The 71,787-nt window shown below is 44.4% G+C and overlaps 2 protein-coding genes across 2 annotated transcripts; one reads left to right on the plus strand and one right to left on the minus strand.

The window, feature by feature from the left end:
• Window positions 1-8,373: 8,373 nt before the first annotated feature.
• On the minus strand, window positions 8,374-10,701 carry LOC114603096 (leukotriene B4 receptor 1-like). Its single transcript, XM_028741842.2, has one exon. The coding sequence runs from the start codon at window positions 10,614-10,616 to the stop codon at window positions 9,606-9,608; it is 1,011 nt and encodes a 336-aa protein (XP_028597675.2). The 5' UTR covers window positions 10,617-10,701; the 3' UTR covers window positions 8,374-9,605.
• A 16,909-nt stretch (window positions 10,702-27,610) lies between these two features.
• PLA2G15 (phospholipase A2 group XV) lies at window positions 27,611-45,887 on the plus strand. Its single transcript, XM_028739571.2, has 6 exons — window positions 27,611-27,931; window positions 36,490-36,646; window positions 38,496-38,614; window positions 39,749-39,847; window positions 40,539-40,763; window positions 41,393-45,887. The coding sequence occupies exons 1-6, from the start codon at window positions 27,763-27,765 to the stop codon at window positions 41,902-41,904; spliced, it is 1,281 nt and encodes a 426-aa protein (XP_028595404.2). The 5' UTR covers window positions 27,611-27,762; the 3' UTR covers window positions 41,905-45,887.
• Window positions 45,888-71,787: the final 25,900 nt, after the last annotated feature.

Consider the following 71,787-nt stretch of genomic DNA (forward strand, 5'->3'; position numbering starts at 1 on the left):
GGCCTGAATCCAACCACAGTTTGTGGGGAAGCACAAAAGTTTCTGTTGGTGTCAGAGGAGGCTTGAAATACAAACTAGGAGATGTGACTTTTGTCAGGCCCACGAATGGCAAGCAAAATGTTTAACTTTCCCTCCCCAACCCTCATGGACTGGAGGCTGCTTAGGCTATTTGCAAGCTAAAGAGAAAATTTAATATCATATCTAGTTTGGCCCTGAGCAACACTGAACACCAGTGGAATCCTAGAATTGTAGAGTTAGAAGGGACCCCAAGCATCACCCGCCCCCCCGCAATGCAGGAATATCATAGAGCATCCGTGACAGATAACCAAATACAGTGGTACCTCGGGTTAAGTACTTCCGTTCCGGAGGTCCGTTCTTAACCTGAAACTGTTCTTAACCTAAAGCACCACTTTAGCTAATGGGGCCTCCTGCTGTTGCTGCTGCTGCACCACCAGAGCACGATTTCTGTTCTCATCCTGAAGCAAAGTTCTTAACCTGAAGCACTACAGTGGTAAAGGTAAAGGTAAAGGTACCCCTGCCCGTACGGGCCAGTCTTGCCAGACTCTAGGGTTGTGCGCTCATCTCACTCTATAGGCCGGGAGCCAGCGCTGTCCGCAGACACTTCCGGGTCACGTGGCCAGCGTGACAAGCTGCATCTGGTGAGCCAGCGCAGCACACGGAACGCCGTTTACCTTCCCGCTGGTAAGCGGTCCCTATTTATCTACTTGCACCCGAAGGTGCTTTCGAACTGCTAGGTTGGCAGGCGCTGGGACCGAACGACGGGAGCGCACCCCGCCGCGGGGATTCGAACCGCCGACCTTTCGATCGGCAAGTCCTAGGCGCTGAGGCTTTAACCCACAGCGCCACCCACGTCCCCCACTACAGTGGTACCTCGGGTTAAGTACTTAATTCGTTCCGGAGGTCCGTTCTTAACCTGAAACTGTTCTTAACCTGAAGGACCACTTTAGCTAATGGGGCCTCCTGCTGCGCAGCCGGAGCACAATTTCTGTTCTCATCCTGAAGCAAAGTTCTTAACCTGAAGCACTATTTCTTGCTTAGCGGAGTCTGTAACCTGAAGTGTATGTAACCTGAGGTACAACTGTAGTCTTTTCTTTAAAACCAACATGGAAAGAGAGCCCAAGTGAGAATCTGTGCTTTGCATGCAAATAGGCCCAGGTTTGATCTCCAGAATTTCTAAGTAGGGCTGGGAGTGTCCCCTGCCTGAAACCCTGAAGAGCCACTGCTGGCCAGTGTAGGCAGTATTGAGCTAGCTAGATAGACCAAATGACTTAACTCAGTAAAAGGCAGCTTCCTATGAGCCTGAGTTCTATATTTTGAGAAGGGAAAAGAAATGTCTATCTACTTTCTCTTCACCGTGCATAATTGTACACACCTTTATCATGTCTGCCCCTGATAACCCACCCTTCTTTCTAAACTGAAATGACTTACCTGAAGAGAAGCCTCCTTTGCCCATCTACTTTACAAATCTATGAAGCATTGCTACCTATAGGGATTTAGCTACACAGGCTACAGTTTTAATGATGGCGTTAGAAACTTTGCCCTATTCAGGGGAGCAGGAGGGCTTGTTGAGAGCCGCCTCTTGCATTAATGAATAGCAAATGGAGGACTCGTTAGGCATGCGATGACCTGGAAAATGGGACGGGTCACTCTTTATGGCTCCTTGTGTCAATAACCCCATGGATAATAGGCCACAGCAGAGGTGGTTGGAATCCAATCCACATTGTATCCAGGCTTGAACAAGGTGACGATCAGGATCAATGCATTCTCACCCATGCGCAGAGCACCTTGCTCCAAAGTCAGACGAGCGCCATTGTTGTCAGGAGGAAGGGAAGTGATTCTTAAAAATGACACCCAGGAGGCATTGCTCTGTCAGGCCAATGGATGAGCATGCATAACCCTGAGCTGGCACCCATTTTGTGGGAAAGCGGGAAAGGCACTCAGTGGGTGAATCTATGCTGGGAAGACGAGGAGTGTGCCTCTGGCATGAGCCAAATGGCAAGCACTAAAGGGCTGTCAGCCTGAGGCTCTCAGCCGGTGCAATTTCTGCTGGCCCAAACACTTAAGCATATGAAGAAAAGAAGGGAAGAACTATCTGTTCGGGACTCTTGGCACTGAACACTACTGAATGCAGTTTCATGAGAATCTTAGATACCATTTTTAGAAAAGTTTCTTGCACTTATAGCTCAGAGGCTATGCAGTGGTGGAGGTAGGCAATTTTAGACTCTGGACTTTATGGCAAATCACTTCACTTCCTTTGAAATGTGGTAAGCCAGCTCTGGTGTGTTGTGGGGGGGGGGGGGCTCCTGCTCATTCTACTAAGTGAAGTCCTGAGTTTCAGCCCCAAGGTCCTACCCTGATAACACCACTGAGGGTATGTTCTGAAGATGGCCTGTGCTCTAGTTACAGGGCTGAGGGCAGAGGGCTGACAGAGTTTCAGGGTTGCTGGGTGAATCCAGCACCCACCAGAGACATCATCTTTCAATTCCTGAAAAGAAGAACACTTTATTGAATACGATTTCCAGTTTCTTGGTTTCTAGATGAGTGGACTCAGCAGACACAACTTTCAATTCCTGAAAATGAAAAACAGCAACATATGCTTTGTTGCCTCTTTGTGCCCAATTCTGAGAAGTAAGAAAAGAAAGGAAACTGTTTATTATAAGCCAAGCAGGGGGAGCAGAATGGATCCAGCCCTGTAGGCAAATGGGTGTAGCCCCAACCCCAAGGAGTGACTGCCCCCATTAATATTTTTTAATAATTGTCTTTCTATGTTGTGACATGACAGCCCATATTTAAAGAATGACTGCTTGCGTGGCGAGTTCCCGCCCCCCACCAGGACAAATAAAGACACGAGACACCATAATTTAAAGTTAATTGGGCGAATTAGGCCACAACTTTATTGAATTCAGGAATGAGAGGCATTGGCTTAGGCATTGGTCCTATCGACTATCCGGCTCCAGCCCATTTGCTGGAGACACGGGGAAGGGTTAACACTATATCGTGGGAGTCCGGGTCACCGCTCGGGGACGTGCCTTTGGCCCACACCTCCATAGGCTTCGGACAGGGCCATGCCCCCCGGAGTCCTTTAACGGACCACCCTTCGCTCACTGGGGGGAGGTAATGGCGTTCCTCCCCCCCATCCTCTTAACCCCTTCTTACCAATGCCTACCGCCAATGCCGAGAGTTGTGACGAGTTGCTACAAGGTAGGCGAAAAACCAAAAGGCCAGAAATCGCCAATTGGGAAAAATTCCTACCATGCCCCTTGCGGCGATAGACCGAAGTCCATAGCAAAGTCAAAGACCTACCTAAGCCTACCTAAAGGGAGGGAGGGTGGGAAAACGTGAGGGCTAGCCGGCGAAAAGAGGGCGAGCCCCCTCTGCGCCGGCCCCAAATAGGGCAGGCCACGCCCCCCCAGCCAGCCGATTGGCTGGCTGAGGGGGCAGACCCGGTCGGGATTCCCCTGTTCTCGCGGGGGCTGAAACCAGCCCCCGCTCACGTGGGGGTGGGCGTGAAGCCCGCAACCCCACCTCCTGGGCAAGCCGGAAGTGGCTTTACTTTAAGAATGGGAGCGATATAAGAATAGGACCCTTTGAACAATTCAGTGAATAAGACAGGGTGAGTGCCCAGCAAAAGCCTCATCAGGAAGAATCCCCTAGACTCTACTCACTCAAAACATTCCCTGACAGAGGGTGGATTTTTCACAGACCCTCCAAGTGTCCCTATTTTCCAGAGACAGTCATAGATTTACAGAAGCCGCCCCAGTTTCTGATTTGATCCTGGAATATCCTGCCTTCCCCTATTTTCATCAGAGAAATATTGGAGGGTATGGAATAGGACATCCCCGGGGCTTTGTTTCAGCTGGAACTCACCAGAACTCAGTTCTGGCACCTCTTTGGTGAGTGCCATTGCCATTATAAGAGAACAAGGCAGGCGTTCATGGTGAGTTCCAGCACCTCTTTTTCTAGAAAAATAGCACTGGACGTCCCTATTTTCATCAGAGAAATGTTGGAGAGTATGTTTTCACGATCATAAGACTGCTGCTGAAGCACCCTTGATGGGCTTTGGCTTCTCTCATTGCACCACCAAGCAGGACAACCTTGACACCAATTGTATAAAAGTTCTTCTTTTGTTTCCTTTCTTTCTGCACAATGTCTCAATAGCCTGCTTAGTAGAAAGAAGTGGTGGGTGGGGTAGGGTGGGGAAGTGAAATATTTATTCCTTTCATTCTTTTTCCCATGGCTGTGTTCAAGGAGATGTTCAAAAGGTTAAGCCAGGTCAAGCCCTGCCCCGGAAACCAGCATTCACTGTCTGTTCCCATTTTATCTCTGAGCTGTCTGTCTGACCACACTGAATGCCCCTGCCCCTCTGTATGCCTTTGCCTAAAATGGTATTTGACAAGACCTGTGGCCATTGCCAGTTGTCTCCCTGGGGCGGTGCCAACCTTGGGGTCCCAGAGCTCCAGGAGGGCACCACTGCCGCTAATACCTGCCCTGAGCTGTCTGTGCCAGGCAGCAGAGCCTGTGCAGCCACCATTTTAAATTTCCCAGAGTGTCCAATCTAAGGCTGCCCTGAAGCATTGTGGGACATTTAAAGTGATGGCTTCCCAGCAGCCCACCATGTGTAAACTTTTAGCTGGGGCAGGGGTTGCTGCAGGAGCTTGGACCTGAGGTGTTGTTGTTTTTTTACGTTACTCTTACATTATTTCTGTCTGTCTCTATCCTGGCTGCTATCCACAGTTTGGTCAATATCCCTTTACGATGCTTTGTGTGCAATGGAAGGGATAAGTCATGTGGTCTTGACTGTTTGTCATTTTAAAATGTGAATAAGCTGATTTTCTGCTTAAAAGTAGCAGCAGCAGCATCCAAAGCAGCTCCCAAGGTTACAGTAAAATGTAAGAGGTTCTGAAGAAGCCTGAAAATTACAGTAAGAAACAATAGGGAAGTTTCATAAAGCAGTAAATTGCCCAAAAGGTTTCCAAAGAAAACCTTCTCAGGGGCAGAGGAAGTTGTTTTGACAAGATATTGTTAGAATAAAAGAAATGGGCTTCCCAGAATAACCCAGCAAAATGAACTCTCATACTTCAGATGAAGGCTTGTTAGGCAATTTGCCATTTCATTGTTTTTCAGCGTCATTCTCAGGCTTGCCTCTTTTTTGTCTTTCTCTTCTATATTTGGTGCTGCTTCCTTTTCTGTCCCAAACTAAAACCACTGTGTGTGTGTGTGTGTGTTTAAGTAAATATAGGGGAAAAATACAAAACCAGCAGAAAAAAACAAATCAAGACAAAATCCCCACAGGAGTGAATGCAGTGTTTAGAATTTAAGAACAGTCCTGGAGGATCAGATCAAAGACCCATCTAGTCCAGCGTCACAGTGGCCAGCCAGAAGAGGAAGTTCACAAGCAGGACCTAACTGAGATTGATGTTAGAACGTTTATACCCACAAAGCCCTGTAAAGCAAAAGAGTTTGGCCAGGAGACTTGTCAGAAGACCAGGAGAGAGAGTGGGTCTCTTGCAGGAGGAAATTCTACAATCTGAGCGTGTCACCCAAAAGACCCTGTCATGTTCAGCCACCTGCCTTCATGAAAGTAGGATGCCTTAAGAGAGAACATACATTCCTTCAGAATAAGTCAGTCTTTGGGTCTTCTTAAAAGACACCTCTGCCTGCTCTCAGAGAGAAATTTTAGCACTGAAATGGAGGAGAGGAGGGGTGCTGCCTTTTACCCTTAAAAAGCAGGCCGAGGACTTTTATCTCTGAACTTAGTTGTTGTTGTTGTTTAGTCATTTAGTTGTGTCCGACTCTTCGTGACCCCATGAACCAGAGCATGCCAGGCACTCCTGTCTTCCACTGCCTCCCGCAGTTTGGTCAGACTCATGTTTGTAGCTTTGAGAACACTGTCCAACCATCTCGTCTTCTGTCGTCCCCTTCTCCTTGTGCCCTCCATCTTTCCCAGCATCAGGGTCTTTTCCAGGGAGTCTTCTCTTCTTATGAGGTGGCCAAAGTATTGGAGCCTCAGCTTCAGGATCTGTCCTTCCAGTGAGCAGTCAGGGTTGATTTCCTTCAGAATGGATAGGTTTGATCTTCTTGCAGTCCATGGGACTCTCAAGAGTCTCCTCCAGCACCATAATTCAAAAGCATCAATTCTTCGGTGATCAGCCTTCTTTATGGTTCAGCTCTCACTTAGTTAGCAGGTGCTTAATGCTAAGAGCAGAGAGAGAGAGAGAAATCCCTCTGCCTGCTCTTTAGAGATGACGCCCCCTGATCTGTAGCGTTCTGTCCTCCCAGTGCTTCAGAACAGCTCCAACCCCGGACATCGGGGCCAACCTGACCTGGATCCAAACTGAATAGGGGCCTCGCACAGGGTTTAAAATCCTAATTGAACATGCATGCACATGTAGCTAGCCACCCCCTCCCAACCAAATGCTTCATTAGGGTTTTTTTAAACACAGAGGCTACGCAAGCATTGGGATTCCACCTGAACCAATGGGAGACAACTTGGCGCCTCTTCTCCACCCCAGTGCAAGGCATGTCAGGAGCACAGGCCACCTGATTTGTGGGCAGTGGGTTCTGCCAAGAAGAACAATGTGGAAGGTAGTGTTAACTTTTGTAACAGTAGGCGTGGCTTCAGAGGACACTCATTGGCAAAAGACTACAGTTCCCATTACACATGGGAATTCTGGAGGCAGAGGGGAGAGGAAGGCAGAGAAGGATGTGGTGGCAGCCGTGACTGAGACCATGAGCTGGGTCCAAACAATCAGAGCAATAACTTCTCCACTGGTACTGCCTGACTGCCTCCACCCCTGAGACATCTAAGGGTCACTCTGTGTGGACCAGTTCAACCCTGGGAGATCTGGGGCTGCTTCAGGTCATTGGCCCGAAAGGACCTGCATGGGTTTGGGATTTGGTTAGCCCTATTTATCTCCCCCCATCAGAAGATTAAGTGCTCTGTCTGTTCCTCTGAGTCGCTCTCTGCTTTATCTCCCGATCAGATCAGGACCTGGCAGGCATCTTCCTGTAGCTTGGCAGGCCAGGTGTGGCCTGTGGGTTAACCAGCTCTGCCGTCTGATATTCTAGTCCAAGGCCATTTAAGATTCTAAAGCGGTGTGTGTGTGTGTGTGTGTGTGTGTGTGTGTGTAACCATTTTGGCTCCATGGGCCAGATCCTTATCAGGCTCAGTAAAGTGGGAGGTGGAGAAGGAACTGGCAACCCACTCCAGTATTTTGCCATGAAAACTCCATGGACATAAAAAAGGAGAAGCTTTGAGAAGAAAGTGAGAGTTTCCAAGGCATGGTCTGATTAATCGGGTCATGGAGAGTCGGACACGACTAAGATGACTAAACAACAACAAAGTGGGTGGAGGAAGATGCCTACCAGCTCGTTCCTCCCACCATTCCTCTGTGTCCAACCAGCCTGTGACACCAAACCACACCAAGTGGAGGCTGTCTTTAGCAAGATGTGCTGGGAGAAGAAGAGCAGGAGGAGGAAGAGGAGGAGGAGGAGGAGAAAAGAATGGGATCCATCTTGGGCAGGCTGGCTGGGAGAGATACTTTTGACTCCAGTGTTGCACTGCTGTAGGGAACAAGCCCTGCTTGAGGTGACCATGCTGTAAGATCTGGACTCCCTCCCTCCATGCAGACTGAAAGTGTAAATAGATGAATAAACCTTATTTCTTAAAGCTACGACAGTCTCCGCCGTGTGTTCAATTCTCTAAAGGAGCACAAATCCTGGGTGAGCGCCTGGAACTCCTTTAAATCTTGCTCCTGCTTGGCTGGGAGCTGGAGTGGTATCCAACATTGGTAACAATATGAAAAACCCCTCCAAAATGGAACCAAGCAATATAACTTCTGCAAAGGAGGTGGGTCACAATGTAGCAGGGAGGAAGTCCCACGGAACATAATAGAACTTCTGAGAGGACATTTATTTATTTATTTATTTATTTATTTATTACACTAGTCTCCCACCTCTACTCCGAGGAGTCCAAGGTGGAGTATATGGTTCTTCTCCACTCCATTTTTTCCTCACAACATGTGAGGTAGGGTTAGGCTGAGAGTGGTGACTGGCCCAGGCCACCCAGAGAACTGAATGGGCATTTGAACCTTGGTCTCCCAGATCCTGGTCCAACGCTCTAACCACTGCACAGCACTGTCTCTCACACTGGACATGCATAACTTTGCATTCTAAGAGTGTTTGATTTAGGGTGGCTCATGCTCTAAGTTTTTCTCTCCCAAAGACAAAGAAGGGGAAACAAAACATCATTTGAAGTTTGGTCTGCCCACCCATATTTAATGATGTTGTTCCATTTTTGCATTTATAACAACAACGACAAAACAACCTATAAAACCCACACAGTAGACCCAAAACTACTTTAGTTCTTCTGTTTTATTTAGATCAGTCCCCTGCCCTTCAACAGCTTACCGAAACGTTAAAATTACAACAATACAACAAAACTTGAAATAAAATAAAATAAAATGGCATGAGTCTAAGCAATCCTTTGAAAAAGAAAAATGTGTAACGTTAGAGAAAACTGCTTTGCAAAAATGTGTGTATTTGGGGGAAATATGCAAAAAAAATGTGCATATTGGGAGAAATTCACACTAAAATACTAGTGTATGTTCATGATAACTCCCCCTCCCCCCCAAAAAAAAAGCCTGATCTGGAAGTGTGGGGAACTGAAGTCTGGAAAAATGAGAAACTGAGAGAAACCAAAATGGACATATCCACCCATCCCTAGTACCCCCTTTAAGAAGGACCATGGCTCATTGGATAATGAGGATGCTTTGCATGCAAAAGGTCCCAGGTTCAGCTCTGCTTCCTTCAAATAGGGCTGCAAAAGACCCTGCAAGGAGACAACACTGAGCTAGTATCTTGCTTGGTATAAGGCAGCTTCCTAAGTGCCCTTGATTTTGCCCTCAAAGCTCTCCACTGTTATCCCCAGACATCTCCCTGCCCTGGATCTATGTTCCTCCATGGGGCTACCACCTCAAACCGCCCAACTGTCTCCTGCTTGCTTATAAAGACACCACGCCTTCACCCAGGTTACCCCTTCAACACGAAATGCCTTCCTTGAACACCGCTTTCTGTCTCAGGTGCATAGGAAGCTGCCTTATGCTGAATCAGACCCTAAGTTTATCTAGCTCAGATTTCACTAAACTGCCCCTCAGGGTTTCAGGCTATAGCTCAATGGGGAAAGCATAAGCATGAAGAAAGTCCCAAGTTATATCCTGGTGGCTCCAGGCAGAGCAGGGCATGTCCCCTGCCTGGAGCCCTGGAGAGCTGCTGCCAGTCAGTACTGACAATATTGAACTAGATGGTCCGACTCTGTACAAGGCAGCTTCCTCCGTTCCTTCTTATTCTCTTCAGTTTGGGTCTTTGGCACACTGGCTGCTTGCTTTTGTTCAGCCAGCATGAACTGCCGGAGTTGGGTCTAGTTAGCTTGTCTAGAATAACTGTTTTTGAAGAGTCATGTTTCTGGATGAAGAGCTGGTCTGCATAGCTGTGCTTGAACAGATAAAGAACGAAGGAGTCACAGTAAGTAACAACAGTGCGGCCACCGCTATGGAGACTGACCTCATTTTCTCCCCTGGCCCCCATTAGATCATTTCTGTGCTTGTCAAACTCTCCTCGTTCCCGTTTGTGTTTGGTGCCTCTTTCGCAGTTTCCGTCCTCTCTGAAGGGCTCATCTGTTCAAACAGTCTAGATAGCCTGGTAAACCTCACACTGCTTTGGAAGTTCCTGGCAGCAAAGGCGTAAAGGAGAGGGTTGATGCAGCTGCTCACGAAGACAAGCGAGCCTGTGATGTTGGCCCCCACTGCTGAAATCTTCTCCAGAGCTTCAGATGTCCCTGGATAGGACTCCTCCATCAGAGCTGAAGCAATGCTTATCAAGTTAAAGACGTGATGGGGCAGCCAGCAGAGACAAAAGGCCACAACTATTGAAGCGATCAGCTTTGCAGAGCGTTGCTTTGATGGAGAAGTCATGTTGCTGATTCTTCTGCCGACCAGCACATAGCAGATGGAGATGAAGGCAAAGGGCACGACAAAGCCCACAAGAGTCTCCAGCAAGAGACAGGCAATCATTTGAGCATTACTATCATAACTGAAATCTGCGCACTGAAGACCTGCCTCTGTGTTGTTGGTTTCCCGAAACGGGATGATGACGGCTCCAAAGGCAATGGCGAGGAACCATATGGCAAAGACCAACACCCTGGTGGTCATCTTCTTCTTCCAGCGTTGGACAGCAAAAGGGTAAAAGACAGCCATGAACCGCTCGAAGCTCAAGGCCATGATCAGGAAGATGCTTGCGTACATGCTGAAATAAACGACAAATGTCAGGGCTTTGCAAGCAACAAGCCCAAAGAGCCAGGTGTTGGCGAAGGAGTAGATCCAGATTGGCAAGGTGACGAGAACCAGGAGGTCAGCGATGGCCAGATGTAGGATCAGCATGACCGTCGGAGGCCTTTGGGTCATTCTGCCACAGATGGTCCAAATGACAAAGGAGTTCCCAGGGACCCCGACGATGAATGACAAACTCAGCACTGTGCAAACCAAATGCCTTGCAATGGACAAAGGCAGGAGATCGTTGCTTTCTTCAGAGGGATCCATTTTGACTGGAGCTTTGGCTGAGCTTCTGCTAGTGGTTGCAGCTTCTATGTTCTGCAGTGAATGCCCACTATTTGTTTCTGACCCTCCAAAGGCTGTCTGAATCAGACTGGAACATGACCACAAAAGATAGCTTCTGCCTAGACAGATAATGGTTTCATATCCTATTTTTTTCTGCTGAGCTTTTTCCGTTTACATATTGAGAAATTGTCCACACTGGGTGTGTGGGTGTGTCACCAAAACCCAAGCAAAACATGGCTATAGTTAAAAAGAAGTGGAAGCATGATCGTATTTACTTGCTTCTCTTAAGCATGTAGGCAGATACCAGTTTTCTTCTGGAGAGCTGGTAAAACCAGACTTGATGTCTCCCCCCCATTAATTGTTTTTATCACAAATTTTAAAAAGAAGGAAAGAAGAAGAAAATAACTATCAGCTCTCGTTATGGGTACAATAATATTCATCTTACGAATTCATCATTGTGAATCCAATATATTCATCTAAATGTAAACATATAAAGCACGCAAATCTCCAGAGAGGTATCCACTCGAGACTGATGTTAATAAGAAATATGTTAAGAGGGTAGTAAGGTCCTCAGACCATTGACTGGGTGGGCATTTATCCTTCGAGGCCTGAAGTATAAGTTCCTTAGCAACCACAAGGGTTCGTAAAATCCACTTTTGTTGTCCTGCCATTAATCCTCATGCTAGAGGGATACAGTTTAAAAGCACATGAACATCTGCAAATGTCAAGGATTTCTCCAGTACAAAATTTATAAGGACACCAGCTTCAGACCAAAAAGACTATATTATTGAACATGCCCGCAACAAGGGATTATCAGCATTACACCCTCAGCATCTCTCTCTATTAAATAGTGCCTTCCCTGGAAACATTAATTTTTTTCCGGATCAGTCTCAATTTTAAATCTCAATTTTTTTTTGCAAATGCAATCGGAAGATATATAAAGAAATAGCACAAAGCGCATATATTATCCATGGCAAAATATTCATCTTAGGTGGTCTGTCCCCAATTACTAAATCTATGTGATGCTTAGCTTTCCAAATTACCGGAAATCTCCATTATCAACCTATTTTAGCTCATTTCAGTCATTTGTGAAATATCTTTTGGAACCGAAATGCCTAGGTATGCTATGACATTGTGGGCCCCAACAAAATCACCACTGTATGAAATCTTGCCTGACTCCTGGAGAACCCAGAAGCTTGCCACACTTTTGTGGCATTTTGGTTGGTCCCAATAAACAAATATTTCGAAACAGCAGGTTTCGTTATGTGTTGAATGGATGTGTGCTTCCACCTAGTGGCTCACTCTGAACCTAACAGCTACACTTAACTGATAATTAACTATGCATCATCGAAGTGGCAGTCATTTTCTTTCTTTCTTTCTTTCTTTCTTTCTTTCTTTCTTTCTTTCTTTCTTTCTTTCTTTCTTTCTGTTGTAATACTCATTTATTACAGTCAGATAAATGGCCATGATAAAATTAGGAAAATGGTGAAACTACTGAGCCATAGAAAACTGAGGAAAATTTATCTAGTACAGTATTGCGACAGAAGCAGTTTGTATGAAAACGTGGATTCACAGAGGTTGCTACTGTAAAAACAGAATTGATAAGACGTGCCCTTTCTCCAAAAGTTCCTTTTCTAAAAATCCTTTCTAGCTGATTTTCTTTATACAGTGGTACCTCGGGTTAAGTACTTAATTCGTTCTGGAGGTCCGTTCTTAACCTGAAACTGTTCTTAACCTGAAGCACCACTTTAGCTAATGGGGCCTCCTGCTGCCACCGCGCCGCCGGAGCACGATTTCTGCTCTTATCCTGAAGCAAAGTTCTTAACCTGAAGCACTATTTCTGGGTTAGCGGAGTCTGTAACCTGAAGCATATGTAACCTGAGGTATCACTGTACATCCAAACTAAGTACAGATGGACGTACAGTGGTACCTTGGGTTACATACGCTTCAGGTTACAGACTCCGCTAACCCAGAAATAATACCTCGGGTTAAGAACTTTGCTTCAGGATGAGAACAGAAATCATGCTCCGGCGGTGTGGCGGCAGCGGGAGGCCCCATTAGCTAAAGTGGTGCTTCTGGGTTAGCGGAGTCTGTAACCTGAAGCGTATGTAACCTGAAGCATATGTAACCCGAGGTACCACTGTATAAGATTTTGGATTGTTATTGCTCCTGAGCCTCACTGGGGGATTTAAGACTAGGAACAGAAGTTGCTATGTGGACTAGAGTCAGGGTTGGATTAAGACCTTTGGACAGAGCTGCAGCTACAGAGGGGGAGGGGGGCTAGCTGGTTTTTTTTGCCCTGGGTGAAGCCTTCCGAGGGACATCATTGAGGCTCCCAGACTATATGTGTGTGCATGCAAATGTGTGCACAGGTTTGTGTGCCAAAGTGGGTCTTTGACCCGGGTGAAATAAAGCCTAGTTTCGCCCCTGCCTTGGATGCCCTTAGCACTTAAAAGTGCTCGGTCTTCTTTTTTTTAAAAAAAATATTTTTTATTGAGTTTCTTTTCTTAGGGTCATAGACACAAGAAACAAAAACAAAGAAAAATGATATAAAGATTATTACAATCCAACTTTCAATAGTTTTTCCAATATTCCAAATGGACTTCCCCACATCCTCACGACTCTGCGTTCTTTGCAATAAAAGTTTCAGCAATTTGTTACCTTGTTTCTTAACTTACTGTATCTTTCAGTTATTATGTTTCTAATTTCACAATATTGTATCCCAACTTTGTACATTTAAAGTTAACATAATAAAGTTGTTTCATATTTACCACCTCTTTTTTCCTGTCTTAATTTTCAGTTTACCTAATCGAGTTGCTAAAAGCAAAAGTTTCCTAATCGTGCGTATTTCTTAACATTCATACAACTTATAATGTTTTTGCAAATAGTCCTTAAATTTTTTCCAGTCCTCTTCCATTGTTTCCTCCCCCAAATCTCGGATTCTGCCAGTCATTTCAGCCAGTTCCATGTAGTCCATCAACTGCGTCTGCCACTCCTCCAGCGTGGGTAAATCTTGAGTCTTCCAGTGCTTTGCAATAAGGATTCTTGCTGCTGTGGTAGCATACATAAACAAGGTTCTATCCTTCTTTGACACCTTCTGGTCCACCATGCCCAATAGGAAGGCCTCTGGTTTCTTGGGAAAGGTATACCTAAATACCTTTTTTAACTCGTTGTAAATCATTTCCCAGTAGGCCTTCACTTTTGGGCAGGTCCACCAGAGATGGAAGAATGTCCCTTCTGCCTCCTTACATTTCCAACATTTATTATCAGACAGGTGATATATCTTAGCAAGCTTGACTGGGGTCATGTACCACCGGTATATCATTTTCATAATGTTTTCCTTCAAGGCATTACATGCCGTGAACTTCATTCCGGTGTTCCATAACCTTTCCCAGTCTTCAAACATAATGTTGTGTCCAATATCCTGTGCCCATTTTATCATGGCAGATTTGACTGTCTCGTCCTGTGTATTCCATTTAAGCAGCAAGTTATACATTTTCGAAAGTGTCTTAGTTTTTGGTTCTAACAATTCCGTCTCTAATTTCGATTTTTCCACCTGGAAACCAACTTTTTAATCCATTTTAAAAACCTCTTGGATTTGAGCATAATGTAACCAATCCCGCACCTTATTTTTTAATTTGTCTTGGCTCTGCAGCCTCCAATTGTCTCCAATTTTTTCAATTATTTCCCAGTATTTTGGCCAGTAGGCCTCCATGTTGGGTCTTTTCCTGGCCTTGGCCTCCACCGGTGATAGCCACCTCGGGGTCTTACCCTCCAGTAAGTCTTTATATTTCAACCAGACAGCAAAAATTGCTCTTCTGACAATATGGTTTTTAAATAATTTATGAGCTTTAACCTTGTCGTACCACAAATATGCATGCCAGCCAAAAGCATTATCAAACCCTTCCAGATCCAGGACATCAGTGTTCTCCAACAGAAACCAATCCTTCAGCCAGCAGAAGGCTGCGGATTCATAATACAACCTCAGGTCCGGCAGGGCAAACCCCCTCTTTCTTTCGAATCAGTTAATATTTTAAACTTTATTCGGGGCTTTTGCCCTGCCAGACAAACTTAGATATATCCTTCTGCCACTTTCCAAAACATTCCACTCTGTCCACGATCTGTAGGGCCTGAAACAAAAATAGCATTTTCGGCAATACATTCATCTTTATAGCTGCAATTCTGCCCAACAAGGAAAGTTTCAATCTTGACCAAATTTCCAAATCCTTCTTAATTTCCAACCAGCATTTTTCATAATTGTCTTTAAATAAATTCAAATTTTTCGCAGTCACATAAACCCCTAGGTATTTCACTTTTTTAACGACATTTAATTCTGTTTCTTTCTGGAACCCCTCTGTTTCTGTAGGTGTCAAATTTTTGGCCAAAACCTTGGTCTTTTGCTTGTTCAGCTTAAATCCCGCCACCCGACCAAATTCATGAATCAGTTCTAAAACTCTTTTTGTACTAGATACTGGCTCCTGTAGTGTTAAGACTAAATCGTCTGCAAAAGCTTTCAATTTATATTGTTTCACTCCGACCTCTATTCCTTGTACCAACCGGTCCTCCCTGATCATGTTCAACAGAACCTCCAGGACTGAGATAAATAAAAGAGGAGATAGAGGGCACCCCTGTCGTGTCCCTTTTTCAATTTTAAACTCCTCTGTCACCACATTGTTCACTATCAATTTAGCTTTTTGCTCTGTGTAAATTGCTTGTATTCCATTTTCGAACCCCCGTCCCACTCCCATCCCTTCCAAATTTTTCTTCATAAACATCCAAGAAATATTGTCAAAGGCTTTCTCTGCATCGATAAAAATTAACACCGCTCTCCTATTGATATTTGTTTGTAAAAGTTCCAAAATATCAATAATGTTCCTGGTGTTATCAAACAAATGTCTACCTGGGAGAAAGCCAGCCTAGTCCTTGTGAATTACTTCATTCAAAACTTTTTTAAGTCTACTTGCCAGAATGTCTGCAAAGATTTTGTAATCCACATTTAGGAGTGAGATGGGACGGTAGTTCTTAAGTTGAGTCTTTTCAGTTTCCACCTTAGGAATCAATGTGATGAAGGCTTCTTTCCACGACTCCGGTGCCTTCTTCCCCTCCATAATCTGGTTGCATACCTCTAACAGAGGTTGTATCAAATAGTCCTTCAAAGTCTTATAATATTTGGAGGTAAGTCCATCTGGGCCTGGAGATTTGCCTAGTTGCATATTCTGAATGGCGCCTTCAATTTCCTGTTGTGTTATTTTACAATTCAGGATTGTTCTCTTTTCCTGAGTTACTTTTGGTAATCCGTTAGATTTTAAAAATTGGTCTATCTCGAAATCTTTCTGTGGCCCCTGTGCATAAAGTTCTTTGAAGTATCTCTGGAAACACCTTCTGATTTCTTCTGGTTTCTGAACAATTCTCCCATCAATCTCTAGATTTGTAACTGTATTCAATTTTTGTCTCTTTTTCAACTGCCATGCTAGCAGTTTTCCACATTTATTTGCTGATTCAAATGATCTTTGCTTCATTTGTTTAATTTTCCATTCAACCTCTTGATTTATCAATTTCGAATATTGTGCTTGATGGAATTTGATTTCTCTCAGCACCTCCTTCGATTTTGGATTAGTTCTCAATTTTTTCTCTCCTTCTCTTATTTTCTCCAAAATCTTCTCCTTTTTTCCATTCCAGAGTCTTTTCTTAATCGTATTTTGTTGTATCAGAAACCCTCTCATAACTGCTTTACTTGCGTCCCAGAGCGTTCTTTTTTCTACCGTTGTATTCAAGTTTATTTCAAAATAATCTCTTAAAGTTTTTTGGGCCTTCTTCACAACCTCCTGATCTCTTAGTAAGGTGTCATTCATTTTCCATCTGAAGGAACCGGTTGGAGTAAGTCTCAATTCCAAAAAGTGCTCGGTCTTCTTTAGGCTTTAAGCATGCCAGTGCTAATCTTTATGTTTCCCCAAGCTTAGCGAAACATCCCTCCTGTGTGTGGGTGATGATGCTGTTTCAGTTGCATAAGCAACAAAACCCACAGCACAAACGTGAGGAGGAGTCATTATCATGTTTCCTCCAGTATTTTTTTTAAAAATTTAAACTTGTCCTGTCCTGTCCTGATGCTGTCAGGGTCTGACTCGGAATCTGTGACAATCAGGGGAAGAGGCTGTGGGCTTTACACAGCAGAGTTAGCTAGCATGCTGGTCGTGTTGGTGGATCTGTACATATGTATCTTTACTTCAAAGAGCAGAGGAACCGCATATAGTAGACAGCAGTGTTTAGCACTGCCTTGTGTCTGGAGACAATAAACACGTTTATTACTTTGAACTGTGTGGAAGAGGACCTTTTCCCCTTAACAGGGGACTCTGGAAGAAGCTGTTCCACTGAGAGCACTCTGCTGATATATCACACTGATTGGGGTGTGGTGAACTACCAACTGACTTCCACAGGTCACCAAAGTGCTTCATCTTGGGTTAGAAGCAAGTTCCACAGGATGAGTTCTAGAGAACCAAATGATGGTTTTGCACTGCACATGGTATTTCATAATAGCATCAGGTGATGGTGGGAGCGAATGGTAAGAATCAGGATCCCGGTTGGTGTAGACAAGGGTGGCCCATCCTGTTTTGCCCCCTGAGGTGAAAGGAGAAGGTGCTGCCCTCCTGCGCATGTGCTGCCGTGCTTATTGGGGTTGCGCAGCTGCAGTTTCCAGGTTCTGGTGAGATCTCGCTGCCACAGCCACTTCTTTGGCACCAGTGGGAGGGGCCCATGGAGATGCCTCTTGGATTTTGCTACCTGAGGCAGCTGCCTCAGTCTACCTCATGGATGGGTCAGCCCTGGGTGTGAAGGAAGAAGTCAACTCTTTCCTCTACTGCAGTTGATCCTGCCAACGGAGGGATAGGGTGGAATTTCCTCTGGTTTGCAAATACAAAAGGATTTTCTTCTGGACCGTACATGTGTGAGTCAGAGAGTCCTGTGCATCTTTTTAAAATATATGGCATGTTTGAGGACAGTGAAATACATTGCCAGGTCTGCTCCATCTGGTCAAGATTTCCTCAGACAAGTTCTGCCAGATCCAGATGTACTCTCTGCATAAACAATAGCTTGGCACAAAAATAGCTGATGCCTGCACAGTGAGGGTACACCCTTGGGACAGGCCCTGCCAACTGGGAGGAGGCAGCCACCACAGATGGCTGGTGTGAGTGTGGGTGTCAGTGGCAGCAGTCCCTTGCCAGAGAGTTCTCCTTAGTCTCCTGTCTATTCCCAACCTTTTCAGCTAGTGCCTTGTCTGCACTGCTTGCTTACTGCTGGCCCAGGCTTGCTGGCTATCTCACTTTCCCAATATGTCACAGACAGCACTGTTTGGGAAAGGTCCCTGAGGCTAGGGTGGCCATGTTCCCCACGATTCAGAGGACAGTCTGTAAAGTCTGCTACTTGAAGTCCTGTTTAAAGTGAAAGAACCCTGTGAAAGGGGACCTGGGTGGAATCTACGCACATATAAAAAGTTCTGTGAAAATACTTATAAAAAAAACATTTTGAAAAATACATTGAATTTTGCATAGCTCAGTGTTGCCACTTAGCGTCGCCTCTGTATATTGCACTTTACAATGCATTTAAAATGTTTTATTTGCAGCTGTATAGCTGAGTCCCTCCAGGGGCCTTGAACTGGCCCATCCACAGTTATCACCTGGACAGAACACACAGGTCACCCAGTCACAGCCCTCTCAACTATGGTTAAAGGTAAAGGTAAAGGTACCCCTGCCCGTACGGGCCAGTCTTGACAGACTCTGGGGTTGTGCACCCATCTCACTCAAGAGGCCGGGGGCCAGCGCTGTCCGAAGACACTTCCAGGTCACGTGGCCAGCGTGACAAAGCTGCATCTGGCGAGCCAGCGCAGCACACGGAAACGCCGTTTACCTTCCCGCCAGTAAGCAGTCCCTATTTATCTACTTGCACCTGGGGGTGCTTTCGAACTGCTAGGTTGGCAGGCGCTGGGACCGAGCAACGGGAGCGCACCCCGCCACGGGGATTCGAACCGCCGACCTTTCGATCGGCAAGCCCTAGGCGCTGAGGATTTTACCCACAGCGCCACCCGCGTCCTTCAACAATGGTTATATCAACAAAATTCTCTTTATGCTTAAGGTCCTGGTTGTCCCAACCTTTCTCTCTGTTTTTCATTTGTATGGTGGCTCCTTTCTACAGACTAAGCTGTGTGCACATTATACATTCGAAGAACACTCTTTTCCCCAAGGACTTCTGGGCAACGTAGTTTGTTAACGGTTGCTGGGAATTGTAACTCTGTTGCAGGAAAACTACAGTGCCCAGAACCCTTTGAGGGAAGGACTGTGTTTTGAATGTGCTCTAAAGGTATTGTGTGTGGACAGCCTAATAAGAATGGCGTCATTAATTCTCACCTCTTCCAAAGTGACCTTCTCTTTGGATTTAGCAACATTCTGGTCCTGACTAGGTTGAAAATGGCATAAGGCTACAGATATATATACACATTAAAAATATTTACCTCAGAACATCATTCAGAAGAACTATGTAATTCAACAAAATGTCAGTTTTTGCAACGAAACAGTACCTGAGGCTGTTTCCCCTGCCCTTCCAAAGTTGTTGAGACTTGTGAAGTTTCCAGCACCTACCTATCTGGGTGTATTTTATGAAGTCTCCTACCTGGAGATGCTGAGGATTGAATTTTGGGCATTTTGCAGGCAAAGCAGATGGTGTCTCATGGAATTACAGTCCTCTTAAACTTGGGAGGGATGAGTTTTCTACTGCATATAAAAGAGGTTGGAGTGGCCTCCCTCTGGAAATGTTGCTTAATGAAGAACACCTTTATTAGAGAAACAGAGATGTGAAAATGAAGAGAGCTGTTGCAGCAAATTGGTAGACAGAACAGCAGGTGCCTCAAAGTTCTGACACAGTATCAAGATGGAGGAGGAGGAGTAATGCCCAGGGCCAAGGCAGGTGGGTTGTCAAGAATAACAGTGGCCCACCCTCCTGGGTTACATCACTTGCTACTGGCATAAAAGTTGCCAGCCAGAGGTGTCAAGTGGGGGAATTAGGAGTAGTAGGAGAGAAAGGTGTGGTGTGAGAGGCTGTGTTGGAGATCAGCCCCTTTGAGTAGCTTTGAAATAATTATTTTTAAAAAGAGTTGATGGTCTTGATCTGAGTCATACGTTGAATGAGGCAGGGACATCTTTGCCAAAACGAAGCTTTTGGGTTAGGATTAGGATTGGCCGAGTGGTGCAGAGAGTGGAAGAACAGGAAGTTGATAGAAGTGCCACTGCTAAATTCAATTACAGTGGTACCTCAGGTTAAGTACTTAATTCGTTCCGGAGGTCCATACTTAACCTGAAACTGTTCTTAACCTGAAGCACCACTTTAGCTAATGGGGCCTCCTGCTGCTGCCGCGCTGCCGGAGCACAATTTCTGAAGCAAAGTTCTTAACTTGAAGCACTATTTCTGGGTTAGCGGAGTCTGTAACCTGAAGCGTATGTAACCTGAGGTACCACTGTAAATATAAAATGTGTGTGGAACAGGAAAGCGTGTGTGGCTTTGAGATTTTGGAAAGGATTTTTTTTAAAAAAAAAATCACTTGAGGTATTTCAGGGGAGGGCTGTGGCCCAGTGTTAATGTTAAGATGTCTGTTTAAACTGTAGTAATTCCTTTTAAATTTGCATGCATCGCTATATGCAAACTTAATGTGACACATTTGACCTCATTTTTTTATTTTTATTGGTGGTGTTTGTATAAGTGGCTGCCTTAAGGACAAGTGACAGGCTGCATCCAGTCTGGTAATTCAGAAGTTTTTGCAGGCCTGGTGTTTCTCCCTTTCTTCTTTACTTGCTGGGAAGATGTTGCTAATTGAGCTTGGGACCTTGGGGTGGGCAGCAAAGACTCCTGCTGCAATAATGGAATCATTTCCAGCAAGCCCTTGTGATGTAGATCTCCAGGGGGAGTAGAGCTTAAAAAGAAATCAATCGGAAAGATGTATATGGAGCATCACACACACCGTTTACATTAGCTGATGGTGGCTCCTGTTAATTCCATTATCTTTGAGTGAGGCTTGATTGCATCAGCTGGCAAACTGCCATGTTTTAAGCGGGACCAGAAATGTCCTGGGACACGATCTCCAATGCGCCCGCAAAAAGAAGCTCCACTAGTGTTGTTCTCTCCTTCTGGGCAGTGATATGGATTGGGCCCAGAGGGAGAGGCCAAATGAATGGGCAGTGGTGGCAGTATGGAGTAGTGGTAAGAGTATTGGATTAAGATTGAGGGAGACCAGGGTTCAAATCCCTGCTCAGCCATGAAACTCTCTGGGTGACCTTGGGCCAGTCGGAGTCTCTTAGCCTAACCTACCTCACAGGGTTGCTGTGAGGATAAAATGGGGAGGAAGAGAACCATGTATGGCACCTCAAACTCCTTGGAGGAATGTTTTGGACTACAGTTCCCACCCACCCCAGCCAGCATGGCCATGCCTCCTCCCTTTTTACATTACACCCCCTTCTTTTCCGTGTCTCTTCTTAGATCATAAACTTATGGGCAGGGTCTGTTTATCCACGTACCTACTTCAGATTATGCTTGCGAAAAAAGAAAGCAAGCTGGAATCCAAAGCTAGGGTTACAGAACCCTCCTAGAGCACCAGTGTAATGCTGCCACCCCTCTCTTCCAGACCCAGCTCCATGTTTTGGGGGTCCTCTACAGCTGCCTCAGTATGCCAAGTACAGTGGTACCTCAGGTTACAGACGCTTCAGGTTACAGATGCCACTAACCCAAAAATAGTACCTTGGGTTAAGAACTTTGCTTCAGGATAAGAACAGAAATTGCAAGATGGCAGTACGGCGGCAGTGGGAGGCCCCATTAGCTAAAGTGGTACCTCAGGTTAAGAACAGTTTCAGGTTAAGAACAGACCTCTGGAAGGAATTAAGTTCTTAACCTGAGGTACCACTGTACTGACACCAGACTTGTGGTGTTCTTTCAAGACTTTCCTCCCAACCCATCATTTCCATGAAATTTTGGGCAGAACTCCTTAGTCCTTATCCCATACTGAAATGGAGCAGAAACACATCATTCTGGATGATACTTGTGAGTCCCCTTCAAACCTGTGATCCTGTGTATGTGACTTAGACCATCTGAGAGGAAACCTGGTGAACCTGTCATTCTAGTTCCTTTGTTAAGGTAATGTGCTTAGGTGGCCAGTTAAAACCTTTCATCAGCATCTCTGAGAGCTATGCCACCATAGTCCTCTCTAGGAAAGGGACACAGATTTTCTCCACCCTGCTCACCTGTTTGGATGTCACATCACCCTAGGATGAAGACCAACAAGCCAAAGGCTATGTGTGTGAGTCTTTGGCAGATGCTGGAAGTTGGGAAACACAGAGGCATGTCTGCTCAGTGCTGGACACAAAGCTGTTTCTTGGCACTTCCTTGAAAGCCTAATGGTGAAGCAAGACCTGGGGATATTAAGGGCCCCTCCATCCTATGCTCAGGTTGAACATATGTGCAAATGAAGCCATAAAGACACCACAGTTTCCATTTACTGTACATTCATTCCAAGGTAACCAAACCCTGGACTATTGTCAGGACTCCTGGAATCTCACACTGCTCGGAGATTGGGGAGGCATGCAACAATATTTTGCAATGTTCTGCTACTTTCTCACAGTGATTGCTCAACTGCTTTGTTAGCTGTGCTCCCTTCCCAGCATTTCTTAATGGTCTCATCTGATCTCCTGCCCAGGGAATAGCGTTCTCTCTTGATCTGGAATACGCTTTATTGTGCCCAAGGGTGTGAGGTGGGATGCTTCAGCCACACCCTCCAAATTCTAGCTTTGCCCACACTATTCCTGGGGGTGGGAAGTAACTAGAAACAGGTTTGCAAGGCAAGTTAGCACATGAGAAGAGCAAGAAGGGTACCCAAACGAGTTGGCGGTGAATGTAAAGCCAACTTCGGCATGCTTCAAAAGTGCTTGCCAGTGCTGCCAACTTTTTCTGACAGGCTCATCCTCCTGTTCTTTGAACAGCACCTTTATCTGAAAATATTAGTGTGGGTTTTTGGGAAGTTTTTTTTTTTAGCCTGTGGGCCACATTCCTGTCAGGGAAGCCTTCTGGGGGCCACATGCAAGTGGTGGGTAGTGTCAGATGCAAAAGCAGGAGCAGCAATGAGTGAAAAGGTTTCTTTGTACAGCAGGGTTGTCATACTTTTTCTGCACACACTTGCACACCCCTCTATTCTACACACACACACACACACACACACACACACACACACACACGAAATCTCCAAAGTCATAGTCGTTTTCTTCTGTCACCCACAGCTACTATTAATACATTTCCACTGACTGAGAGGCTTCTTAGATGCTTCTGCCCATCTCCTCTGCTTAGCCAATCAAAATAACCACCACCAGCAGGCCCCACCCCTGTCTTCAGCATCTCCCTCACATGAAAACGGTTCCAAGAGTTAGAATCATAGAATCACAGAATTGTACAGTTGGAAAGGACCCTGAGAGTCATCTAGTCCAACTCCCAGCAGTGCAGGAATCTCAACATGTGGAGTGGGGATGCCTGCCAAATCACTGCTGGAAGGGTATTTCACAGCATGGGACCGGTGGCACTAAATGTCTGACTTCTAATCGAAACCATTTGAGCTTTTAGAACATGGGAAACAACAGACAGCGCTCCTTCAGATCTCAGTGATGGAGTGGGATATAAAGGCTCAAATGAGAACAGTCTTGATGGTTAAAAAGTTCCCTTCAAGGGGAAATGAATGTTTTATTTTTTTGAGAGTTGGGTAGATGAGTAGTTTGAAGTAGGTTGCAAATGTTACCTTGTGAAAAACTTGAAAGCAAATTCTGGTGCTCTTTGCAAATTTGAGGCCACGTGGCTCAGAGCAAAAGATGGACGGGGCTCCTTCGGCTGTCCCCAATGAATCCACTAATGGTAGCTCTAGGTTTAATAGTCACCACCTTGCACAAAAATTCTTACTCAATAGACCTATTGCCCTGCATATGCTATGTACACTTCGTCCCTCTTGTTTGTTGACCAACATGGCACTGAATTTCTCCTGTTGGTTTGCTGGTTTTGTCAGGACTGGATTTCATTCCACTGTTACCACATGGCTTATGACTAACTAAATCCAAAGCTAGGAGGAACAGATTTGGTCCTTGTTGTTTGTTTGGATAGCAGTTTACTAAGGGCCACTTGATTTCGGCCTAGTTCTCACTGACCTTTCCCAGGATTCAGCATAGAGCTGTGTGCAAATGGCCTCTCAAACTTCTCATTTGTGGCAGAGAAACTGGGGGGGGGGGGGGGGGGCGGCGGCAGGGAAATGGGACCGTTTTACTGCATTTCTCCAGGTTAGGGAGAGGCCACCAGCTGTACTGACAACCTTCCCACCATTTTGTATTCCTTACCACAATGCCTCAGAACTATCATCATTACAGGGTGTTGTGTTTGTGTCTGTGTGGGGAAATGGTGGCTGCCACAAATAATGATGAGGATGATAATAATAATAATAATGATGATGATGACAAACAAGAGCTTCCAGAAATGTGTAATAGGACTGGGCAGGCCTGGCATCAGAAGCTGGTACTGTTGGGCAGCTGCTGTTGGCCCAGGCCTCAGGAGGGCTCGACACTACTCTGCCACAACCCAAGGTGCCACCTCTCAGTGCTGGAGGCTGGGTGAATGTGACTAGCTCCTCCTTTTTTGATTCCCCACACAATGTCTCAGGGAATCTGACATGGCATCACTCCAGAACAATGCTTTTTTAAGGCGCCAAGGGCTTTGCAGGTGAATTGAAATGGCAGGTGTCAGCAAAATCAGCTTGTCAGCTTGACCGGGTTGTTTTTGCTCTTGCTGTTCCCACCTGCTGCCACCAAGGCAAGGGGAGGGTGATGGATCCACCTGGTTAAGGGCTGACCAAGGGCTAGGAATGGGTGGATCCCTCAATTGTAGCCTCATTTTCCAATCTTAAATTCAGTTCTCCACCCTTCCAGATCAATTTGCAATTAAAAACAGTCCCCATGAAAATTCACTAGCTTTTGGACTACAACTCCAGCACCCGAACACGGAGAAGCCTAAAGACAGAGACTTCAGATGAAAGCAATAATGCTTAGTGCAAGTTGAGCCAAAGGGTTATGGTGCAAGGAAATGCAAATCAGTTTTCCGTGTTTCCAGCACCAGCTTATATCCTGGTTTGGAGAACAGCTTGAGTCAGCTCTTAGGCAACATAATGAAGATTGCATACATGCACTTGTCTGAAACGTGGAGTTGATGAGCTAATAAATACTTGATTGAGGGAAAACCCTCAAGGTCTCATGCTGAGCAGTCTCGAAATTCAACCACAGCTGAAAAGACAAACATCTTTCCTCATTAGCTGCTTCTAAGATCAGTGGTTTCCAACCATCTCATTTTTTTCCAATCGGTAGTTTCACCACATCTAGTCAGGGGAAGAGTCTTCCCAGAAACCATATGTCAGCCAATCAGTCCCAGCTAACAGGATGAGAGTTTTAGTCTAAAACAACTTGAGGGTACCAGGTTGGCAAAGTCTGCCATATGGTAACCTGTTCTGACAAATATTAAAGGGAGTTGTTTCTCCTCTAGGTCAGACTGAAGTCAGGAGTTCCCATATAAGACAATATGAGTAAGTCCTTGCAGCATGTTGACACATTGTGGAATGATCCTGACCAGTCTTTCACCTTTTCTAGGATGCTCTGTTCCATTGCCCTCTGCCCCAGATTTTCCATCCCTAGCTTAGGGAGTTTTTTCCTCCATTTTCCCTATTAGATGAACTCCATTTCCTCCATTAGATTAACTGAGCAAACCTTTTTTTTAATTGTCTAGAAAATTCCCTTGATTTTTTTTAATTAAAAAGATTACGGTAGCTTTTAAAAATTACATACGGTACATCTAGCACCACCTTAGAAGAGGCTTTCTCATATCTCTTTGGCCCACCCTACATTTCAGTGGGGTTTGCCCTTTCCCCCTTTCACAAAGAGGTCAGCATGGGGCCCCTAAGCTACATCTTTTATTTATTTTATTTATTATAGCATATCTATCCCACCTGTCCTCCAAGCAGCTCAAGGTAGCGCATGTGGCTCTCCCTCCCCTTATTTTATCCTTGCAACAACACTGTGAGGTTAAGTTAGGCTGAGAACAGTGACTCATCCAAGGTGATCCAGTGAGCTTCAAGGTTGAGGGGAGCTTTGAACCCTGCTCTCCCAGGTCCTAGTCTGACACTCTTAACCTCTACACCATACCACCTCTTCTAAGGTCTGCTTCCTGTTCTGTCTTTGGCAGAGGCCACACTGGTAACAAGCAAGATCTTTGGGGCTGAGGTAGTCTCTCATGGCATTCCCTTCTTTAATATATTCATAGGATTCTTCCCGTGACAACAGGATTTTTGCAAACTTGCATGCTCAGAGAACCATCCCACCTCTTTCACGATTCCACAGATTCAATTTCATTTTTCATTTAAAGCACATATAATTTAATAAATTGAATATTCAAAGACTAGTGTCTGCCTGCCTGCCAGTCTGCCAAATACAAATTAGGGTGTGCTTACAGTACTCTGGTCCTATGCTGCAGTTTCACCTCTGACTCCACTAACAACGGCATAGCTCTTGCTCAACTCAAGATAGAGTCTTGTCATTTAAAAGGCTTTTCTTGGCAAGGGCCTTCTTGGCTGATTAGCAGCTATCAGTGACCCATTCAAGGCACAGGCACATGACAGAGCGGACAAAAAAAGCAAAAAAAAAAAAAAAAAAAAAAGTGCAACGGATTCCACTTTATCTGTTGCTAGTTAAACACAAAGCAGCTCAGCAAGCAGATTATAAAGCAAGTCACATGCTGCATAAAATGAATGAATGAATCAATATTATTTCATTTTCCATTGGGGAGGAAAAGGTGGCGTTTGGGGGCAGGAATAGAACCCAGAGAGATGTGGGTGGGGAAAAACCCATCTGGCTCCCAGGAAACAGTACAGAACTGGTTACGGATGGGTTTATACTCCTACACTGTGATCAGGCACACAGAGAAATATGATAAACTGATGTCAGTGGTATTTAGGCACATCCTAAATACTTTTTTTGAGTCACACCCAGAGCTGACTTTACCTTAAGGTAGAATGCAGCTCCTTTAAAAATGCAATTTCGCTACTCTGACAATAACAGAAAAGTCCTTGCACCTATGTATGGAAGGGAGGGGGGACCACAGGTCTGGGTATGTGTGTCAAATACATTACTCCGAGCCTCTGTATCTGCCCATGGGACTCTTCCCACGCTGCACCTTCACCAGCCCTGCTTCACACTCTCCTTTAGTGTCTTTGCCAGGCTGAAATGTGTCCTTGAAATGCCTTTTGCTTGCCTCCCAAACAGCCCAATACATTCAGTATTCACAGAATGCTGAACGTCAGCTGGAAAAAGAAAGAAAAGAAGCCCCCGCCGGCCCAGCCCGCTTTAAGCTTGTTATTTAGCGTCCTGAGCAGGAGCACTTCTGTTACGGCAGGGATGGGGGCACCAGTGCTGGTATCCTCCAACATCCCCTGGCCTAGCCAGCATTGTTCATGATCAAGAGGACTGGCAGCTGCAAAGCTGGGCACCCACCGGTTCCTGATCCCTGCACTAGGAGACGAGTGGGTGGACATTGCAAAACAAACCGCGTTGCACCAAGTCCTCGCTTGTACAATTGCAGCATATGCAACTCTTATGCTTTGAGACGGAGCGGATCTGCTCGATCTGCGATTGGTCTTTCCCGGCCGCGGGGAAGAAAGGGGGGGCCCCGTGTTTTCTTCAACGTCTTGGGGTTTTTTGGTGTGTGTTTTCTTTCAATCGACATCTCCGCTCTCAACTTCCCGTACTGAACTCGAGGGTAGGGAAGGAATAGGAGGAGCGCCGGAAAGCCTACTTCTCTCTCATTGGCTACGAGGCAGCCGGTGAAAAGCTGATTGGCTAGCCGTCCCCCCCCTTTTATATAGGCCCTTTGGCACCGCGCGCGCCGCCTCAGCTGACAGGCTCCAGCGGTCGGAGGAAGCTCGAGAGGAGAGAGAGCCGTTTTGTTTGTCTCGAGGCGGCGGCGGCGGCGGGACCGGGACTCTGATCGCCTTCGCGGCTCGCTCCTCCGAGGAGGGGCATGAGCTGAGGCGATGATGCGGCCGGCCGGCTCGAGGCGGGGTCGGAGGAAGCGGCTCCTAGCGGACGGGGCTGCCTTCCCCTCGCTGGCCCTTCTCTTCCTGCTGCTCTTCTGCTCGCCTCACGGCGCCTGCTGCCTTCCCCGCAGAGGAAGGAGCTCCCCCGGCCCCCCGGTCGTGCTGGGTAAGGACTGGCCGGGGGGCGGAGAGGAAAAATGGGCACCTGTGAGGAAAGGTTGCCAGGGCTACAGATCCCCCCACATGGTTGGGACGAGAAGTTTCCGTGGGGTTTGGGGAGGGGGGGAGGCACCCTTCAAAAGCCCCCCTTCAAAAGCCCCCCTGGCTATTCATGGGCTCAGGGTGGGGCGGCGATGTGGAGAGACGTGGGCGAAGGGGATGTGGGGAGACTGGAGGTCACCCTCAAGCCCAGAGAGGAAGCAGTAAGTTCTGCTTTATTGGGTGGGGGAAGATATACAGGCTTATTCTGTTCATGCCTTATGTGTGCACTTGATTTTTTTTTTTTAAATTAACGTGGGCTAAGGTGGCGCTGTGGGTTAAACCACAGAGCCTAGGACTTGCTGATCAGAAGGTCGGCGGTTCGAATCCCCGCTACGGGGTGAGCTCCCGTTGCTCGGTCCCTGCTCCTGCCAACCTAGCAGTTCGAAAGCACGTCAAAGTGCAAGTAGATAAATAGGTACCACTCTGGCGGGAAGGTAAATGGCGTTTCCGTGCGCTGCTCTGGTTCGCCAGAAGCGGCTTACTGATGCTGGCCACATGACCCGGAAGCTGTACGCTGGCTCCCTCGGCCATTAAAGCGAGATGAGCGCCGCAACCCCAGAGTCGGTCACGACTGGACCTAATGGTCAGGGGTCCCTTTACCTTTACCTAACAGGTTAATTGTGGCCGAAAGTCTCACGGATCCCAAGTCCCCGCTGCATCACAAGCCCAAGCGCACAGTGACCTGAGTTTTGGACTTTTAAGAGTGAAGGGGGAGAGGATGGCTTGAAACATTCTGGAATTGCTTGTCTTTTAGGATGAAAGTTATGGGGACTAGGGAGCCTGGGGAGAAGCTTTGAGAGGAGGCAGTAAGCTCTGTGGCTGTAGGTAGAAGGCCCCCAGCAATTCCAAGTAGGGTTTGGAGAGCCAGCTGCTGCCGCCACCACCACCTTAGGTGTAGGTAGTCTTGAACTAGATGGACTAATGGTCTGACTTGGGATTAAAACCACCAAACATTAAAGGCTGTGTTAGTCTAGACTGGAAATGCACACATTTTAGTTCTTCAGTGTTCTCACTTGGAGAAACCAATTGCTTGATGCTATCCCAGGCAGGCATGTGTAGGGGGCAGGCAGATGAGTACACTTGTGCAGGGGATTGGAGGGTTAACTGGCCTGCAGTCCGCCAGGGGCCTGCCAGACTTATGCTGCCATCATATCCAGAATGCCCAGTGCCTCCAAGCCAAACGGGATCTTAAGCAACTAACTAGTTTGAATGCAGAAAGTCCTACATTCAATCCCTGACATCTCCAGATAGCACTGGAAATGTCCCCTGACTGACCCCGTAGAGAGCTGCTGCCATTCAGTGTAGACATTACTGAGCTAGATGGACCAATGGTCTGACACTGCATAAGGCAGCTTCCTACATTCCACCCTGCATCCTCACTATCACTTAGTCTAACAGCTATGTACCACTGTGATAATGTTAACTTTAACCTCCTTCCTGCCAATGTGGTTTGTATCCAAGTAAATGAAAATCATTGGACTTAAGTTAGTAATGTACATTGATTTCAGTGTCTACTCTGTATGGCCTAATAGGATACAACCTAGACTAAATGGATAAATAACACAGGAGGTGTTGTAGTCCTATGCAGGTTACTGGTGTTTTTCTTCATTTGATTCTCCAGATATTTGGCTTAAGCAACATTTATTTATTTATTTATTTATTATTGGCGACATTTAGCTTTAACAAATATTTACAACAGAGATGCCAACTCTGATACCAATATTAAAGAAAAACTATGGCTTTTCTTATGCTGTGGGATAAAACCAGTAGTGAATAATCTATAAGCCTAACATCCCACTGCCTGGAACCCTTCACACACCGGTATTTACCAGGGAGTAAGTGTCTTTAATATCTATGGGATTTATTCCTAAGAACAGTGTTAGAAGAGTTGTGTGCAACCAGTATTTCCTGAGAAAGCATGTGGTGGCAGTTCATCTGGTAAAGATTCTACCAATAGTAGAAGCACCAGGAAGGAGGAATGTTGTGTTTCTTAGTATTTTATGAGCTGTTGAATTTTAGAATTACTCTGTGTTATACAATATACTCTGGGGGCAGGGGTGGGAGCAAAAAGGGAATCAGAAGCCAGCATAGGTCTCTGTTAAATGAGCTCAATTCAGTTAATATAAAGTCCATGGATTTCACCAAACTGTGTTCTTCACATACACAAATGGTTGTAGTTTTTTAACTAGGAAATACACACATCTAAAAGCGTATACTATGTTTATTTTGGCATTGGGAAACCTTGCCTGTTGACTAGATCTTGACCCGCTTCAAAATGAAACATAATCTTATTTATAGTACTTCAGTTATTTGTGTAGAGCAGAATGACAGATTAAATGTAGGCAGTGTTCTGACTACTGCAGAATTTAATCATGCAGGTATGTGTTCACAGAATAGAAACAATAAATAGCTCTTTAAACTGTTGCATTGCAATCAGCCAAAAGCAGAGGTTAGCTGTTATGGTGTCATTGAGACAAAGGCTGATTATCTTTTAATAATTTTCACTATTGTTTAAAACGATATGTCATATTGAGAGACCTGATTAACAGAATCAAATAATGAAATGAATTTACATGTGTGAATTTCTGAGGTCGTGGAGTGGCAAACAGTTTGCCTATGTGTCTCTTTATGGAGATGAGCCTTTACCAGCTCTCTCTTCTTACTTGTTTTCCACAAAGGCTAAACAATGTGCTTTGACATTTAATCCAGGGCTGGCATCAACTGAGATAAAGCGACCAGTGAAATATCTGCAGATCTAATATCAGGCTTCAGCCACATGAGAAATAAATGAGTTAAAATAAGTCATGTGCTAGACAGATGCTCACTATGGGGCTTTAATGCAGCTGCTAATAAATCCAATATGGGCAAGCAGATGGCAATTAACATATCTTGTTTATATGAAGATTCAAATATTATAAACAACACCCTGGTCCTTTGTTTATGGGAGCATTAATTTCCTGTTTCTATCAGAATTGGGAACACACCAGTTACTAATTTTTTTGTCTTCCCATGACTGTCTGATCTCAGATGCAATACAATCAGCTCACAACTTATGAACCTGCACAATCACAGCTTTATGTGCCTGGTGGCTGGCCAGCATGCAGATCGCAGCTCACAGAATAATAGAGTTGGAAGGGACCCTGAAGATCATCTGTGTCCAATCCCCTGCAATTAAATAGACACAAAGTGGAGAGTTTAAACGCTCTTTCTGTGTTGGGTTTTCCCATGATGAATAGAGCTTTTAAGCCCTTTCCCTTGCTTACTGGGCTCTGGGAAGATCTTGCACTGGCTCTGGGAGTGTGTGAGAGCACCTGTGTGAGAGCCTTTCAGAGACCAGCAAGCAAGACACAGCTTAAAAGCTCTCTGCGTTGCATGAGGGACAAGGGCCACTCAGCATGCCAGCTCCAGAAAAGTAGAGATGGTCATGCAGGTGGGGTTGGTAAACCGTTTCCCTAAATTTAAGCCATTTACTATTTACAAGTTTTGTGCTGCAAAACACCTGTGAAATGAAAAACATCAGCAACAAAAAATTCCACAAAATCTATAGATTCTTGCAGTTTAGCTGTTTTTTCCTTTTGTCCATTGTTAACTTGTTGGGGTAAAGAAATATTCCATGTGGTTTTCCAAGCCGAACCTTCCTCCCAAAAAGCAACAAAACCCAGTCCAGGGAAACAGATAATAGTCCTACTTCTGACACATCACACATGGCTTCATTTTGGGACATTTTACCACACTGACATATTTAAATTGACTTGGGTAGAAAAAATGTCTTATGTTATCCCAAGTCGGTTTGGGAATTGCTGTGGGGGTGGGACGACGACAAAAAACAACAACTACCACGACCTACCCCAGAAAGCTGTCTGTGTCTCTTTTTTAATTGTCTTAGTTAGTTCCTATATGCATAGTAATAATAATAATAATAATTTATTATTTGTACCCCGCCCATCTGGCTGGGTTTCCCCAGTCACTCTGGGCGGCTTCCATAGAAACCAAAAATACACTAAAATATCACACATTAAAAACTTCCCTGAACAGGGCTGCCTTAAGATGTCTTCTGAATGTCAGGTCGAATGCATAGGTCCAATAGGGTTGTGTAAGCATCAACTAGGGATGAGTAGTTAATGGGCTACTTAAAAAGCAAAGGAAACCAACAGCAATCCTCTTAATATTTTGCTTCTTTCCTCACCCTAGGGCTTTCCAGATGCTTAACTGGTGAATTTCAAAAGATGAAAGTAAATGTAAATTGGCCTTTGGACTGTGGTCAAAGATCTGCCTGCTCATATTGCAAGAGACTGCATAACTACTTGTGTTCGTTTTTTGTGTTCCTGTCTTTGCATAGGTTTTATCTCTATCATCTATAACCTACGCATGCAAGTGCAATTTGTTCCTGTAGCAGGTTGCTTACATAAACAACCATGCCCATCTCGTATTATGGAGTAGAGCCACATTCTTTTTTACTTGGTGATTGCTTCTTGGCCATCACCGTTCTCTTGAATAATTGTAATCTCTTTACTTGACTTAGTAGGATAAGAAGCTTTCTGTGATCCACTTGGTCTGCTCTTCCTTCTTTGAAACTAAATCATTGCCTCTCAAACTGGCAGTTAGCCATGGAGATAGTTGCAGGTGGAGGTACAGAACATGCATTGTGGCACCTTGTTAGGAAGATTAATTTCAGTGATAGTTATTATTGACTGATTGCCCCATGATTTAATGTATAGCCACAGCACGGGATTCTTGCCCACAGTAGTAGATATGATGGTCATCCGAACTGAATTCGCCCATTCCCGTCCATTTTAGTTCACTGATGCCCAGGATGTCAATATTCTTGCCATCTCATTTTTGACCACATCCAACTTACCAAGGTTCATGGTTCTTACATTCCAGGTTCCTATGCAATATTTTTCTTTACAGCATTGGACTTTCCTTTCGCTTCCAGGCATATCCGCAACTGTGTGTCCTTTCGGCTTTGGCCCAGCCGCTTCATCAGCTCTGAATCTACTTGTACTTGTCCTCCGCTCTTCCTCAGTAGCATGTTGGATGCCTTCCGACCTGAGGGGCTCATCTTCCAGCATCATAACTTTTATATGCTTGTTGTCTTTGTCCATGGAGTTTTCTTGGCAGGGATACTGGAGTGGCTTGCCGGTTCCTGCTCCAGGTGGATCACGTTTGGTCAAAACTCTCCACTATGACCTGTCCATCTTGGGTGGCCCTGCATGGCATAGCTCATAGCTTCTCTGAGTTATTCAAGCCACTTCGCCACGGCAAGGCAGTGATCCATGAAGGGGGACCTCAAGAATATCTGCTTTTGATTTTCTTTTAATTTTTGTCACAGGGCAGCATGCTTGGACATAGTGTTTTTTAGTCATAAAGGAAAATGCCTGATAGGCAAGTATTTCAGACTTTTGACTACATTGCCAAGCTTTGTAGCAGCTGGAAATAAAAGCTTGCTGCAGCACATTAGTGCATAATCTATGTAGATCCAGATCCAGTTTGATACCATTCATTTGAAACAATACCATTTTCAGTCTATAACTGCTGCTACAAATGATACTAACTGACGCAAGCTTTGCTCTTTGGTAAGCAAGTAGGTTGGACTCGTATCAAGGGTAGTGTATTTATAAACATTCATAAGGATCTCTTTGCTCATTCTGCTATGTACTACTTATTTAAAAGAACTTCAGTGCTTTTAAGCAAACCGTTCAGCTTTGTTGTTTTTATTTTCATTTACATTAATTCCTGAGGGGGGGGTTTAAGCAAGTACATTTTAGGATCAGAGTTGGTTTGCTAGATAACTTACAAAGGGTTTGAATTGACTTTTTGCTGAAATTCTTAAGAACCTAAGGGCCAAACTACACGCGACAGCAATGCAACACAATCTACAGTTGACTGCGTACAATTCCTAGGAAGCCAGCCAATGGTCAAGTTTTAATATGATGTGGGCCAGATGTGGATTGGGCTGGGGTACTTAACCTTTCCCTCCCTAGCTTCATTTCAGCTGTTTTTAACTTTGAGGTTTAGATTGCTACTGCAAGATGAAACACTGAGAACAAGTGGTTAGAATGCGGGGTTGAGAGCACAGGAAGGGCTCAGCACTCACTTGACATTTCTGTGCTTTAAATCATGCAAATACTCCTCTATAATAATTGATCAGGGATCTGCTTTAGACTCTGGTCTGTCACTGTCAGATGTAGTTTGGCCCTAAACAAAGCTATTTGGGTATTCATTTTCTTAAGCTCCTACTCCATTGTTTGAGTCAGGTTGGCAGCTGGGTGTCTGTGGCAGGGTTTGTTTACTCATGCACTCTTCAGAGGAATCTGCACATCATGTGACTGCCCTTCTAGTCCTAATTATAACATAGAAGCTTCTTGCAAAATAAACAACCCTGAATTGTAAGTGGTTTTATAAACTCTTCATCTTGTTCAACAGTTACGGGAGACTTTTCCGCAACTCCTGGGAAACATAAGCAGCAAAAATAAAGAGTCCTGTTTCTTGGAATAGAGGTGAAAACTTGAGAACTGCCCACCATGAAGAAAACATGCTCAAATCCATGTTATAACAGGCAGAGGGAGGGTGAATCAAGTTCTAAATCCCCAGCCAGTTTCCAAGTGCAAATATTTAAGACACTTAATTGTACCAGATTTTTAAATGCCTAATGAATGGTAGCTCCATCCATTCCCCCACACCTATTTATGTCAATTCTTTCTTCAGTTCCTTGAAACTAGTTTTGGTTTATATAGTTTCTATTTAGGTGGGAAAACCTTCAAGATTGCAACATTGGAAAGAAAATGTTTTTGCTAGGGTGGTAATTCTGTATCTAGCTTTTTGTTGTCTGCTCTAAGAATAGTACTATTAGTAAATACATGACTATTCCAGCCCTGGATAGACATCTGAGTCAAAGCAGCAAACAGCGATAGGGAAAGCAGTCAAACTGCTTGGCGCGTGATCTTGTCTAGATAATACAGGATGAGACCTTGAAAATGTTTTTAGGAAAAGGTTGCCTTGCAGGCTGGCTAGTCAGCATCCATTGATGCATATGTCGGGTGGTGGGCAGAGAAGAGATACTTAAGGCATATTTGCCCTGGTGACTTTCCAGAAGCTTCAGGGACCACAGACTGCAGCAGCCTAACTTCTGACATGGCTTGAGTTGCTGGGAGCTCTTGCACCTGCCAGACATGAACTAGGAGTGATTTGTGGACCATGTAACAATGATTTTTTTTTTAAAATGTGTTTTTCTTGTAAAATAGCTAGTGAAAAGTAAATGAAGAGAAAAAAGTGTTAACTCATTTAATGGAGTTATCATAGTCTTGATGGAAATGCAAACTAATATTGAAGAAGTGCCTATATAGCAGCTATTTTACAGGAAACAAGCATATTTCCTTACATTAAGTCCAATGTGATTGAAGTTCCTGTATTCAGTTTCAGTATTAAGTGAATAATCAGTTTTGAGGGAAGTGTCTATAATGGTCAATATACAAAGCAATGCCAAATACACTTGTCCATGCAATTTTCATTCAACCTAATTTCAGAAGCAATTGAGATGATAAAATATATCACATTGTGCTGAGAAAAGAAACTGAGTTTCATGACTGTTGAATTCCATTCTCCATAAATTCTATCCAATCTGACATGAATGATGCTTGCTTTGGACAATGTAAATGTTTGCTGATGAGAGAGATGGGGCATGAGGAGGAGGGACTGTCTTGCATATGCAGAAGTGCCTTTAACATTTTTTATAGAATTCATTTTGTTTTTATGTTGTGTAGTTTTGTGTATTTATACTGTAAACCGCTCTGTGATCTTGGGTGAAGGGTGATATACCGTATACATTTAATTAATATAATGAATGAATAAATAATTGTGAATCTTTATTGCATTCTTCCTTTCCTTCAGGTCAGAAATAGTATAAAAGTAGCATAAAGCACAGTTGATGTATATAATAGTGGAAAATATAAAGCAAACAAAAATTGTGATAAATAAGCTGACAAATCGGTTTTGTGTAATGTAGGTGGGAGGTTCCATGAAAGGACTCTCGGTTGCAAAATCTTCTAATAATAATTTTGAAGGCACTTTTTTCCTTGCATAGTTAAAAATGCATAGTGTGCTAAAATAGTTTGAAACAGTCAATTTAACTCCCATTTGTTGAGATAACAAGTTTCTCCCCCACCGAACATAATCTGAACTCAGAAGTATTTACATTTCTTAGAATATCAAGCATCACAAGAGTGTGATAATTCTTACAGGTCAGCCGACAGGCTTGGAGACTGAGTAATTTCCAGGCTACTTTACAATAGTGCTGAGGCCATTTCTCCACAGAGCTCCGATTGCTTTACAGAGTGTAGCATTTTTTAAGTAATAAAACCTCAATGCATTTTAAACCCAAGTGTAGCTTTGGGGTGGGACTAAAAATGCCTGAGCAAAACCACAGCACTTGATGTAACTCTTCCCTTCCTTTTACCATTACAGTGCCGGGAGATTTGGGTAACCAGTTAGAAGCAAAGTTGGACAAACCTTCTGTGGTGCACTACCTCTGCTCCAAGAAGACAGAAAGTTACTATACATTGTGGCTCAACTTAGAACTGCTGCTTCCCGTTATCATTGACTGTTGGATAGATAACATCAGGTGGGTCATAGCACTGTTAAAAGGACACTGTTCTGTGTAAAAATGGGACTTAAATAATTTGATTCTTTTTTGAGTAGCAAGAAGTACCCAAATTGTATGAGATCTAGGGACATTCAAGCTGAGATCCCAAACCGGATTTGTAAAAATGTTACATGGAAAACAAAAAACAAAAAACGAGGCACTACACTTCTGTAAAACAAGAAAATCCTTAATAAAATATTTTTTTAAAAAAAGAAAGAAGGCAATGTGGGAAAGTCAATGGGATCAGAATTCAAATCCTGGCTCAGCTATTATGTGTAGCAGCCAGAAAACTATGAAGTCTGTATGCAGTTTGTCACTTTTGAGGAACACATGTCTACAGCAGGAAACTACAGTAATTGGCAGCAGGTTTAGGCTACAGTCAAACAGTGCAAAATATGTGTACGTGCCATGGATTCACAATTTCCCATTGCAGTATAGGAAATGTGATTGTGTGTGAAACAGAGAATCATTTAGTTCCACCCTTGTCCCTCTGGAACAATTTTCATGGTGATTTCCTGCCAGTTACTCACATGCTTTGTGTTCTAAATTTTGTTAGCGAAGACTGTGGATTGATATGCTGTAGGAATTGAGCCAGCATTCAAAAAGGTGGTAGTTTGAAATTGGCAGGAATCCAGTCATGAAATACTACCTGCATACATAAAAGTTCAAATAGCTGTTGAATCATAGAATTGTAGAGTTGAAAGGGACCCCAAGCATCATCTAGTCCAACCCCCTGCTGTGCAGTTAAAGCTCAGTTAAAGCATCCATGACAGCTGACCGTCCCACCTCTGATTAAAAAGCTCCAAAGAAGGAGAGTCTGCCCCTTCAGAGGGAGTCTATTCCACTGTCAAACAGCTCTTACTGTCAGAAAGTTCTTCCTCATGTTTAGTCAGAATCTCCTTTCTTGTAACTTGAAGCCTTTGGTTTGGGTCCTATCCTCTTAAACATGAGAAAACAAGTTTGCTCTGTCTTCCATGTGACCCCATGAATAAACTGTTATCCTTGAATCTGCTTGTTACTCAACTTGCATTATGCCTTTTTAACACTTCATTGCTGTCTTGTATTGCGTATCAGAATGTTAACTATGAGTTAATGATAAATTAAATGGTTCCTTGGACCCAGAGGTCTCTCAAAGAGCAAACACTACAAATGCTATATTACATCCATTTTCTTATTGACACAAGTCTGTAGACCTCATGTTACGAAGGCATTGGTTAACATTTCTCCACTTACCTGCCAGAACAGTCAAAGCAGAATGATTAATTACCTTATTTGCTTATGACAAAAACATATGTCCAGCACTCAAGTTGAGGACATTAGCCAAAATCATCAGGTGCATTTTAAGGCAAACTGCTGGAACTCATCTACATTACAGGGAGTGGAGGAAGCGAGAGCTCTAGGAAGAGGGATACTGTATAGCAGCAAGAACAAGGCCAACCAATTGTTTGCAATTATTAGACTGGGCTGCTTCAGATAGTACCTAGCAGCTAAGTGGATATTGTTCTTATGCTATATTAAGTCTGTCTGAGAAGCTTTGTTGAAATAACCTACTTAAAGTTGTCTTACCAGTCTCTTAACCCTTTTTGCTAAAACTCTACTTATGGCTGGCTATATTAGTAAAGAAAGCTTATCTCTTCCCTCTAGACCTGAAGTCTAGAGTATGCTGCAGATTGGACTTAACACCTTACTGGTTTAGTTAGTGTATGTTTGTGTGCATCAGAAAACAAGTTTTCAAAGTCCATTTGTTGTGCACCTTTTGTGTACCTGATAATTCAAATGTATAGACTCCCATTCAAATTTTGGTCTTGATACTGATATTTCCCCCCAGGCTAGTATACAATCGAACAAGTGGATCCACTGGGCCACCAGAGGGGGTGGATATCAAAGTCCCTGGATTTGGACAGACTTACTCCTTGGAATTCCTTGACCCTAGTAAAAGAAGTGTTGGTATGTATTTTTCACCTAATCTGATCTCATTCGGACTCTTGTCAGTGGTAGTGTCAAGTCTCAAATATGCATGCATGAAACATACTTGCAAAATAGTCCCTTCCCCTAAATGTCCTTGGACAAAAACCACAATAATTCCAGAGATGGAGAATAGTTCTTGAGATTTATTCTCTGTGTGCCTTTGTTTGAATTTTATGGAAAGAGCTCACACTTGTCTGATTGGAAGGCTGGGAAAAGAAGTAATCTGTATTACACATAGGCCCAAGCATGTAATTTAGGAAGGGACATAGTAAGCTGCCTTGTACTGAGTCAGGATTTTTCTAGGGTTTCAGACAAGTGTCTCTCCTAGCCCTACCTGAATATAATGAGCTATGGCTGTTCCCCAACTTGCCTATGTACATATTGCCATTTGTAGTGCAGTCTATTAGATTTAGAAGGCTTCTTCCTTGTAGTAAATGTAACATTCAAGTCTGATATCAGAAACAGAAATAACAATGCCCCCATAGTGCCAGGGTTATTTAGATGGCATTTCTTGCCCTCACCCTTGGTGTTAACTTTCAGCCTTCACTTCCTTGGCAACAGAGTGGAAATGTGCTCAGCCCAGGATAGAGGCAACAATGTTAAAATATGTTAGTTATGGAAACACAGTTCAGTACTCTACCAGCTGCTAAGGTCAGTACCATCTCACCTGGTATTAGAAGGTCAGAGAAAATTTAAGTGAAACAAAACCAGACTGCGTCAAAGGTGAACTGTCAACCATCTCTGAGTGCTCATTTCCAACAGCTGTGATCATATAGGTTCTTTAGGTTCTTCCTGTGGTCATGTACCCTCATAGATGAAAACATAGAGCAAATTGACCACTCAGGAATGAACAGTTGTTGGAACATCTTGTCCCAGATGGCTTGAAAATGAATGTCATCTCCAGATTGTGATTTCAGAACTGTTGATGAACGCAACTGACACTGTAATTGTTTATAACTGAAGAATGATTAATTTGAACAAATTAACTGATAACATGTTGTAACCAATATGGGAGTTGGCTTTAAAAGGCCCTGAAATGTTAACGTTACATAAAGGGCAGTGTTAATTGGGCCTGCAGTATCATTGCAATTCAGTTTCTTCTTTTGGCCATAGGTACCTACTTCTATACACTGGTGCAGACTCTAGTGGACTTGGGCTACCAACGGGATGAAGATATTAGAGGCGCTCCCTATGATTGGCGGAAGGCACCAAGTAAATAAATCTTCATCTGTTGGGATTAGGGTTACAGAGCAGAATGAACTGTGGCTCATGCAAACACACAATTTGTGGTAATCAAGTTTTCCCAAGGCTTACAAGTTCAACCTATTTAGCCCCTGATGCAACTGAATGTCACCTGATAGTTAAATAGTTACAGGGTTGTTTAAAAACAAGTCTTGGTGACCTTTCTACTTCAATACAGCCAGGATGGTGCAACAAGCCAAATTGTTCCTGAAGAGCTGTGCTGGAATCCTGGAGGGTAGATGTTGATACAGGGTGTTGTTAAAGTCACCCACCATCCATGCAAATCAGTGCTTTTTAATGGGGCCATTTCACATTTTCATTTCCCAGTCATTGAGATGCAGAAGTCAAGTGGTGTACGTGCATGTGTGAACAAAATCATTCTCTTTGCAGCCTGTGTCAGATTATACAATCAAGACACACTTTCTTTTAACTTAGACTCATAGAAACAAACAAACCTGAGAGACTTTTGTCTTGAATGTTGGGGAGATAGTCTGAAAGGTTTAGGGAATTGTGGGCAATGGGGGGAAACCTATCCAAAACAGTGCACATGATCTTCTACAGCTTTCAGTTCAGTGTTAAATGTTTTAAATAAAATGACAATAGAGATACTTAATAAGCTCATTCAGTTAATGGGATAAATTATCTGCCTTCCTCCTTCTAGATGAGAATGCAGACTATTTTGTGGCCCTCCGGAAGCTGATAGAGATAATGTATGAAGAATATGATCAACCAGTGGTTTTAATTGCCCATAGCATGGGGAATATGTATGTTCTCTACTTCCTCAGCCATCAGCCTCAAGACTGGAAAGACAAATACATAAGGGACTTCATTTCACTTGGTGCCCCATGGGGAGGAGTGGCAAAAACTCTACGTGTTCTAGCATCAGGTAAATGTCTCCAGCTTGCAGAGGGAGGGGGGGGGGCTCTATTAAAAGGGATAGGGGTTTGTGGTGCAACTTGAACATGCTTAGCTACATCTAGATGTACTACTGTAATAAATAGCTACAGTCTTCATCCTAAAACCAGCTTTTGGTTGAAGAGAGTCAGCCCGAAACAGGCATTGGAGGACAAACAATCTTTGAATTTCCAGGATGATTGGATTCTATAATTGTGGGAAACTACTGATGGTCTTAAGTACTGATGTTGTTCAAAGCTAACTCCTGCCTAATTTTAAAGATTGGGAGGCAGAGTCCTTAGATAGCAGGTAATATATTTATCTGTTATGAAACCATCAAGCGATCTCTCAAGGTAAGTCTTTAGATTACACGAAGTTATTTATATTGTATGACAGTTTTATATGGCAGTAGTTTTCTTTGGATCATGCCATCTTTGGCATAAAATATTTTTACTGTTGCCCTCCATGTCAGGGCTTGAAGAGTACAACCTAATAAGTGTAAAATGACAACATTCAAACTATACTTTAGTTTTGGTCTGTGTCATGAGTTTATAACTACTGGATTATGGGTTTATATGACAACATGTGATCACTAACCAGATAATACTTTTAATGCCTCAGGTGACAATAATCGGATCCCTGTCATCAGCTCCCTTAAGATCAGAGGCCAGCAGAGATCTGCAGTGTCAACCAGCTGGTTGCTCCCTTACAACTACACCTGGTCTCCAGAGAAGATCCTTGTCAGCACTCCATTTGCTAACTATACTATTCAGGATTACCAAAAGTTTTATACAGACATTGGCTTTGAGGATGGCTGGCTCATGAGAACAGAGACCGAATCCTTGGTCTACAATATGATTCCTCCAGGGGTGCGCATACACTGTCTTTATGGTACTGGGGTGGAGACCCCAGAGTCATTCTTCTATGACACCTTTCCAGACAAGGATCCTAAGATCTTTTATGGTGATGGTGATGGAACAGTGAATTTGCGAAGTGCCTTGCAGTGTCAGAAGTGGGTGGGCCAGCAGAAACAGAATGTGACACTCTATGAGCTTCCAGGGAGTGAGCACATTGAAATGCTCTATGATGCCAATACAATTTCCTACGTAAAAAAAGTTCTCTTTGGTTCATGACACAATGCATAATACCCTCTTCTGACATGACACTTGAAGGGCCTTTTAAGGCAGGGAGGAAGAATGGCTATTTTGGACAACCCTATTTAAAGCCTGCTTGACTTGTTTGGGCCTTGTTGGAAATGTTGCTGTCAATTAATGATCACTTGTCTCTTTGATTAGTGCTCATAACACACTGTGGTGTCCTACATACAAAAGCTCATTCCAGCTGTATTTAGTGCAATCCCAGTGCCCATCTTTGTGAAGAATGTGCTGCGCTTGTTCTCTGGGATGTGGGGAAGGGCATAGATGAGCTGTAGTATAAAGAAAAGAACAATAACATAACCTTTTCTGAAGGGTCACAAGTACTGGGTCATTGTTCCCAGCTGGGAAGCTAGTATTAAGTGAAGTCCCAGCAGCAGCTATTTGGTTTTATTTAAGTTGGTGACATCCAGCCAGATGAGTATTGTTCCTGAAGAAGATACAGTATGTCTCTGAGCTCCTGATAAGATTTTCTAGCACAAGCTGAACCCTTTAGCTTGATCCTTGCTGGAGCAAGGTGAAGGTCAATGGCTGAAGACAGCAAGGTTTTCTTTACTGCTGTAACTTGGAGATTTCCAGTTGGCTGTAGACCTAAGAATTGACATAGTAGATATTAAGGAGATGGTCTCTGTTTTGTTGTGATCAGTTGGCTGTCTCTTGAGTACTTGCCAACCTTTGTTCAGAAGCCAGTGCTGTGACAAGTGCTATTTTAGCCAGATGCCTTCCTTCCATGATCTGGAGTGTCTAAAACACAGGCTGCCTTCCAGCAACGCTTAGCATTGTAGAGCAAAATAACAGCCTAAACTGTTCTTGTTACTGGAGACTTCTTAAAGATGGAGCTGATAGTAAAGCTAACTCTTCCCAGAAATTTTGGTATTGTAACTTGGTTGTCATGTTTCGTTGGAGTCTCCTTTTCTTGTACTGTAATCCTCTTCCAAATTCTATTTCCTTGTCCCCTATGGAAGATCAAGCCTTGTACCATAGAACAAAATGGCATGGGGCAAAGCTGCTCACGTTCCTGATTCAGGAGTGTAATGTGCAACCATAATTGCAGGAAGTGTCCGTAAAAAAAGCACCAACCTTCATCTGAGACAGTGCTGGGCAGACTGAAAAAAAAGAGAGGCTCATCTGACCCCATAATTGCCTGTTAGCTGCTGGGTTGGCCATCTATTGACAATCCCTCCTTCCAGAGCAAATGGTTTAGTATTCATTCCTGCTGCTTCTGCCCACCCAGAGAACAGCTTGTGACCATCTCCTCAGTTAACTAACCAGCATAAGTGTCTAGCCAACATGGCACAACCAAACTCTCCTGCCTTGAGCTCAGTATACGTTTGGGATACAAGTTGCTGCATCGTCATCTATGTCTGGTTAGTCCCTGTGTTGAAACTTTAAAAGCACCCAAAAGGGGGCGGTACGTCAATTGTTGATGTCATAAGGGACACTTGTAATAGGGGGCTGATTTGAGATTTGTGCCAAATACTCCAGTTTGAGAGTAAGAGTGACCTGGAAATCTGAATTTTGTTCTGAGGAACTTGCACTGAGCCTGACCTCTTAGTAAGCAAGTGCCCAGAGCGACAGCTGTGGACACGTTTATCATTCGTATTTTTCTAATCTTCAGACTTTTTCCTAACTAGACAATGAGATCACACAGAATCTGCAGTGGTAGCTTACAGTCTGCAAGTATATTTTTCCATTACTGGTATGGTGTAACATTTTTATATAGTCTCTGTCAAGCTTTTAGGTTTTCTAGATTGTGTATTGCTACATTGTAGTAGTCTTAGCATAATATTGGTCCTCCAAGAAACAAAATATTTATCAAAGTATTTATTGCCTTATGGAATGTGCAATCCTGTTCATCCAATTTCCTGTTTTTCAGTAATTCCAGTAACCATTTTAAACAAGGCCACTGGTGATCACTGTGGGCATGGCAATAACATAACCTCTGAAAGTTTCCAGCAGACATTGTTCTACGCCTTGCACTCTGAGAGTGCCTCCTCAAGCCATGTCTTTGAATTGTCAGCATCAATCTGCTTCTGTTTGTTCTGTAGCTGCAAGTTTCATTTGGGAATGCTTCTGATTGCAAATCTGACTTGCTAAACTGACGCTATACTTAATTATAGCTCAAAGATTGGTTCCACCTTGTCTGTTGCTCCCCATCCTACCCATTTCAGTCTTATGGCCTCAAGGTACCATTATGCTTGGTGCCATGTAGATGGCAGGGTTCATGTGGGTGACATTGGGTTCTTTTTCCCTGCCGAGTTATTTCTTACTATTTGGCCTCACACATTCACAGGGAAATCCACATTCATCACAACATCACTTTCATGGAACATTCTGAAGGCTAGGGCTTGCCTTAATGGTCTGTTTAGGACTGTTACAGCAGAGAACAGGAAATGAGTGTGACAGATCTTCAGAGACTTGCTAACTTACACTTCATATAGAGCTATCCATACATATGGTGCATAACAGTGGAACATAAGCAAAAGCACAGGTCTCTGATTCCTGAGTAGGATCCAATTTAAATTACAACACAGGGGGTGCCAGGCTGGGGGAGTGATAGAGGTGAAGGTAACAAGAATGTGTTGATTTACTTGTGCTTAGGCTTAGTTTTAGTTGGGGATGAGGACTAAGGGGTTAAACCAAAGGACACATGTATATTCAGAGTGCGCTCCTACTGTATGTGTGCTTTCCATGTTTTGGCCTTGCATCATATTGTCCAGCTGTAGCTGGTAACTGGCATCTGTTGCTGTGACTTCCAGCCCCATTCTTATGTGCCCTGTAATACTTCTGTCCCATCTGCATTTCATTCTTAATACATAGTGCAATCAAAATGTCACCTCTTCATTTCTCCCTTCTCATCTGTCCCGATCAATCTCACACACCTGCCTCCCGCCGTTGATTCCAGGCCATTGGTGGTTTGTTTATCAATGCTTGTGCCAGCTGCCTGCTGTAAAATTAAATATGGCCAAGCATCATTAGCTGTCCCACTGGGGCTTCTTCTGGTTATATTACAGTCTTTCTCTTCTATATTTGGCTTTGTATCGTATTGTGGCTTTTTTGTTATCTTTTTATCCTTTAACTGATAACAGAATGGGAAAAGCTATATTGGGTTAGATTTTGCCATTTATATCCACCATTTAACATTGTGAATGATGGTTATTCATAAATTCAGTGGTGAAGTACTGATTGAACTGGAGCTTCCTGTAGATCATAGCCAGGGAGCCACAAATTGTGCAATTTCCTAAAACTCACATTTTTCAAACAACAATGTGTCTGTGTCCCTCTTTCAAACTGCTTTTGAAACTAGAGTTTTAAAACATTCTATTTATCTTGGGAATCAACAATTCAAAGTCAAATTTTCACTGGGCACGATGATCCTAAAATGTGTCTTTGGGTTCTGGTTGCTGCTGTCAGTCTGTGAAAGCACATGAGAGACACGTTCTCCAACTGCTTGCCACTTCACGCTGTCTCTTGTTATCCCCAATTATTACAAATGTGTTCATTTTTCATGTCCCTGCAACTTTGCTCCCCCAAACCAAAATACTTTTAAGGACCAAATGCACTACAACTGATATGTAGAGAGTGCTGGATGGAACTTCAACTGCTTAAAATATAGATAGATAGATGCTGCTGCTGCAAGGTTTTAGGGCTACTATGTGATTCTGCTAGAAAGAGTAGATTTCACCATTGAGCAATAAATGAAACGGAGTTTGCAGGCCAAAGTCAAGAATTCTAGCCATGAAGCTAGTTTGTGGAGTACATAGTATTTGAGGTGTTCAAAAATTCAGGGACTGAGCAATTACTTTGCTGTTCTCTGCTTAACAGTATTTAATATAGAACACTGCCTGGGAAGGCCTGTTGTTTTTCTATACACCTTCCTCTTTGTGTGAATGAGTTCAGTAGATTTCTGACAATTTGATTATCATACTTTGATAACATAATAAAGTGAATCAAATGCTAAATGTTTCCTGTGCCTCTTTTGTGCTTTTCAAACACAGAATATTTAACAGCAACCGTCTGCTCTACAGCATGCAGTTTACAGACCTTGCCCAGAGAGCTCATAACAAAGAAGGGCACTGTAGGTGATGGACAATACTCAACTGGCAACTGGTTGGTTCACTCTTTACCTGCACATGCTCTGAAGGCTCGTCATCAGGTTTATTCATGTGGCGCTTTTCAAAATCATGCCCAAACCAGCTCACAAAGACAGAGAACAGATTGACTTACAGGTACAACAAAGCCATACTAACAAAAACACAAGTTTAGGGAACATAATATGAAATACACTCAATACAGCTGCAGCAGGAACAGTTCTTGCACTTGGAGTCAACCAGGGCACAGCTTTCCTAAAGCAACTGAGAATGGGCCTGCTGGCACCAGGCCTTCCAGGACTCTCTGGGCACATGATGAAGGAACTTTCCTGAAGCTAAAGAGGTTTGGGGTCAGTATTTCGATGGGGGGGGGTCACCATGGACTTTTGTCATTATGATCTTGGAAGACGTTCAGTAGGGCTACTTCTGGGGTGAGCTCTAATATCTGTTTAGTTATTTTGCATATCTCTTGTAGGACTGCTGTCCAGAAGGGTTGAATTTTATGACATTCCCACCACATGTGGAGGTATGTGCCTTTTAAGGTGCAGCCTCTCCAACAACTTGGTGAGGTTCCTAGGTGTATCGGCACCAGTTTCTATGATGTTAAGTACCACCTGTAGGTGAATTTCTGAGTGAGTTTCCCTTTTTTGGGTGATAATGGACTTAAATGGAGGTTTAGACCACATTCTAGTCCATTGGGTGGGATTAATTTCATAGCCTATGTTGTGCTCCCATTGTTCTTTGATTGTGTCAAGGGGGTTTGTGGGATTTTGGAGCAGTATTTTGTATATTGTGGATACCATCCCTTTGCTGTGTCCCTCTGCTGTCGGGAGAAGGTTTTCAAAGATTCCCAAGGGCCTAGTAGCTGCTGATTTTACTGCTGGATTGTTTAAGGCGGCATGTAGTTGACCGTGTGTTAGCCCAAGGTATTTGGGTGTCCCCTACTTTGTCTTGTATTTCTTGTGTTGGTATGGGTTTGTTGTTTTTGTAGTAGTATTTTAGACAGTGTAGGCCATTGGCTTACCAAGTTTTAAGGTGTGTGTTGGAATAGTGGGTGATAGGCCAGGGGGGTTAGTGGAGGTGGGGATAGTTTGCCTACTTTCCCCTTCAATGCTTTAAGCGTGGACAGTGTGAACCTGTTCAGTGTTGTGGGGATTTTCTTTAGTTTGTTTTGGATAAATGGGGATGCTGTTTTGGGGATGTTTTCGATGGTGTCTCTCTCCAAGTGGACTCATTGTTTCGTCTTGTCTTCTAGAATATACTGGATTATGTGATGTACTTGGTTGATGATGCAATATGATTCTCAGAGTTCCACTTGGCCTCAGAGCTCCACTTGGCCATTGGTGGGGTGCTCCTGGTTCCGGCGGGGTTGAGGCTGCTGGGGAGGCTGGGGTTTCTGTGTAGCCTCCCTGGTTGTTGCATTGAGCACCCCTGGTTCCCCACTGACAATGGCGTTGGCGGTGTGTGGCCAGCCAGGTAGTGCAGTTGATGCTGGTGGTTCACAGGAGCTCTGTGCAGCTGAGGTGCTTGCCATCTTCCCTTGCTGCAGTTCCGCCAAATGCCACTGCACCCTTTTGTTGGAGGACAGAGTTGTGGGTGCCACGTGGCCTGTTCTGTACCCCCATAGTTATCTTGCTGCCCTCTGATGCAGCTGGGGAAACTTTTCCCCCTGGAAGGCCACATTCTATACGGGGAAACCTCCAAGGGTTACATGCCAGTGGTGGGTGGGACCAGATGCAAAAGTGACCAAAGCAACAAAAGAGAGTTTTACCTGGTTTCTATGCATACCTCTATTATCCATCCTGGCAAGCCAGATACATTATCAGAGTTTAAGGTCACATTAAAACAAGTGACGGGGGTAGGAACAGGACTTGGTGGGGTAGAGACTCATAGAGGGGCTGCATTTGGCCTGAGGTTTTCCACCACTGCAGCGGAGGATACTTTTCCATTGCCAGCATTGTAATAGGATTCACTTGCCAGTTTAGTCAGCTTCCGTATGAGGAATTGGGGGGGGGGGAGGTGTGGCATATTGTCCTTTGCTATAGGCTGTGAAATGTCTTGGGCTGGCCTTGGACACTGTTTTAGATTTGCTTTGACTGTTGGTTTACCAGGCTTTGAGAGGTGGCAGTTTTGTGAAATAGGATCCCTGCTTTCCAGCATTTTAGCAGGTGCTGCTGATCTCGCTCAGGAGGAGTCTGCAAGATCAGCCACTGAGTTTCTCCCCACCTCACACTTTTAACTCTTTGGGTTAATCGTCTCATAAAACACTTCTTTCCCCTGCCAGGAATGAGGGAAAGAAGCCATTTTTCTCATTTCTGATGCCCCTCCTATGCATTTTACATAAGCACATTACAGTGTATGCCAGGATCTGTTTGGTTCTTTGTCCAAGGTGTTCCAGAGCCGAGGTGCACATGACACATTTTTGGAACAGAGCGTGATCATTTTCAGCAGCTGAGGGCTTGCTAAATCCATTGGTGAGACAACAGCTGTGTCCTCTGCCTTTCCAGGAAAAAGTGGTCACCTGAGCCTTGTTTCTGCAGAGATTGGGCAACCCTTCTGAGCTGCGTCATGTTCAAGAGCACCTGATCCCTCACTGTTCTGAACAGAACCTTGCTCAGCTCCTGTCAGCTTTGCCCTCACAATCCGTTTAAAAGGTGCTCTCAGAATGTTTCCCAGTGCCTAACAAATCCCTCTCTCCTCTCCCCTTTCTCTTGTCTAATCCCTGCATTGAGACAATGAAGCTGTGCCTGTCTACCTGGTCCTGTGCATGGAACCAGTAACATTTCAGAGAAAGCTACCTTGGAGGTCCTGGCTTCCTGCATCTCCAGGTAACACTCGGAATGCCCCACCTGAAACCCCAGATACCTGGTGCCTGTCAGTGCAGACAATACTGAATTAGATGGGCCAGTGTTCTGATTCAATGTAAGGGAGCTTTCTATGCTGACACACCATGGTATCCTTCGCCTCGGGTAGCAAAATATATTGGACTGGCTCTGAGCTCACAGCACTTTCCCTACTGTATCTCACTCCTTCATGTAAAATGGACTGCTGGGAAGAGCAAAGAGGGGCATTGAACAGAGCAATCCAACCTCTCTTGATAGATACAACCGTTTCTGACTTGTAAAGGTAACTGTTGGATAGCTGGAATAAGTTTGCTTCTGTGGCCAGTAGAGGGCAGTGTTTCACTTGAAATGCTTGAATCTTAGATCTGTCATCAAGTGGGTGAGGTGGTGGTTTTTCCATCCCTGGCTTCTACAGGTGAAAGAGTGATGAAAGACTTCAAGGTGAAGAGCAACGCTGCTAATATTTATTATTTATATTGTACCTACATCCAAACGCTGTGCAGGGGGAATGATGCAAGTGAGGCAGCCCAGGAACAGCCGTGCTGAAGATGGGGAAGAAATTCTATTCAATCCAGCATTTAAAGCTGAATTCATCAAATTTGCACCTTCTGCAACAATATGAAAATAGAAACACTGCCATCCTTAGAAATTTGCACTTATCCAAATTTTGCAATGCAGTTCTCCGTCTCAGCAATGTTTGCAAAAATGCATATATAAAAATGAATATATTTCTGGAAATAGCAAATAAACATGCAGTATATTAGGCCACATTGTTTGCAAAAAAGGCACATTAGTCAAAACTACATACAAAAATGTGTTTATTAGGAGATGCCCTAAAATGCTGAATAATTTTCATGTGGAATTTTTTTTTAATGCAAATTGTTGCAGAAATGTAGAGAACTAAATTTAGTGGAAAGAATGAGAAACCAAGATAAGTGAAATTTACAGGTCCTTCCATCCCTAACAGAATTACCAGCTTCCAGTGTTTCTTAAAGGTGGAAAGTGAATGGGCTACCTGGTGGAAGGAAATGGACTGACAGGTGGAAGGAAATGATAGATCTGGAAGGGTCCTAAGAGGGCATTTAGTCCAACCCATACTCAATGCAGAAGGCAGCATGGGAGATATGAATGTAAGAAAATAAAATTCCTGACATGACCACTGAGTGTTTGCTTAAACATCTCCAGTGAAGCACAGCTCCCCAACTCCTTAAGCAGACAGTTTCACTGTCAAGCAGCTCTTACTGCTGGGAAGTTTCTTCTTATGTTTAGAGGAAATCAGATGTTCCATATATCTCAAAGGTTTATGGGGCTTTAAAACAAATAAAGTTTCTTATCTCTTCCTTGTCTCTTGAACTTGAAGCATTTTTACCCCCCCCCCTTCAATTGAAAAAGGAGCCCAGTATGAATTACAGAGAACAGAAATAAGATGGCCTCTGGTCTCAGGTTTATAATCTAAAAGACCTGACACAAAAGCAAAAGGCGTTGGGAGGGAGGAAGAAAAGTGAAAACTCCAGGCACCAGTTCTTAGTTAGCGAAGTACAGAAAGTAGTCATTCAACAGAACAGAGAGCTGGCACGCCCCAAATCCCTCTGAGGGAGAAAATGAGATGCAGAAAAGTACTGACCTGATAATTACATAATTAACCATGGTTGCTCACAGCAAATGGCTATGCTGGAAATACAGATATCCTTGCACAGTCAACTAATTAGCATGTGTTGGGTGATGAAAATCCATGGTGTAAATTCAGTCCACAAATGCCAGAGCAATGAACCTCTAGATGTGCTACAAATCAGTGGTTTCCCATTGCAGCCTCTCTTTGAAATTCCTTAATTCTGGGGTGGCTACCTTAAAGCAGTTGCAATTAGAGAGCCAGGTTGGTGTGGTGGTTAGAGAGAGAGAGAGAGAGAGAGACCTGGGAGACCAGGGCTTGACTCACCACTCAGCCATGAAGCTCACCCTGAGAAGACAAGATCAGGTAACTCCTTCCATGGGGATTTTTCAGAGTGGGGAATCAGGCTGCAGGGAAATCGCAAATAGAGAAACAACCCTCGACCATCATGCAATCATAAGGTAATCTCAAAACCTCGCACCCACCAACATTCTAAAATTCTCAAGGAGGCAGCAAATGGAAGCCTTTTTCACAAGGCAAGAGCTTTTGAGACTCTGGAAGACCAGTCTGCACTGCACATTCACATAATGTATAATTTAGTGCATTTGGTTTATTTATTGTTCCAAGTATATGTCTCTGTCTAAGCCCCATGGATTTCAGTGGATCTACACTAGACCTGACTAAAAGTCTAGATTCAACACACAGACATTAAAAACAAACAAATCAGCCAGTTGCTGTTTCCCAGAAAAACTGCACCATTTCCCCTTGATTCAGGGGAGAGGAGCTTGCAAATCATCCTACATGTTCCACATAACTAATACCACCACAGAAAGAATCACCAAGCTTTATGAAATGCATGTAGTATTCCAGGAAATCCGTCCACCCAAAGAGGAATTTTGTAGCATTCCTCAGAGTCTCGTTAGAGATCCCAAATCGCCAACCATGTTTATCCAATCTTTTATGCAGCCCTGAAACAGGATGCAAATCTTTTTAAAGGGGTGTGGGAGAAAGCAGAGCAGCATATATTTCTGGATAGACTGGATTTCTTTAGAATTAATTAAAACCTGAATGTCGGTAAGACAAAACTTCCTTTGGGAGTTTGACAGAGTCTGAAACCTGGGGGGTGGGAGGGAATGTGTTCAAAGCTCCACACCAATATAAAATTGCTAAGTTCCTCCCAGCTCTCATTTGTACATCTGACAGGCTTGTCTTGCCGACGCTTCTAATAGAAGCTTACTGTAGCAGAAACTCAGCTGGCATGTTCAGGAAATTTCAGCGTGATTAAAAATGAACGGGGATAGAAATTAAATGCCACCACTGTCCTTATGCAGCAGCTGGGTTTACCCAAGCGGCGAGGACTCCTACACAAAGGTGAAACAATTCTCACTGGGAGCTGCCAGATAAACGGTGACGTCGGGCTACAAGTGGGCCATGTTCATGTTCCGTATGAGATATTTCACCTGACACTTGGAATGCATTCTCTCTCTCTCTCTGTCTCTCATCTATACTGCCAAGAAGAGTGTTAAAGATGGAAAAAAGGGACACAAGCAAATTCTCTTCTCCTTGTTGATGCTGGACATTTTCCAGAAGACTCTTCTGAATACTTTCCAAACATTCTGCATATACTTGATGACTGCATTTGACCATGATATCAAGTGGTATTCGATTTCTGCATCTGATATTTGCTAATACAGCACTTAGAAGTTGACATGTGGCACTTTTATACGCTTGACAGTACTGGATGGCTGACATGCAACAGTCTATAGTATCTGTCAAGGCAAGCAAAGTGGCAGTTCTGTGGTCTTGGAGGGCTTCCCAGGAGGCCACAGAATAGGTGCCGCATCAAAGACAAAAGGCTCTGGTGAAAGAGGGAGACCCAATGTTGGAATCTCCCTCTGTCTGCTGGTTTCTCTGAAATCCTAAAGCTGGTAGTACCAAAAAGAGGCAAGCTGGGGACATGCCAGGAAGCAGAGGCTCTCTCCAACATGCCCCCACAAACAGGAAAATTTAGACGCACTTCTAAACCAATGTCTCTATTGTTTCTGATGAGAGGGGACAGGCAGACACAATAGTGTTCCTCCACTCTTTCTCAGTATCTGGCCTGCTCACAGAACTCCCTCCCATTATATATTAGACAGGGACCATCTCAACAGTCTTTTTTTGTGCCAGTTGAAGAAGTTCCTTTTTAAACAAGCTTTTAAGAGATGATTTTCAAACTAGACCTGTATTGAACTTAACATTGCTTTTATATATGAGATCGTTTCGGTTGTTTTGCTAAATAGCTTTGGAATGCTTTATAGGAAGTGATTCATAAATGGAATGGAATGGAATAAATAATAAATAAGAATGCCATTTCAGGAGAGAAAATGTGTGTGGGGCTGTCTATCCTCTGTGTATTTCAGAACCTACTTTATCATCCCATTAGGAACACCAGTTTGTCTTCAGCTTTTATCATTATCTTTTAATTGGAAACACAAAGAGACTTACATAGGAGTGTTACCATTTGAATTGCTAGTCTGAAGTAGGAATACCATCAAAGGGAAGAGAAGGAGTGCCTAGCTTCTGCTTGATTATTTTCCTCATTTTCCCTTTCTTTCTGAACCAAAAAGCCCCAAATATGGTAACCTTTCCTCTTTGAGGAGTTGCTCCAGCTCCTAGATCATTTCGGTTTCCTGTTTCTTTCATTATTTTGCCCTCAAGATCTCAGATTACATGACACAAACGTTTCTTTTCTGCAGCTTGAGGGTGTTGAATTGCAATTCAGACTTTTGCAACCTACTTGTGCGCAGCATATAGTAAATTGCTTAAATCTGCAACGTTTTCTTCCTTTCCACATTCAGGCTGTTGCACAAACAAGCCCAGGAGTCAATGGCAATGTTAAATTATAAATGCAACAAGAACAAAATTGCCATCTTCTTTCCCCACAATGCTCTTCAGCTGTCATTGAGAATCACTGGTGGGTGCTTTGATAGCCGGGTGGAATAGCTTTCTCCCTTGAAGGAGAGCAAGTGCCCTGCTGGCTTTAGGGAGCCAGCTGAACACGGGCTGGGAGGCATTCTGCACAGCATCAGAAACTGGGTGTGGGTGGAGTGGGGAGCTACAGTATGCCTTCATTGCCACACAAATTGCAGGAGCTCCTTGCTTCAAGGCCAAGCCTCCTTGGCTTTCTCTTTCCAAAGCATCTATACCACCAAGGGCACAAACTAACCCAAGGCTTTCAAGTAAATGGGATGGCAGCAGATTATCTCTGTGCAAAGTGATATTAATATGAGAACGGGCTTGGAGATATTATTATTATTATTGATTTAATTTGTGTACCACCCTATACCTGCAGGTCTCAGGGCGGTTCACAGGATAAAATCATAATTCAGACACAGAATTCATAATCAAAAACCAAGAACAACCCAATACCCTCCCAACACATTTTAAAAGGGCATTGAATATCAGCTGGGGTCTGCATGCAAAGCAAGTTGTGGAAAGCTGCCCCCAAGAGCCAGCAGCATGATGAATAATGTGTCTGACTATCGATCAGAAGATTCCATATCCAACTTCTGGTTGGCTCAGGATGGATATAACTTTAAAACCGTTGTTGGTGTAGTGGTTAGAGAGTCCAACTAGCACCTGGGAGACCAGGGTTCAAATCCCCACTCAGTCACAAAGCTCACTGAGTGACCAAGGGCCAGTCACTGCCTCTTAGCTTAGCCTGTTTCACAGGGCTGTTGTAGGAATCAATGTGGGAGGTGGAAAGCCATGCCCACCACCTTGAGCTCCTTGGACAAAAAGGTGGGACAGAAATGCCATAAAGTAAATAAAGATGGTTTGAGGGGCAAAAGAATGCAAGTGTGCTTGTGTGTTGATTTCTGGAGCAAACTGCTCCTGTAATTGCTGCTTCCTCTTTCTCTCTGCTCTTCTTTTCAAGGTGACAACAGTCCCTGCCAAACGCTCACCTGCCATTGCGAGAGAGCGGCCATGATGTGCTTCACAGGGGCACGCTATATTGAAAAACACAAGAACGTGGGCAAGAAGAAATGTTGTCAGTGATGACATTTTCATGGGATGGGATTTTGGCGGGGGAGGGCAGAGTGGGGTGGGGAGAAAGAGAGACTTAATTTATGGCAGCAAGGCCTGAACCCCCCTGGGAGGCTTCTGCAATGCCTCTCCTGCACTGCAGCTTCCTTTTGGAAGGAGAGAGGCCCAGCTCTGCTGCTGCTGCCAGCCAGCCAGAAATGGGGAATCGGTATCTACAAAAGCAGGTTGGGACCAGTGTAAGGAAGGGAGGTTGGGGTGTAGGGAGTAGGGCTGCCATACGTCCGGATTTTCCTGGACATTACCGGGATTTCAAAGGTGGAATTGGCATCTGGGGGGAATTTCCTGGATGTTAGGCAAGTCAATTGGAAAAAAGCACATTTTAAAAGGCATTTTTTGTGTTTCCTAAAAACTTTTGGCTGTTCTGGTTCTTACTTTTTGAAATACGGCAACCCTAGAAAGGGGTAAGTTCCACCCTTCTGGTTCTCTTCCTTATCAGAAAGACCAGCTAACTTCTGCATGCAGCTGCCTGGTCACCCTCATCTCCTGACTCCATTGCCTTGGGTATAAGTAGGCACTGAATCCTGCTCATAGGAAAGGGCCTTCTCTGGCTTGACTGCTGTGTCCCATGTGGCTCCTTCCTGCTTCCCCCTATGTCCTTCTACTTCAAAATATATGAAGAGCCCTTCTGGATTAAGCCCAAGATCCACGTGGTCCTCCTTCCTAGTGGCCCACCAGATGTCTCTAGGAAGCTCATAAACAGGACATCAACATCCTGTTGTTCCCTGAAATACATGGAACCTAGGAGTTGTAAAATACCATGCAGTCACAATTGTTGTCACTAGATGATGCTAGTGATAGCAGAGCGGCTACATAAGATGTACCAAGTGTTCTTTGTTACACAATGATCTCAGAGTTTGTGCCAGCTCCTTCCTGCACAACACCCACAACTGAACATAGTGCTCTAGTGACTGGTATGTTGTGTGCAGCAGCTCTGCTGGGGTCTGAATAACAAGGTGAATAGGGGTGATCCGGGGGCTCCTTCTGTTGAAGTGTGACCTCAGTTACTATTACATTGTCCAACCAGATGCCCATGAGATGCTGACGCTGGAACCATCACAGGTAGTAGCCACAGATATCCTCCTCCTCCATGAAAATCCACCCACTTTTTTTTCTAGCCCCACCCACCAATGGGAATGTGTCCCTTGAGCTGAAGAAATGTTCCCCATCCCTTGGCTTAAAGAGAAGCAGTTTTCAATTAGTCTGGACAACATTAAGACTGCAGTCCAGCACACCTGGCAGCAAAGAATTGGGTTGACACCTGAGACCTGAGAAGAAGACGTGGCTGAGAAGGAAGTCTCTGCTAGGAGTGGGTGCACCTCAGTTAGTCCCCTCCCTCAGGGTAACTGATCCATTGCTCTGCAGGACCACGGACATGGCTTCTGTGCCTGCCTGCAGAAGCAAAATTAAAATGCTTCCATGGAAACGACAGATTGCTTCTCTTATGCCCAATAATTCTTTTGTGCCAACCCAGAGATGATTTGGCCAATGCTATTATTTCCGCGGCCTGTGTGGCAACGTGCAGACAATGGATTTATTTTGCGAGGGGCCATCGCTAGGGATGAAAGAAAGCAGCAATCTGATATGTTGATCTCCCTGCCATTGTCCTCCTTGAAATGGGAAATTAAAAGCTGCACGTCTATTGACTCCCTCCCTCTCTCTCCCCGCTGCTTCCTTTTTCTTTGAATTAGCATAACCCATCAAAAGAGGAGCAGGCAAATCAGGTTCATTTTAATAGCAAGGGGTGCACACAAAAGTCAAGGCTTGTACACTTGCGTAAGACGCCATTCAGTGTAGAAGCTGCACTAAGTAACTTTGGATGCATGCACACCATACATTTTAAAGCGCATTCCCCGTCACCCAAGAATCCCAAGAACTGCAGTTTGCTAAGTGTGCTGGGAGTGGCAGCTCTGTGGGAGGAAGACTGCAGCTCCCAGGATTCTTCTGAGGAGAGGGAGTCATGTGCTTTGGATGTATGGCGTGGATGCATACATTGTTGGCCATCTGTCAGGGGGTCTTTAGTTGTGGTTCCTGCATTGCAGGGGGTTGGATGAGATGACTCTTGGGGTCCCCTCCAACTCTATGATTCTATGTCCTTACCCAGACAGGATGAAGCAGAGATGGAGCAAAGGTAGAGTCAATTATGTACATAGGCAAATTCAGAGTCCAGACCAGCCTTTCTCAACCTTGGTTCTCCAGATGTTCCTCAACTACAACTCCCATCATCCCTGACCACTGGTCTTGCTAGCTAGGGGTGATGTGAGTCCCAGGCTGCATTTCTTAGTACAGAAAGTATTGATCTGATGTGCAGAGATTTTTCCTATTTTAATTAATTCAAGAGGGTTCTGGAAGCTTCTCCGTGTGAAAGAAACAAGCGGAAGGTTCATGATGTTTGGGTTATTCCTTCAGAGAAGCTGAGTACAACTGGCTTAAACTGGTTCTGTTGTCTCTTCTGTCAAGGTCATGCTGGCTATAGTAGTAAGGCCAGAAGGAGCCTGGGTTTCACTCTCTCTTTCTGTCTTTCTTTCCTTCTGGTGTGGTGTTCTGTATATGGTGTTAAGTTTTAGTCTTATTATAAGTTACTGTGATATTAAGCCTCCTGCAGCTGGATTTCTTATGGACAGTGCCAATCCTGAATGTATTGGGTTAGTGACCATTATGCTCATTTGCCTTCAGTAGCAGTGAAGCTCTGCTGAATGAAATACAATTGCCTCTGGTCTATTTGGGGGGAATCTTGCAACGTGCTTAAGTTTTTACTCTGCTAACTATACGTTGGAGTAATGCTCTGGATCAATATTGAGTAGAATTCCATGACAGGGAGCTGTAGTCCAAGAGCATCTGAGGACCCAAAGTTGAGAAAGGCTGGTCTAGACTTTGTGACCTTACAGGGGCCTCCTCTTTTGATGGCAATGTGCAGGGCCGGCTCTACTATTAGGCAAAGTGGAACAGCTGCATCAGGTGTCATGGAAGACACTAGCCCAGTGCCAGGGCTGAAGTAACATTCAGCTGCCAGGGGGAGAGAGACAATGGGTTGGATCCAGGAGTAGTGTTGGTGTAGAGTAGACTCTTCCCCTGCAGAGGAATCCCAGAGCATCCTCAGTCTTGAACATATTGATACTTGGAGAGAGGGAGCAAAACCCAAAAAACATATTCATAACTGAAAACTGAACAGTATCAGCTTAAAACCAGTACTGTGTTTCTAGCTTCTAGCTTTCTACCATCTCCTTTGTTTAAGCTGTAGGTCAAGAACCCATTTGAAGCACAGATTTTCCAGACTTTAAAGAACTTGTCTGACCTGAACTTTTCAGCATCAGTTGCTGTGCCGGCTCTGAATAATATCTGAATGCAAACAAAATGCTTTGAAGAAAAAAATGAAAAAGAAAAGAGGGAGGGGGGCGCTCTAACAAATCTGGCTGAGCCTGTTGGGTAGCATTCAACAGTCTTTCATTACCATGGTAACACCTGATTGTCAGAGTTGATCAGATCTCTCTCTCTCTCTCAGAAGCAAATCTGCTCACTCTTTAATCTGGGTCTCCTCAAGTCAATGGGATGCTTGGTCCCTATCTTTTAGGAAAGCAACATCTGCACATCCTCCATTTCCAGTGTGACCCTTGTGAGTGATGTCAGCTCTGGAGTCTGGCTGGAATGCACACAGAAACAATTTCCTTTGTAGCTCCCCCCCCCCCCCCGGTACTTCTTCCAGAGATGCTAATTAGCTGGAAAGCCTATGTTAACATGGGGCATGTTTCAATTTCTTTTCCCACCAACATGCATATTTCAGTTAGTGGCACCCACGTGAATCTTCCCTGTTGATCCCTTCTTAATTTAGATCCTCCCTCGGCCTATGATTAAAGTATGTGAAGATTAGAGATGAGTAGAAGCCACGGATAATTCTTGTCACCCTTCTTGAACCTCTCTTTTGGACACAGAAAAGCCCTCGAGAAAGTTCTGCTGGATCGCAATTCCAGCTGACACTCCTCACAAAATTTACAAAAGGCTCGAGTGTCTTTTCCAACATTAGGCCAATAATATCTTTATTGTACCCAGTGACTAGTCTTTGTTATCCCTAAATGTTTGGCCATGGGTACGTTTGTGTTACACAGAATGAAAAGAGCTTTAGAACTCTCTGCCTTGGGGGGACAGTTTGAGTATACGTGTTTTCACCTATATACAGAACCTTTGGAACCAAACTTCCATGTAATTTGTGGTCATATTGCATACAGAGGGTTGTCTTCCTTAAAGTAGAACCCATGGCCACCTTAGGCAGAAGTCAAAGCCATGAAACAGGTTACAAAGTGGCTCTATTCCATTTCCATTCTGGTGCCTTAATGCTTTAATGGTTCTCTAGAGGCTTTTAACATGCATGGCTTGAGGATGCTTCAAAACAGATGAGGTTCACACAGCAATCAGCAAGAAACCTCACAAAAACTTTAAGAAGGAGAGGTCAGCGTTAAGTTGAAGGAAGTCTAAATGGGATGAAATGGGTTCAGTTGCTCCTGCCTGTTCTCTTCTGCATAAGGCAGCAGCACCAAAGCAGGTGATGCAGCTGCAAAGATGTTAATTGCAAGCATGAATTCCTTAAAGTGTCCTTCCTTTACCTTCATGCATGTCACAGGAGGCATCGGCGGAAGCCCGGCATTTGTCAATGGACATTTTAAATGTTTGTGGCCGAATTTACACACAAAACGAAGTGCTGAAACATTTATTGGATTGTACCACTTCAGGGGGAAAGGTTGGGGTTTCATATTTCAATTCCCCCCCTTGGGAACACCGCCTTCTATTGTACAGAGCAAAACTGCCGAGGAGAAAGCTATATTGTGTGTATGAGTTTATTTGAGAGATGTGTTGGCTTCAGGGAAGCAGGTAGCTTGCTGTGCCTTCCTCTCCCACCACTAGAGGGCACACTATCTACTTTTCCACATTGAGCTCTCCTATTTGTCAATCTCTCTCCCGTGATAAGTTGGGAAAGAGTTTCATTGGCTGAGAAGGGAAGACGAGGGTTGTAGAATGTGGCCATCCAGACATTGTTGGACTACAAGTCCCGGCAGTCCCAGCCCGGCAGTCCCAGGCCACAGTTCTTCCTCTCTGGTGCAGAGGATTCTTTCCTCCAACTTTATTGTCTTAAAGGGAGACAATTATTTTCTTTTCTCTAGGATCTGCTTCATTCTTTCATTACAACATCGACACCCAACTTTTCCTCCAAGGAGCTTAAGGGAGTGTGCATGGTTCTCCCTCACTCTATTCCCCACCTCACAACAACCCTGTGAGGTTAGGTTAGGTTAGGTTAGGTTGAGAGACAGTGGGTAAGCCAGTGAGCTTTCATGGCAAAGTGGGGATTTGAACCCTGGTCTCTGAGGTCTTAGTATGACGCTCTAACCACCATGCCACACTTCCTTCTCTAGATGGGCAATGCTGGTTTCCTGCATTCTTATTGCAACAGAGGGTTTGGACTAGCTGACCCTTTGGGTCCCTTCCAACACTCCAATTCTGTGATTCTTTGAGAGATCTGTAGACTGAGGCCTCCTGCCAACCTAGCAGTTCGAAAACACACCAGTGCAAGTAGATAAATAAGTAGCACTGCAGCGGGAAGGTAAATGGCATTTCTGTGCGCTCTGGCTTCTGTCACAGTGTTCCATTGTGCCAGAAGTCGTTTAGTAATGCTGGCCACATGATCTGGAAAGCTGTCTGTGGACAAACGCCGGTTCCCTCAGCCTGAAAAGTGAGATGAGCGCCACACCCCATAGCCGCCTTTGACTGGACTTAACCGTCCAGGGTTCTTTTGCCTTTTACCTTAGACTGAGGCGTAAATATCCAGATGTCCTTAATTCTTCTCCCCACCCCAGCCCTAGCAATTCTGTCAGGCAAACTTGTACAGAGATTGAAGTTAATTAAAAGTGCAATTGGGGATAGGGAATATACCGTGACATTTTTATTTTATTTTATTTTAATTGCCTGGTATGTGAAGAAAGTGTGAGTCATGCTTTGCTGAGCAAAACAGACAACATTAGCACCGGCTGAGAAGGCAATTATTTTTATCAAGAGCAATTCCAACACACACACACACACACACACACACACACACACACACACACACACATCTCTTCTTTCATTTCGCTTGTTCAACATTCAAACACCATGTGCAGAAAGCACTGCCCCTGTAGCATACCAGCACTCCTTCTGGTTGAAACTATTTAACAAAGAAAACAATGAAGAATGGAGTTAATATTCAAAATGAGGAAAGAAGCTCACAAGAATCCACCCCCCGCCCCGTTTCCCAGTAGCCTTCAGTATGACCAAAGGATTTGCTAATCTGGTCCTCATCAATTCTGCATTCTTCTTCTGACTTTTTGAAATGCCTTGTATCCTGCTGCCCTACTGTAGATATTAATATTGCACAGCTTGAAGCAATAGGATGAATAAAAACTGACTTCTCTTGGAATAAAAAAATTGTCCAGACCCATAAATATGATTCAAAAGCTGTACTAACAGAACTTGTTCCAAAACAGATACAAAAACAAATACATCCAAATAGTTGTATAATATTATGTGCATGTTCCGCACAGGTTCACCTTCTTTCAAATTTGAAGTAACTCCAAACAGACCTAAAATCAAAGGTATGCCTGTCCCCACAGCCTCCATTAACCTGGAGTTGTTTTCTTTTCAGGAAAGACCTCACTATCACATCCTCTGTTATTTGAGAGAAAAGCACAGAGATTTGCAACTGAAAACCCTCTCACATGATTTGAAGTTAAATACCAGATGAGAGCGCAGAGAACATCCTATGTCAATTATCAACCCACTTAGGTACACAGAGAGCTCTTCGTTAACCTCAAGGGATTTTTCCATGTTAAACCTTCAGCAATATACATTCAAACACATACAGAGCTATTTTCCATTTCAATGCCAATTAAACAATTATACTTAACATACCCAACGCCCCAAGCTAGCTGAGTGTCCTCTCAACAACATGCATGTGAACTAGGTACGATCTTGAGGGAATCAGAGTTGTCAGCAGCCATAGGGACGAACACTGTGACCAGGTGAGCTACAGATGTGTCTCCTCTCCCTTCCTCTTGGACCAAACGGTCCTTCAAAGAGAGGATCCCTTCAAATACAGGCTGCCCTTTGACAGCCCTCCAAATTGAGGACCATCTTCTGTAACATAGAACATGTGGCCACCATCATCCAGGCTGCCTGCCACTTTGAGGGGGCCCACTCTCTGGTGGATCAGCGCCCCCTACTGCACATCAGTGGACTTATTACAGAAGGGAGCAGCAGCATCACATCAATAGACAACAGGCCATGGGGTCTGCCATTTTAATTTTGCAAAATGGACTGGAGTGTTGTGGGGGGGGGGAGCAATGCTTAAATGGGAGCCCAGAGAAGGTGTGAGCTCTGGGACTCTAGGGGTGCAGCTTGCTGACCCTGGGCCTGGCTGAGGTTTGGAAATTTGATGGCAAAGCCATGTTTGCAACTCTGTAATGTTGAAAATAGCTACATACCATGCGTGGGCTTTTTGGTTCACTAAAGAAGAATGAATTATGCATATCAGTCTGTACCCTTGTCTACCATGTTATACAAATGAGATGTTCGCATTATATTTTCCAAGGAGAGCCCTAAAAGCTGATAGCTTTTTTATTTTTAGCAAACCAATTTAGGGTGCTTTGTAGTAACTGCAGCTGTCAGCACTTCCATCTTAGCTCTTTTAGCGGTTTTAACAATTCAGGTGCATAATTGCTGAAGTTCAAACACTACTAATGATTCCCTGCATTTGCAACAATTCACCGTGTATGCATAGAAGACTTTCTAAAAAGTGCCTCTTGAAACCTCACAGAACCTGCAGCTGATTATAACATTAGCCAAAAGCTTTGGATTGTCCAGCTGTTAACTCTTCACAGGTAAATATTTAAGCACCTTTCTCATCCCAAAATACCCTCAAGTCTTTCTCTCTCCCCCCCCCCCCCCGCCAAAGGACAAGATGAATAGATGCTCAGGACTACACCTAACATCCCCAGCCAGCTGGGCTATTTTGGGCTGGCTGAGGCCGATAATGGGAGTTGTTGTCCAAAATAGTTAGAGAGCCCCAGATAGGCAAAGACTGGGCAGATGAACCATTCATCCTTCTAGGCTTATCTCTACCGGAATAAGAAATCTATTCTGCATAACACTCTCTGTGTCTCTCTGTGAGTATATTGACTGTTCACTTTTCAGATTTATAGTATGTGGACCAGCTGGTTATAACAGATTAGGAGTATTTTTCAGACATGGGTAACACAAAGACTTATCCATTTAACCCCTTAGAGTGTGGTATACTTGAAAACCAGAGGTTTGCAAATATAGGTTTGCTCAGCCTTGCAAGAAGCTCATTCCCATATTTCTTTGGTAGGGACTTCAGCTGGGGGGAGGAAAGATTGCTAAGGGGCTGACATGGGTTTCTGCTTTTCTAGAACAGGCTGGGATCTAGCCTGAAGAGTCTGGTTCCTCTCTATCTCATGTCAAACAAATGAGATTCATCAGACTTTATTCACTCCAGAACAGAGGCTTTGAGTTCCACCCAACATTGCTTTCTAGGCATGGGTCTGAGTGGCTTTGCCTTTGCTCCCCCACTTTCCCTCGGCTCCTTAACAGTAAATTGGAGCAAACCGCAACCAGTGGAGAACCCGATTACCATTTGTTCCGATTCAGTACTAAGCAGAATGGTGTCCCCAGGGAAAGCGGAGGGACAAATGGACTTTTGGATGAACCCTCAGCCCAACACTCTAACCACTGCACCACCACACACGAATAATGCCACCGGATGTAGGTATCAGAACAGGCTGAGGGATCTCCTCATGCAAAACGTTTTGGGAGTCACAATACCTTTGTGACATCATGCAGATCAGCCAGTTAGACTTCCTTGCTTTGTGATGCCTTGCTCTTCCCTTGATGAAAAAAGGGAAGGGAACTGGGAACACATTCTGCAGCACATACGGGAAGGCAGCACTAGATGGCGATACAGACTGCAAAATGCAAATACAAAACCAAGGCATTTCGCATTTCTGGCCCCAGAAAAAAGCTGATTCCCTTGCAGTCCTGCTTTTTTACTCTCCATCTACCGCCTTCCATCTTTATTTTTCTGGGAGAATGAACTGAAATGCACATTTGGCAACTTGCTCTCTCATCATGGATGCATGCAAGAAGTGGTACCTAATTAAAGACCCCTTTCTTTGAACTCTTGTTGGAAAGTGGATGCTTATTTCTAGACTTCCCACCTTTGGGGATTGGGATAGTTATCATGCTCAAAGAAGTGTAACATCAACAAATAAAATGCAACAGTCCCATATGAGATACAGTATACTAAAGCAGTCTTGTACCTGTTGAATAAAATCTCAAGCAAGGACATCCCACAGGACTTTTGGAAAATAGCTGAGACTCTGTTTTGGGTGTGATCTGAACAGTGTGGTGTAGTGGCTAGAGCAGGCTTCCTCAACCTCAGCCCTCCAGATGTTTTTGGCCTACAACTCCCATGATCCCTAGCTAGCAGGACCCAGTAGTTATGGGTGATGGGAATTGTAGTCTCAAAACATCTGGAAGGCTGAGGTTGAGGAAGCCTGGGCTAGAGCATCAGACAAGGACTGGGACAAACCCAGCTTCAAATCCTCATTTAGTTGTCAGGTTTACTCAGCCTGACACTTTCTCTCAGCCTGACCTACCTCATTAAGGGATGTGAAAGTGATCATGCTGTCTTGAGGTATAAACGGGAGGAAAAACAGGATCAAAATGCAATTGATCATTAAAGAACGGGGACAATTTAGGGGCGATGGCTGGGAAGCAGTAAGTAAGAAGTGCTTTAGCAAAGGCGCCCTGCATGTGCTCAAAATCGCACCTCCTCCTTTTTCTTTTTTACCTCTAACATTCTTGAGCCCCAAAAGGCCTTGCAAAAGAGTGAGAGTAAGAAAAGTCCAAGCTAAAAACCAGTCACAGAGTTGAACAGCTGCAGGCAGAAGCTTGTGTGCCAAGTTCATCTGAACCACAGATAGATTCCTGGTACCTGCTGCCTGGCAAGGCTGCTGGGGGGTGGGGGTGGAATTCATCTCAGTGCTTCAGGGAGCAAACCCAGGAGCTCTGCAAAGGCTGCATGCAGCTGCTGCCTGTCCAAATCTGGCTAATGAGGTTCTGCAGAATGGCTCTGGAGTTTGCATTTTTATGTTTTCTTGGAGCTGAGAAGCAGAGCACATGCTCTGCATGCAGAAAGACCCAGGCTCCATCCCCAGCTCTCCTCTTTAAGAGAACGCTGTGAAGAGCCATAGAAGTGCTGCTTGGGGCTCATGGGGGTTGTAGTTAGGGGTCAGGGAGAAATTCAAATCACCTCGCATTTAAAAGCCAATCTGCACTTTCGGAAATAAAATGCGAACTGAATCACAGTCATCCTGTGAAATTTGCTCTCCTTCCAATTTTACAGTTCAGTTTTCCTACCAAGTGAGGCAAGTAATGCATACAAAAATGCATAAATGAGGAAGAAGTGTGCATATATTTGTGGAATAGCATACAAAAGTTCATTCTATTGCGGGAAATTGTTTTTCAAGAAAGCAAAAACAAACAAACAAAAACAGGCAGAAATTGCACACAAAAATAGGCATATTAGGAGAATTGTACACTAAAACACTGATGAATTTTCACGTGGACTTTAAAAAAAATTGCAAACCAGTGTGGAATTGTGGAGAACTGGATTAAAAATCAGAGAGATGAGACACCGAAATGGATTGATTCACTCATCCCTAGTTGTAGTCCAAAACTCTAGAGGGCAACAGGTTGGCAAAGACTGGAGTAGACAGTTTTAGCTTCTATACTGATGGCTTGTTTTCCTATACATAAGAAGAGCCTGCTGGATCAGGCCAATGGCCCATCTAGTCCAGCATCCCATTCTCACAGGAGCCAACCATATGCCTGTGGGAAATTAGCAAGCAAGATTTAAGCACAAGAGCATTTTCCCTTTCTGTGGAACTGACATTCAGAAGCAATGGTGCCTCTGACTCTGAGGCAGAGCATAGCCATCACGGCTAGCAGCCATTGATAGCCTTCTTTTCCATCAGTTTGTCTAATTCTCCTTTAAAGCCATCCAGGTTGGTGGCCACCACTGCCTCCTGCAAGAGCAAGTTCCATAATTGAACTATGCACTGTGTAAAGCAGTGCTTTTTCCTATGCGCCCTGAATCTTCAGCTTCATTGGAAGCCCATGATATTCAGCTTCAGTCCTCAGCATCTCCAGGTAGACAACCCTGCCAGCCAGTGTAGACAATACTGAGTTAGATGGACCAATGGTCTGACTCAGTATAAAACAGCTTCCTACATTCCTACGTCCATTGGTCATGCTCGCTGGGGCTGTGGGGAGTTGTAGCTCAACAACAACTGGAAGTCCCCCGGTCCCCCAGCCCTGCCATAAACCAAGCCCTGGGACCATGTAGCCATATCACAGATCCTTGGATAGTTCAGACTTAACATGCAACAAAAGGAGTTGAATTGCATTTCTGTTCCCAGGGGTGTTGGGCAATTCCTGCTCCATGCTAGGTTCTTGCTTGTCAGGAAAAAGATTGGAAGGAGGCTGCACACTGGTGCGTCTAACAAGACACAAATTGGAATTGATGTCTTCCTCCCCTGTGCAGCGCAAGAGCTGCCCACTCATCCCCACGGCGAAAATGCCAAGCATACTGCTGCTGTAGCAGAGATCAGGTCAAATGCCACCATCCAGCCAACTCCAAACATTACTCTGAGCATTCAGGCTGCCTGACCACCAACTTTGATTTTTTAAAAACACAGTGTTTTCTGCTACGACACCTCCCTAGCTCCCATCCCTGACTGGACCCCACCCTGCACCTTCCTCGGGTGCTTTTGCCTGGCTGGCAGGTGGCCTTGAACAGTGTCTCTTGCTCACCTGGATGGCTGCTGTTGTTGTTTAGTCGTGTCCGACTCTTCGTGACCCCATGGACCAGAGCACGCCAGGCACTCCTGTCTTCCACTGCCTCCCACAGTTTGGTCAAACCCATGTTCGTAGTTTTGAGAACACTGTCCAGCCATCTCGTCCTCTGTTGTCCCCTTCTCCTTGTGCCCTCCATCTTTCCCAACATCAGGGTCTTTTCCAGGGAGTCTTCTCTTCTCACGAGGTGGCCAAAGTATTGGAGCCTCAGCTTCAGGATCTGTCCTTCCAGTGAGCACCTAGGGCTGATTTCCTTAAGAATGGATAGGTTTGAGGGGTACACAAATATAGAGGCCTTTGGCTTTTGAACGACTGGAAGAAAGTCTATTCTGCAGAGTTAGGAGGAACATCCATGGTGCTGCCCGCACTCACATCTTACCCCACCCGCCTCTGGCCACCCCCACCCCTGGCCACATGTGGCCTCTAGATGTTTGCCAGTGAGAGAATGCAGTCCTTGACCTGAAAAATGCCCCCCACCTGCTATGTAGCCATTGCCAGTGACAGTAGCTAATACCAGGCTAGATGCAACCCTAAACACAGGGGCGGCCAATGTGATGGGCTCCAGATATTGCTGGACCACAACTCCCATCATCCTTGTCATTGGGTCATGCTGGCTGGGGCTGATGGGAGTTGGAGTCCATTGACATCTGGCAGCACCATGTTGGCTACCCCTGTACTGGAGAGAAAGCTGCATTGGATACAAGGGGCTGTATTTTGAAGCTGACATGCATAGGGCTACTCTGTTAGGCAGCTTCCTGGCTGGCCCTGCCATTGCAAACCAGGTTGGTGGCTTGGAATTCATTTGTGCAGCTGTGCCAGATGTCATGGCTTTGCAGGTGTAATCCCGAGCACTAAGCTTTGTTGAACTACGGCTGTTCCTGGGGCGAAAGCTTTATTGTTCAGATTTAAAGCTTTCTGGGCTGTTGACATATATATTATTCTTAAAGGCAGATGCCTGGGTAAATATTTTGCATCAGCAAATAAATATCAGTGATTTACTCCCTCCAGGATGAAACCTGCAGCTTCCTCAGTTTCACAGAGGCCCTTTTAATCATAGTCATGTGTTATCCTTTAGCACCTGCTAGGCAATGGAAGAGGCTTTTAAGATACTTCAAGGAGATGCAAAGGGGGGGGGGTAGGGAGGACATTTTTGCTCAAGCAATCAGCTCAGAGCTTAGCCGAGACCTTGTACAAGTTGAACAACACTGGCAAATGCTGAGAATTCCAGTTATACCTGCCAACACTGACTTTGGAAGAATCAGTAAAACACCCCACCATCATCTTAACTCTTAAGTTTAATATTAATTTGCCTAATTTGTAGAACTGATTTCTCCCAACAATCCTCCAAATTCAACACCATAATATGGAATGTGGGTCTGTGCTGGGTCAGGGGCTGGGAGAGGAAATACCAGGAGAATGTAGGAGAAAATCTGATTTGTTTTTTTGCTATTCAGGCAAAGGGACTTTATCCCCAAGCATTCCTTTCACTTCTGATCTCAGTTTTAGAAAACTGTAGGGGGGATTTCAGCTGACTCTATATTAAATCAAAGAGAGGATCCATCTCATTAGTGTGCAATACTAATAAGCCCTCATTATGATGCATTTCCTAGACTTTCAGACCAAACAGGCATGTTAATAATATACTCGGTGATTGTTTGTTTGGCATACAGCAGAGCAGTAGCTGCTAACCTTTTTGGAGCAGGGGGCACATTTTGAGTTTTGAGAAAGTGCTGAGGGCACCAGTCACAAAATGGCAGCTGTGGGCAAAGCATGGCATGGCTTCTGGGGAGGGAGGACATGGCAAAAACACAAAATGAGAGAAAGTATATCCCCCTCAACAGAAAACCTGTGTGGACATCAAACAGTATTGATTTCACATAACAGCCCTGCCCATCTTGTCCAACACCCTGCTCTTTGGGAGCACATTTCTAGGAGCATGTTTCCAGGAGCACATTCCCCCTGACTGTGGTGGCGAAACAGCCATTTTGGCTAGTGGCCCTTGGCATTCTCCTCCTCCAGGAATTTGCCTAATTCCTCTTTTAAAGCCACCCAACTTGGTGGCCACCATTGCCTCTTGTGCAAGAAAGTACCACAGTTTAACTATGCACTGAGTGGTTAAAACTATTGATTTTATCTATGATTTTTTAAATGTTGTCTACTGTTTTTAAAGTCTGTTATGTTACTTTTTTACTGAATATTTATTAAATGGTATATAAATCCTGATAAATAAAAGCTCCTCCCCCATGATGTTCAGCATACATTTTTTTGCGTACATATGCACTAGCATACTTTTTTTTGCTGGTGCATATGGACGTTATTGTTATTACTGCCATTTAAAAAAGATCACCTTCCAAAGTTTGTTCAGTTGAAAGAGGGTTCTTGGCATGATTTCCATGCATGAGCTGAAAAAACAAACAAACAGCAGAGTTGTGGTGGGTGAAGGGGAATCGTGACAAGCATAATTGGTTATTTAAAAAAGGGGGGTCATTCTTAGCACCCTTTAATTGAATAAGCTCACCCTTAAAAGAAATAACCACACTTTCCTTTTGGAGGGTGTGAAAGAGAACTATTTTTAATTTTTTGAATTGTTGCATTAATGTTCAATGGGGCTGAGTGCTGTCATCATTTACACCATTTTAAGGAGGGCTGTTAATATAGAACTGCAAGAAGCAGTCATTTTTAAAGGACTCCTAAGATTTAATCTAATTATCCCCAAGAGGAAATTGCTGGTCCTGCAGTGTCTGACTTGAGCCCTGATCCATGTTGGCTGGGGCTGATGGGAATTGTAGTCCATCAGGCACCTGACTAAGGAATTGTAGTAAATCTGAAGGGCATCTGACTAAGGAAAGCTAAAATAAAAATATGAAGTGAGTGGGGTTAAACACTTGCTTTCTATTGAGTAGACCCCTTACCAGTGGCGGATCTTGAAGTCTAAAATTTCAGTGGTGCCCTCTGTGATGCCAAAATTTGGTGCTCTTCTGCCTCTGATGGGACGCGGGTGGCACTGTGGGTTAAACCACAGAGCCTAGGACTTGCTGATCAGAAGGTCGGTGGTTCGAATCCCCACGACGGGGTGAGCTCCCATTGCTCGGTCCCTGCTCTTGCCAACCTAGCAGTTCAAAAGCACGTCAAAGTGCAAGTAGATAAATAGGTACCGCTCCGGTGGGAAGGTAAACGGTGTTTCCGTGTGCTGCTCTGGTTTGCCAGAAGCAGCTTAGTCATGCTGGTCACATAACCCGGAAGCTGTACGCCAGCTCCCTCGGCCAGTAAAGCGAGATGAGTGCCGCAACCCCAGAGTCAGCCACGACTGGACCTAATGGTCAGGGGTCCCTTTACCTTACTGCCTCTGATGCTCCATTGTAAATCATAATTGTGGCACCCCTGAGGCTTCACTCCCAGTGCGACTGAACCAGTCACACTCCCCTAAATCCACCTTGCCTTTATTCACTAGTAGCTTGATTTCAGCTGCTGTCTATTGGAACTGGTGGAAAGCAGAGAAGGCTGCATGAGGTGAACCTAGAGCCAATAAGTAGCAGACTGACATGCACAACCAACAAATTCCAGTTTTGTCTCCATCTTCCTTCCTGCTGAGATCTACAAGGGCAACACTGAGGTGGAGGAGGAAGAAGCTGACAGCCAGGGCTACCCCCTAGACTGGCAGAGGGAGGTTGGTGGGGCAGTGCCCCATTTCCCCTAACAGGCCAACCTCCACTGGGTTTCAGCCTGAGTCTTTAAGCTTTGCCGAGAACTTGCCCTACCCACTTGTATTTCTTTGCCCCATACAGAAATCTGAAATGGTTTCTGTAGTGGCTCAGTGAGTTTCAAGTGTGCTAGTCCTTGATGAATGAATCATGTCAAAGGAGCTTCTAATGGCTGCCAAATAAAGCACTTTGCCCAGAATATATGTTTCCCTCTGAAGACTGGTTAGGGCAGACGACCTAGCAGAAAAGGGACCACTGTTAAAGGAAGTAGATAAAGCCAAGATTCCCCCCTCCCTCAAAATACAGGGTGCTTTTTTTTCAGGAAAAGGTTGAAAAATAAACATACTGAAGTCTCCAAAGCTAACAGAAATGCCAGAGCTAAACATAGTTGAAGGCCCACCATCTTACCAACCTGACCTTAGCTCAGTTCTAGCCACCATGTGGGATACATTTAAGGTGAAACAAGGTCCTTTAACAAGGCTATAACTTTGCTTTTGAAAGGAGAGTGGCAAGAGATTTCCATTCGTGGTTTGGGTCTGCCGCCAAAGTTACGCACAGTTATTTCTGCCAGGCTCGCTTGTTCTCAGTGAGAATCGGGTTACTTTGTCACCTTAGCAAGGCCAACTTATTTTTAAGCTTTCTTAACCATCAGACAAAATAAACTCATTTTTTTCCCTGTGGTTCTGCGTGCAAGAACTATTTTTGTGCAGAAGCATCAACTTTCATATGCTGTGCTTGTGGCATTTCCCTCCTTTAGTAGAAGAAACGCTCTCCCCAATTTAAGGTGTGAGAAGGATGTTCAGCTGGAAATTTGTAGAGCTGGTGTTGGCACGTTCGTCCTTACCATCCCAACAGTGACAGGGCTGTGATGCACACTCTAACACAGAGATGAATCCCATATGTCTGCTTGTTCCAGACTCCTGAACCATATAATTTCCTCCCTGGTTATAGATCTTCACTAGGGTTATATATATATTAAAAAAAGCAACATATTTCCATGGCATCTTCATGCTAATGGCAGACTCCATTTCAACTTGTCTCTCCCCAACTCCATTAGGGCAAATGAGATGCTGCCCCACCAACACCAGTCTGCCTTGGGCCGGCCCCACCTGCGTGCTTTCTTACTGAAAATCAGTCCAGGAGGTGGCACTAACTGTCAGCTTCATCCTCCGATGTCCCTGTGTTGCCTTTGTAGAACAGGAAGAGGATAGGGACAAATCCATAATTAGTTGCCCCACCTGTCATTGGCTCTGGTTCTACCTACTGCTGGGCTCCCTGCCTTCTGCCTTACCAGTTCCAATGAGCATCAGCCACCTCTGTCTTTCACACCATTCCCTGCAACCCCCCAGGTCTGCCTCCCTCCCTTTCTGCCTGTCCATCTAGCGTCAATTCTAAGCCTTTTGAAGAGGACTCAAGACTGTGGCCTGTAAACTGACTGCAGGAGAAGGATGGTGCAACAGCAGACCAACCCAGGTTATATGCATGGATCCAGTGCTCCAAAATAGAGACAATTTTTTCATATAGGGAAGGTGCCAGGGATGTCCTGCGGACTGATTAGGGATGCCTAGCACCTCTTGTTT

The sequence above is a fragment of the Podarcis muralis genome, chromosome 7, assembly GCF_964188315.1.
Source record: "Podarcis muralis chromosome 7, rPodMur119.hap1.1, whole genome shotgun sequence".
Classification (NCBI taxonomy): Eukaryota; Metazoa; Chordata; class Lepidosauria; order Squamata; family Lacertidae; genus Podarcis; species Podarcis muralis.

What these genes read in the sequence shown, in the direction of transcription:
- LOC114603096 (XM_028741842.2), bottom strand. Translation starts at nt 10,616, where the DNA reads ATGGATCCCTCTGAAGAAAGCAACGATCTCCTGCCTTTGTCCATTGCA.
- PLA2G15 (XM_028739571.2), top strand. Translation starts at nt 27,763, where the DNA reads ATGATGCGGCCGGCCGGCTCGAGGCGGGGTCGGAGGAAGCGGCTCCTA. An exon ending in CCCTAGTAAAAGAAGTGTTG is followed by an intron (nt 38,615 to 39,748) that starts GTATGTATTTTT and finishes TTTTGGCCATAG; the next exon opens with GTACCTACTTCTATACACTG. An exon ending in TGATTGGCGGAAGGCACCAA is followed by an intron (nt 39,848 to 40,538) that starts GTAAATAAATCT and finishes TCCTCCTTCTAG; the next exon opens with ATGAGAATGCAGACTATTTT.